This window comes from Silene latifolia, chromosome Y, assembly GCF_048544455.1.
Source record: "Silene latifolia isolate original U9 population chromosome Y, ASM4854445v1, whole genome shotgun sequence".
Lineage (NCBI taxonomy): Eukaryota > Viridiplantae > Streptophyta > Magnoliopsida > Caryophyllales > Caryophyllaceae > Silene > Silene latifolia.
The window spans coordinates 97285807-97357895 of record NC_133538.1 but is presented as its reverse complement, the minus strand read 5'-3'; the positions used below and the strand labels follow the sequence as shown (position 1 = coordinate 97357895).

Sequence of the window (72089 nt, the reverse complement as noted above, 5' to 3'; positions counted from 1 at the left end):
ACTTGACGGAGCACTAACAATTGACCAACTCCCATGCAAACGAGTTGATACTTTTCGGGAGCCGACAAATCCCGGCGCCATTGTCGCAAAGCATTCTCAAAGGCATCCATGAAATATTTTTGTGGAAGAAGAAGAGGTTTTGTAGAGATGTTTTTCGGGTTTCGGATGATTAAAAAATGAAGCACAAACATCACTATTTATACAAAACAATCAGCGCGTTTTTCAGAAAAAAGGGAGAGCTGCTTCCTATCGCCAAGTGGCTCGCGCCTTTTGGGATTGTTCTCAGGATTCCCACCTTGTATTGTCCCTTTCAAGTTGTGTTTTCTCCTGACACCTCAAACCTCCCGCCGGAATGCTCGCGCCTCTTTGGGATGGTCCAGGACATTTTGTGTTTTCTCACACTCACATTTCCTTGTTTTCGCGTTTTACGAAATCCGACACGGTTTCCATGACGCAGCTTTAAACATACGGATTTTTCTTTCTTTTTTTATAGGGGGAAGGGCTAGTCGTCCCGATCCGCGACGGATCATTTCAATATCAATCAAAATTCCGAAATTTTTTCGCTTTTTCGCACTTTTTCCAGCAAAAATAAAATCGAAAATCGATAACACGACATCAGTTTTCCTAAAAATCCAAGCAATCAAGAATCCGAGTCTTGATCTCACAAAAATCAAAAAGCAAATACACTAAAAAAATATCTATTCTAAAATTCACCCCTGGCGGTTTGAGTTTGAATTTTCTCGAGTCACAAATCAATTTCAACAATTTCGATGCAATTTAATTCAAGACACGAGTTAATTGCTCACTTTTCAAATCAATTCTTTTGAGAAATCCAAACGTGCCTGATGCGTGTCTTTTATATGATGTTTTACATCCCATTTTACACGTATTTCAGAGCTCATTCATTTAGTTTATGCTACATTTCTCCCTATTTCCGTCTACTTTCGTATTTTTGTACATTATTGCAGAAATGTGAGGAATCCAGCGGAAATCGAGCTAAATCCGTCCCCGAGTATCCTGCATTGCATTTGACGTGAACTATAAACTTAAGGAACGAGCTTGGTGCGTAATTCAAGGCCCAAAAGACAAATCCACGAGATTATAGAAGTCAAGTAGCAGCTAAAGCAGTCGATCGACCACTACCATCAGTCGATCGACCAACCTGCGGTTCGAAGCTATCAGACATCAAGAGCGATCGATCGATCGCCATGCTTAGTCGATCGACCAAGCTGCTATCCCAGACGAAAACTAAAAGATCGAGGAACTTGAAGCCCATTATGTTTAGGTTTTGATAATAAGTGTTACGTATGTTTGCTATATAACGTAACCTAGAACATCAGATACAAGCATCCAGTTTTGATCCGATTTTTATCTAAGTTTCACATTCAGTTTTAGAATATCATAGTTAGGGTTTGGAATATTGGTTGCATCGGATTTTCATTCATACTTCTAATCATTCCGTTACTATTCTTCTGCAATTTTCGGTATTCCTTATGTTCTACTTTCAATTCATCTTTATTGCGTTGTTAGATATAGAATTGTTAGTTAGAATCCAAGCCAATTATCGTTTATGTTAATTGTCTGTTCTATTATTTCAAGCATGAATTCTTCTGTCTATTTTATTAGTTTTATTGTTGTTATCATCCTTAGTATGAGTAGCTAAATAGTTTGTGCTAGGATGTAGGGGAATTATAGCGTAGGCGGCGTAGTATTAATTTGGACTGAAATCGCGTGTCAGTCGATCGACTGCCATACCTGGTCGATCGACTGACCACGTGAGGTTACCTTTCGTTTTAATTGATTTTAATGTTGTATTTAACGAATCGAATGCATGCGACCAGTTAGATGCTTAATTTATGACTGACCCATTAGATCGAAAGATAGGGAAAGTTGTTAGATCACCAATTGAAATGACTAAACTGTGCTGAGATCGAAAGATAGGTAAAGTTTAGATTATTAGTCACTTTTCAGGACGAGAGTTAGTATTAGTGATATTAGGGACTTATAGCGAGATCGAAAGATGCTATTTGTTAAGAGTGGACTGAGAGGACCTCTTTTTTTCCCGCCTCACATGTGTTCGATTTGGACCTGTTTAGTATGCTGCCGCCGAAACTATAACGAACCGACCATCCTAGTACCTCTTTTTTTATACTTGATTTCATCCGTTTGCTTAGTTCACTTTATTTTATTACTCATTAGTTGTAGACCAAATCCAATCAAACCCCCACCTTATTGTTACCTTAGACCGAATTTAAACAACTAGAAATTACGTCTGCCTCTCTGTGGTTCGACCCGACTGCCGCTAGCTATAGTTGTAGTTGGAGATTATAAATTTATTTTTGACACCTCACGACGGGTATCAAATTTTTGCGCCGTTGCTGGGGAGGCAATTGTTCTAATTTTTAGTTGTTTTTATTCAGTCTTTCTTTAGTTTAAGGGACTTCCGTTCCTTAAACTTTTCTTATATTCTTTTTGTAGTTTCTTCTTATGCGCAGGTCACAGGGTGGTGAACTAGTACCATTAAATCCTGAGATCAAGAAATCCTTGCGCGAGTTGAGACGATCACAAAGGGTATTACCGACAGAGGAAGAGCTGAGTACTCTGTCAAGCTACTACGAGAATGTCCTGTTCGAAGGAGATCCACCTACATCTCCTGCCTCCACTTCTTCAGCTGAGACAGTTACTTCTCCAGAAATCCCAGTCATGGCTGAAGAAGCAACCATTGCTAGTCACTCAGAGCCTACAGCTGCGAATCTCTACAAAGGATTGGAACTACCTTGGGAGGCAAGAAAATTCGAGCCAAAGCCTTCCTATATTAACCTGATTGAGAGAAACCTGTTTGGGGGAGCTGCAAATGAAGATGCAGCCAAGCACATGGAGATTTTTATTGATTATTGCTGCTCTATACCCCCGCCGGCCGGTGTGACCCAAGATCAGATCAAGGAGACCATGTTCATTTTCTCTCTTCGTGACGCTGCAAGAGAGTGGTATAGAGATCTGGACCGAGCCGCCCATGGGATCACCGACTGGAATTCCTTAGCCCTGGCATTCTACAAAAAGTACTTCTCTGCCTCGAAGACGAATGCCATTAGAGCTCAGATCACGAGCTTTAAACAAGGGCCTGATGAGAACTTTCATGAAGCATGGGTCCGTTTCAAGAAACTGGTGCGAACCATACCGCACCAAGGGTTCGAAAAATGGAGTCTTTGCAACCAGTTCTATAATGGGCTGTATGACGATCAGAGTGCTATTTTGGATGCTGCAGCCAATGGCCGATTTGCTGAGAACATGGGAGAGACTAGGGGGTGGAAGATCATCGATGATTTGGACACTTATAAGGCTGAATATGGGAATTCGAGAGGAAACTAGAGGAGAGCTGCTGAATATTCCTCTGTTGCTGCACTAAAAGCTCTCACTGCAAGGTTTGACATATATGAGTTGGAAGGAGCTTCCAAAGGAGAGATGTACCATGTTAACGCTGTTTCAGACGGTCCTTTCGTCTGTAGAAGATGTGGAGCTGAGGGGCATGTCTCAGAAAATTGTTTTGTCCCCTTTGAGTTTTGTGCTGCCTTTCAACACTATAGGTAGACAAACACGTACTATGAGCCGAATGTCCACCCCAACTTGAGGTGGAGTAGCCAGAATGTCCTGAATCCGACTCAACCTCCACAACAGCAGCAACAGCAAGCTTATGTGCCCCCTCATCATAAACAACAACAATACCAAAAGCCTCCCTATGTGCCGCAACAGCAATAATCCCAGAATTCCGATTTCGCCGAGTTTAAGAACTTGCTGCTGAAGGAGTCCCAAGCTAGAGAGGCCGGGATGAAGCTACTAGAGAGCCAAATCGCTCAATTGGCTAGTAAGAGTACCACTCGAGCTCCCGGACACTTACCGACTCAAACTGACCAGAAAGAGACCCTGAATGCCATTACTTTGAGGAGTGGGTCTACCCTAGAGGGGCCTACTATGGTCGAGGATGCCCCTGAAAAGAATGAGGTGGAACCGAGTCAAAAGAAAGCTTTAACGAAAAATAACAAGAACAAGGCGTCTACCAGGTACATCAGTCGATCGACTGATATACCCGGTCGATCGACTGATATGCGGGTTACAGGAGCTTCTGGAACTGTACACCTCAGTCGATCGAGTGAGCAAGGTGGTCGATCGACTGAGGCCCCTGCTGATATTGAGAAATTTCGTCCTTCAATGCCCGATAATTTAAGAGACCATTTGTTCCGGGGTTCGACAACTCCGAAAGTATTGGGGCAAGACCCGAGTGCTGATGGGTCCATCCCGATTCCGAAGTTCGACCCAATGTCGGTCAATGGCTCACATTTGAGACGGTCTAAGGAGGGTTCAAGCTTCAATAGGGAGAAGGTGGTGGACTTTCAGCCTAAGTCCACGGATGCCGGCATGCGAGACTTAGAGGAGAGGGCTAAGATACTTCTCTCAGCCCCATATCCAGAGAGACTAGTGCCGACGACGGAACAGGTATCTTTCAATAAATTTGAAAAGATTATTCGTAGTTTGAATGTACAAGTTCCTTTCCTTGAGTTGGTCAATCAAGTGCCTGCCTACACTAAATTCATGAAACAACTCCTGTCTAAGAAAAAATCACTTGAAAAAAGGTGCATACGATCGACTGACCGAGGAAACTTGTTCTTATCTGTCTCACACTGCGCCCCATAAACTAGCTGACCCAGGTAGCTTTTCTGTTCCTTGTAATATAGGTACCTTCTCTATTGTGAAGGCATTATGTGACCTAGGAGCTAGTATAAGCGTCATGCCCCTGAGCCTTGCTAGGAAGCTCAAATTGACTAGGTTCACAGTGACAGATATGACAGTACAGATGGCTGACCGATCTGCAGTCCAGCCAATAGGAGTCCCAGAAGACATCCCCGTACAAATAGGGAAGTTTTTCTTCCCTGTTGACTTTGTCGTCCTAGATATGCCTGAGGATGCCCACATACCTATCATTCTAGGTAGGCCGTTTCTGCACACTGCTGGTGCAGTTATTGATGTTGGTTCTGGGACCCTGACCTTCAAAGTGGGGAAGCATTCTATTGTCTTTGCCCAGCCGGCTAAGAAAAAGGACCCCATGTGGCCTGTAACTTGTAATACGGTTTCTGACAAGAAATCGTACTTTGTGCTTCCTGATTTACCTATCTCTATTCCTGTTGTAACCCCTCCGCCCAAGATTGGGAACAAATTGGAGGAAGATTTGTCTATTTCTGATATTGCAGGAGCTGGTTTGGGGAAGGAAGAGCTGCAAGTCACTCTAGCTGCGAAGAAGCCAATCATTTCACGAGGAGGTCTTGGTTGCCTTAGCTATGCCACAGATGAGGAAGTTGATGACGAACCGCTCAAGGCAAGGGAGTCCGACTTGGACTTTGATGAGTCGGAAGAAGTCATTGACTGGGGAGATGATGAAAGTGTTGATCCGTTGAGCCATACGGACGTGAAAGCTAAGAAGGGTGCAGCTGATAAGATAAGCACCGCTGAGGCTACCTCTAGTAGCCAGAAGCCGACGAAGTGGGCCATTCCGTGGCCGTTCTTGATCAACTACTAGTTGATCACATGTTTTCCAAAACATTTTATTTGCTTTTGTTAGACACTTTTTATTGCTTTTGTGTGCGCGAAACTTCGCATTTTATTTTGCTCGCTTAGGATTTTATACGCTTTAGACTTTGCTTTGGGTTTTGCACAATTTTGGGCACGTATTATTGTGCATTTGCAGGTTTTTAGACCTCTTTAGCTCAAGAAATTGAGCAAATACGAAGAAATAAGAAGTTACAGCAGTATCTTCAGTCGATCGACTGGCCTGAGTAGTCGATCGACCAGTCTGCAGGTTCCAGGAGCTACTGTTCCTTTCACCTCGGTCGATCGACTGAGTTTTGTGGTCGATCGACCGACCGCACCTTCTTTGTACACTTTTACGACCTCTCTCCTGCTATGTTTGGTCGATTTGCGGACTTAAAGGAGTTTTCTACTCCACTTTATCTTCCGTCATTTTATTTATTTCTTCTATTTTTCACAATTATGCACATAATACCGCTTCATTATTGTCTTTCTCGATTTTATGCGTGGTATTCTGTTTGTATTTTCAGGTACCTATTAGTAGCACTACTGGCTACTAAAACCTCCTAGCTCACGCTGGTTTGGAGAGGTTTCCTTTTGCTGCGCTCAAATTCTTGTGAGTTCCCGAGTTCCACTTCACGTCATTTTTATTTGTTTACTTTCACGCAAATTCCCATTTCTCTTTTCTTCATTACATGATTTTGCACAATGGGGACATTGTGCGATTTGGTTTGGGGAAGGGTTTTGCGCCGCATATCATTTGCTTGCATTCACGTTTACATTTTGTTTTGCATTGTTTATTTCATTCTTATATTCAAAAAATTCAAAAAAAATTGAAAAATTTCAAAAATTTCAATAAAATGCACGTTTATTTTAGCATATAGGTTGAGTCGGAACGGTAGTATTTCAAGGATGATATTGCATTTGCATCTGTTTTTTGCCTAAGCCTTGTTAAATTGACATGATTATTAGTAGAATCGTATATGCATATCTACGAGTTTTCGTTAATTATTTGCTGAAACTTGAGACTTGACTTAGAAAATTGGCAAACTACATCATATTTCTGAGATTTAGAGCCTATAACTGGTGACATCTATGACCAGTTTATCTAGGATGTGAGTAGTACTCCTTATCAGGCATGTTACATAAATGTGCATAAATATGAACTTAATCTGCTTAATACCTGTATGCATTCGGTTTGTGGTTAGTTGACACATGTGGTAGAGGTTTCCCTTTATTCGTTTTGCCCATGAACACCACACTGCCAAAAATAGCCTTTTTGTCCCATTACTACATCCTACATATAGCCTGTCCTTTGTCAAGCTAGTAGTCCGTGTTCTTGGGATTGTTACATAGTTTTTGGTTGTAAATTCTCTTATTGAGATTTAGTTGGGAGAATGAAAAGAAAGGAAGGAAAGAAACAAAGTTGAAAAGAAAAAAAAAGAAGTGAAAAAATGATTCAAAAAGAAAATGAAAAAAGAGGTTCTGTACTGTTTAAGCGGTCGATCGACTGGCATTATAGGTCGATCGACTGAGGTTCGAGAGAGAAAAATAAATCAAATTCGCATAATTCAAATCCTTATCTTTTTGCGATTTTTGCTCCCATGTATTATTCATATCTTATGGGGAGTTAGTTGATTACCTTTATACCTGGAGATTGTGAGATTTATGCTTGCTATAGCACCGTTTCATTTGTTTTTGAGCAAGAAGTTGGATGTTGCCATATGGTTCCATTTTGGTACTAGCTTGATCACCTGTACCTCCACTTTTCCATAAATGTTTTGCCTCTTCTTACCCATACCTCACATATCCACATATATACCTCGGCATGTGTTATGGTCTCTTGTTGGTTGGAATGCGTATGTACGGTTGTAGAGATTGTTTTCATATTATATTGCAGGCATGTTCTTATGGGTCGTTGTTAGGTGAGTGTCACTACAAATGAATTCTTTCTATCTTTACATTTTTCACCTGTGCTTATTTGAGTGATATGAGCGACCCGTGAGAGTCCGATTTGGTAAGTCTCTACAGTTGACGGTTCAGCATGTTTTTAACGATTCCATAACTCGTGTGCATGATTCGCATTGCTAAGCGATTGTTGGTTATTGCATTAAAATGGTTTAGGCTTTACATGTTGTAATTCGCTCTGAGATTGAACTCGTTCCATTAGGTCATTAGATCGAGTCTAGTTCTTGCTTGGGGACAAGCAAGGGTTTGGTTTGGGGAAGTTTGATGCGTGTCTTTTATATGATGTTTTACATCCCATTTTACACGCATTTCAGAGCTCATTCATGTAGTTTATGCTACATTTCTCCCTATTTCCGTCTACTTTCGTATTTTTGTACATTATTGCATAAATGTGAAGAATCCAAATGGAAATCGAGCTAAATCCGTCCCCGAGTATCCTGCATTGCATTTGACGTGAACTATTCGCTTAAGGAACGAGCTTGGTGCGCAATTCAAGGCCCAAAAGACAAATCCACGAGATTATAGAAGTCAAGTAGCAGCTAAAGCAGTCGATCGACCACTACCATCAGTCGATCTTCCAACCTGCGGGTTCCAGAAGCTACTGTACACTGAGATTATGCTGCTATCCCAGATGAAAATTAAAAGATCGAGGAACTTGAAGCCCATTATGTTTAGGTTTTGATAATAAGTGTTACGTATGTTTGCTATATAACGTAACCTAGAACATCAGATACAGACATCCAGTTTTGATCCGATTTTTATCTAAGTTTCACATTCAGGTTTAGAATATCATAGTTAGGGTTTGGAATATTGGTTGCATCGGATTTTCATTCATACTTCTAATCATTCCGTTACTATTCTTCTGCAATTTTCGGTATTCCTTCTGTTCTACTTTCAATTCATCTTTATTGCATTGTTAGATATAGAATTGTTAGATAGAATCCAAGCCAATTATCGTTTATGTTAATTGTCTTTTCTATTATTTCAAGCATGAATTCTTCTGTCTATTTTATTAGTTTTATTGTTGTTATCATCCTTAGTATGAGTAGCTAAATAGTTTGTGCTAGGATGTAGGGGAATTATAGCGTAGGCGGCGTAGTATTAATTTGGACTGAAATCGCGTGTCAGTCGATCGACTGCCATATCTGGTCGATCGACTGACCACGTGAGGTTACCTTTCGTTTTAATTGATTTTAATGTTGTATTTAACGAATCGAATGCATGCGACCAGTTAGATGCTTAATTTATGACTGACCCATTAGATCGAAAGATAGGGAAAGTTGTTAGATCACCAATTGAAATGACTAAAACGTGTCTTTGAGATCGAAAGATAGGTAAAGTTTAGATTATTAGTCACTTTTCAGGACGAGAGTCAGTATTAGTGATATTAGGGACTTATAGCGAGATCGAAAGATGCTATTTGTTAAGAGTGGACTGAGAGGACCTCTTTTTTTCCCGCCTCACATGTGTTCGATTTGGACCTGTTTAGTATGCTGCCGCCGAAACTATAACGAACCGACCATCCTAGTACCTCTTTCTTTATACTTGATTTCATCCGTTTGCTTAGTTCACTTTATTTTATTGCTCATTAGTTGTAGACCAAATCCAATCAAACCCCCACCTTATTGTTACCTTAGACCGAATTTAAACAACTAGAAATTACGTCTGCCTCTCTGTGGTTCGACCCGACTGCCGCTAGCTATAGTTGTAGTTGGAGATTATAAATTTATTTTTGACACCTCACGACGGGTATCAGTGCCGACTTGTCAAGGAATTTTCAAAATATCATTCCAAATTTCGAAATTCAATTTTATCTTTGAGTCACCGTGATTAATTTCGCTTTGAAATTCTTGCTACGTATTTACGTTTATGCATATGTGCTACCGGTTGCCTGCTTTCTACAATAACGATGCAGGAACTAGTGTGAAGCAAAAGGGGAATTGACAGCCGAGAGCGCTCCTCCGAACACAACACAAAAATGCCAAAATCCAAAATGAACCACAATCCAAAAACACATATATACAAACCGCCTCACGCAAAATACATCGACACACTTTTGATACAAACGACTGACCATACAAACAAGAACTAGTACAGACATCTATCATACAGACACTGGCATAAAAAAACGAACTGGGGGCTATCTGCCACCTACCGAACTAAGCACTCCTTATCCTTCCAAACGGAAAAGAAAAGGAGCAACACGGGAAACAGAGGAGCAACAACAGAAGCAGAGGTGGTTACCATGACGGTAATACCTCGTTCTGCTCCACGACAAAAAAGAAGACATTGACTGGGAGGCTTTGGATGATAAGGAGGCTAAGAACCATGATGCGGCGCACCACCCCGGTGTTGACCCCCAATCATCAGCCATCCTGTCTATGAGCCACAATGAAAAGGACAAGTCGGCCACGTCAGCCACCTCCCCTTCTCTACGGAAGCTTCCTCTACCACCACCTCGGCTCCAGCAGCCTCCCTGGTAGCTTCCGCTCCTCCCGTATCATCCTCCTCCTCCAATGCCTCAACGACATACCCCGTAGGTCCGGAATGCCCCCCTACAACCAAAGGCAATCAAAGAACGTCAGCCGAAATTTCGGCATTACAACGGCGTAAAATGGACAAATCCAAAAAAAAAAAACCTGCAAAGCAACAATTTACAAAAAACGCACAAAAAATGACTCGCCCTTCTTTTCAAGCAAAAGACGAGTCAAAACAACAACCACAACAAAAATGGCACCTCAGGACCCATATAGGGTCCGCCAACAACAACCCAAAATACGTTTCTAACGCAATGGGGTATTTTCTACTACTCAAAAAGGCAATTTCTATGCCAATTTGAGCGCAAACCGGTCAAAATTTCAAAATACGACCACAATGAGGCAACGTGATTTTACCACATCTCAAAGCGACCTAAACTACCAATAAGGTCCATTTCAAGGCAAACTAACTCCATTCAAGCCCGAACAGATGCTCATTATGTCAGACATAAGACCGTCACAAAAGGCAAAAGTTCCAATTTTGCCCACAATACCCAACAAAGGTCCAAAATGGCAAACACGGCCTTCCCCGACTACAATGCAACCTAGTGGGGAACACTATTCAAGCAAATAAACTTGGCATTGTGAATTGAGACGGTTCCTCCACCTCACTCACATTTTTCGAGCATAGGGGACGTAAACGGGGACCAAAATGCAAACTAAAAGCACTCCTATACTCCTAAACAGGTTTCTAACCTAGTGCAATCATCAATTTCACTCGAAATAGGCTCAATCAAAAACGCCCAAATCGATTTTAAGGGTATCAAATTTCGCCCTAATTCAATCAATCAAAAAGACCAACAAATTCAAATGGATTCAAGAGGAAATACTTACCTTGAGATGACATGTTGATGATGGCACGAACTCAAGCAAGCAAGAAGACCAACAATGGCGATTTGTTTGGGTTTTGTCGAGAGGATGAAGAAGACGAAGTGAGAATGACGAGCAAGTCATTCACGCGTCTTTTACAGAAAATAGGGAAGCCCCCTTACCTCGCCAAGTAGCTCGCGCCTCAATGGGGTGCTCCCTGCTTCATTCAGCGAAACTTTGGGCTTTGGCCCAATTTCCCATAACAAACCTTAATTCAAACGACGGCAATTAAAACCGTCATTTCAAAAATAATAGTGAAAATTCAAAATTCACTATTTCTTCAAAATTCAGACAACGGCAATTAAAACCGTCATTTTAAAAATAATAGTGAAAATTCAAAATTCACTATTTCTTCAAAATTCAGACAACGGCAATTAAAACTGTCATTTCAAAAATAATAGTTGTTTGGGCTAAAAATAGCAAAATAAAGAGAAGGCCCATTTGATAAAATAATGGATTGTGGAAGTAGCGATAAGGAGGAAGAGAGCCCGTGATTAAATAAAGCGTGGATAAAGGGAATGGGCTGGCACGCACGTAGGAGAAGACTGAAGCCCATCGGAGGAGGCGTCTGGGATTAGGAAAGGGGGAGTCATGGAGATGTCAGGGAGCTCAGGGAGAATTTGAGGGAGACGGCCAAACATGGAAAGAGTTATTATGGAAGTTATATTCCCTTTCCATAATCAAGGTAGGACATGCCTATGGTTCTTACCCTATAAATATCCAAGGAAGCAATCGAAGAAGGGGAGACATTCATTCATACACACATCCACACGCATACATCTGAGATCTCATCAACACGATACCTCGCGTCAGCAAGACTAACATTACTATACAATTGTAATAATCCTCCCATTCGAGAATAGTGCAATATTTGGCAGGGTATCGTCCCTCCCGCGGTTGTTCCCACATTGGGTTTTCCGCGTCACCAAATCTTACGTGTCAATTTATATTTTCGTACTTTATTTCCCTATTTATACGTCGACATACGAACAATCATTCAATCAAACAACGAGTAAGACCACATTGACCCGAATCAACTAATTCGGTAAATAATACCTAAACAGTTTGGCGCCCACCGTGGGGCATTGTGGTCGTCAATCGTTGATACTCTAAATACACAATGGATAAGCAAGCATCGGACGCCCAGTTAGGGAGCAGAAAACCGTCGCCACCACACACTTCTACATAAAATCTAGCATCAATAGTAGCAACACAGGCTCCCGAACATACCTCGAGAACAACACCAACAGCAAAAACCTCTCTACCTCCTAAGACTCCTGCTGTCACAACCTAAGCGAGATCAGATAACGGGGCAGCAAGCTCAGACCTCACCCCGCCACCTAGTCCCACACAAATCTTGCTCACTGGCATGGAGAACCTCCAGAAAGCCATGGAAAACATGAGATAAGACCAGAAGAAAGCAGAAGCTGAAGCAAGGAAGAGGGACAGAGAGCTCTGGGCACAGATAGACTTCCTGAAACAGCAGTCTGCCAATCCGACGAGTAGGGCAGGGGAAGGAAGGTCTCCACTAATAGATCTGACATAGGGGCATCAGGCAGTAGGAATCCACTTCGAAAGATACCAGCCTAACTGGTAACAAGGTTGGATCTAACTACTGTACCAACGGATGGAAAATAACCCCACAAGGGTTGGGATACATCACACCAGACACCTGGCCATCAGCCAGCCGTACGGAGACACGAACGGGTGGCATCCCCTGCTCATGATTTAGCAGCAGGTGATCAAACACGGGCGCAGGTCCGAGTGGAACCAAGAAGTGAATCGGGCGCAGGGGGGATCGTTACTTCAACCCCTAGTCGCTGGAACACATCGAACCTTCAAGAGCTCGAGTCGGAGGCAAGTATATTGAACCAAAGAAGCTGACAAAGGACCCGGATTCAGGAAGCATAACAAATCAGCAGTACTTGGAGCTAAAAGAAATACTGAGCAGGGTCTCAGGGCTGCCACCCCCACTCGAGAAAGCAGCACAAGACAGCTATGCCGACTCACCATTCGTGGACACCATATCCATCACGGCCATCCCAAATGGATTCACAAATCCAAATATGCCTCTCTTTAACGGCACAACAGATCTTTTTGACCATATAAGCCAGTACAAACAGAAAATGATGACAGTAACACCCGTAGGGCACGTCAAGGAGGCTTGCATATGCAAGGGATTTGGGTCCACCTTAACAGGACCGGCACTTTGATGGTTTGTGAGCCTGCCCAACAGGTCGATATCCACATTTGCTGAATTAGTGAACGCATTCACTCAACAATTTGCAAGCAGCAGGAAGCCGTAGAAGCATGCAGGGGACCTGTATAGAATCGTCCAGGGGCAGGAGAGACCATTGGAGATTACAATACTAGGTTCAACAATGAGAAGGTAGCAGTACGAGAGTGCGACATCTCGACAGCAGTAGAAGCCTTCAGAAGAGGCCACCACCATGACTCCGACCTATACAAGCAACTGACAATGCTTCCCAGCCATAACTTTGAGGCAGTACAAGAAAAGGCAGCTGCTGCAATCAGACTAAAAGAAGATATCCTAGCCAGAGCCAGCCTACCTACTACACCAAGTGTTTCTAGTACCTCAACCGTGGAGAAATAAGGAGGAACGCAAACCACCAGCAAGAAGGACGAGAGATACAGACCATATGGAAGGGGAGTCAACAGAATCGAGGAAAATCAGCAACTCCCTACTCGGCAGAATATGGATTCACCACGGGCATCGGAGGAATCCTGAAAGCACTCAGGGAGATGGGAGATAGGGTAAGGTGGCCCAAGCCACCAGTAGAAGAGCAGGCATGGCGAAAGGATAGCAAGAAGAAGTGTGAATTCCACCCTGATGTGGGGCATAACATTGAAGATTGTTACACACTACGAAGAGAGATCAAGCGCCTGTACGAACAAGGAGAATTGATCCACCTATTACCACGTGGGGGCAAGTAGCAGGATAAGGTAGGCTCTGCGAAGCCTGCAAATCCACCTACGTGCACCAAAATCATAAACGTGATAACAGGCGGCTCGGACCTAAGTGGGCTCACATACTCAGCAGCTAAGAGACACGCTACCGAGACCAAAGGAGATAGGCCAGCAAATTCTTGCAGAATTTCTCACAACGACTTACCAGCTGTCAGCTTTGATGAAGGAGATACGTACGACGAACGAGAGCATCATGACGCACTTATTATCACTCTATCAATGGCCAATTGCACAGTTAGAAAGGTCCTGCAAGATACAGGCAGCTCGGTCAACCTGATCATGCTAAAGACCATAGAAAACATGGGATTCAGCGATAAGGATCTGCAGAAGATGACTATTCCGCTACTAGGCTTCAGTGGGGAGACAACCAACTCACTAGGCGAGATAGTTATACCAACCTATGTGGGAGGAGTCAACAAGCAAGTCATATATCTGGTTATAGACGGACCATCCACCTACAATGTCATTTTGGGAAGGCCATGGCTACACCAGATGAAAGTAGTCCCTTCAACATATCACCAATGCATAAAGTTCCCCACACCATGGGGAGTAGAGACAATAAGAGGAGATCAGGAGGAAGCTAGAGGCTGCTATAAGAAGGCACTAAAGTGCACTATCAGCCCTCCTGCATAGCAATTACAGAAGCAGTATGTCCAGGACGAATACATCGAGCCCCTGACAGAAGAACTAGACCAAATCAACCTGGACAAGCTGCACCCAGAAAGAACTGTGCTAATCGGAGCAGCATACACAGGAAGCTTGAGGCAGCAACTAATCAAATTCCTGCAGGATAACATGGATTGTTTCGCATGGTCACACGATGACATGATAGGAATATATCCGTCCATCATAACGCATAAGCTTAGTGTGGACCCAAAGTGTAAACCCATCCAGGATAGAAGAAGAAAGTTCGCATCAGAAAGAAACAAGGTGATCAACCAAGAGGTAGATAGTCTGCTGGCCGCAAAGAAAATAAGAGAAGTAAAATATCCAGAATGGTTGTCTAACGTGGTGGTGGTGCCCAAGAAGAATGGAAAATGGAGAGTATGTGTGGACTTCACCGACCTCAACAAGGCATGCCCTAAAGATCCCTTCCCACTGCCTAATATTGACGCAATGGTAGATGCGACAGCTGGACATGAGATGTTGACATTCCTGGACGCATGGAGTGGATACAATCAGATCAAGATGGATCCTGCAGATCAAGAGAAGCCGGCATTTATGTCTGAAAGAGGAATATATTGCTACAACGTCATGCCATTCGGCCTAAAGAACGCAGGCTCCACATATCAAAGGCTGGTTAACCGAATGTTCAAAGAGCAGATAGGAAGAACTATGGAGGTATATATTGATGACATGGTGGTAAAATAAAAAAAAGCCAAGGACCACATGCGCCACCTGGCAGAAACATTCAGCACCCTAAGGGAATACAAAATGAAGCTAAATCCATCTAAATGCACCTTCTGAGATGTTCAAAGACTAGCTGGAAAGGTAGCAGCCTTAAGCAGGTTCATCTCAAGATCGCCGGATACGTGTAGGCTCTTTTACGACATACTGAGAAAGAGCCAGAAGTTTGAGTGGACCGCGGATCACGAGCAAGCTTTCAGAGAGCTGAAACACTACCTCAGTATCCCACCACTGCTGTCAAAGCCGGGCCCAAGAGAACCACTATTCATATACCTGGCCGTCATAGAGGTGGCAGTGAGCGGTGTTCTGGTCAGAGAGCAAGAAAAGGAGCAGAAACTAGTATACCACGTAAGCAAGTCTCTGCTGCCGGCAGAGACCAAGTACACATCTCTTGAAAAGTTAGTATTAGCACTAGTAGTAGCATCTCGCAAACTGGGCCCATATTTTGAGTCCCACGCTATACATGTTTTGACCAACTACCCACTGAAATCTATCACGAGGAAGCCTGAATTGTCAGGCAGAATGTCAAAGTGGTCTGTACACCTCAGTGGATACGATATCCAGTATGACTCGAGAACAGCAATCAAATCGCAAGCATTGGCCGACTTTGTGTCAGACTTCAGCCCAGTCATCCAAAATCTGGCAGATGAGGAAATCCTTACCTTAGAGGAGAGCAAGGAGGCAGAGGTCTGGCAGATGTATATTGACAGAGCCTCCAACCAAAGGGGGGCAGGAGTAGGGTTAATACTGCGCTCACCACAGGGAGACCTGATAGCACAAGCAGTGAGATGTGAATTCAAGGCAACAAACAATGAAACAAAGTACGAGGCCTTGATATTAGGAATGAAGCTAGCCCTGGAGTTAGGGGTCAGGCACCTGCACATATCCAGTGACTCTCTACTAATAGTCAATCACGTGAATGATGATTTTATAGCCATAGATTCGAAAATGATTGCATACCTAAAAGTAGCAAAGGAGTTAAAACAAAAATTCGAAACTTGCAAGCTTAAGCAGATCCCCAGAGATCAGAACGTGGAAGCAGATGCCTTAGCAACTCTGGGGACAACATTCAAACCAACAGAACTATCCAGCATTCCAATAGCACACATGCTAGAACCTTCTGTCCAGAAGGCTGATGAGATAGATAAAGGGGAACTTGAGGATTCACAGCACGGGGAAGGAGTCCAGGCAGTTACAGAGGAAGGGGAGAACTCTCAGCCAACCGGTCAGCCGCCTGACCAAATAGCCGAACAGGTAGATGATAGGGATTGGCGCACACCTTACCTAGACTGGCTGCGTCATAGCAAGCTACCAGATGACAAGAAGGAAGTAAGGGCTTTTAGAGTGAAGGCCTCCAGGTTCATACTTATTGACGATATACTATTCAGAAAATCACTTGCAGGCCCCTACTTACGGTGCCTGGACAAAGAAGAAGCACATACTGTGTTACATGCTCTCCACAGTGGCGAATATGGAAACCATGCAGGGGCAGGAGTCTGGCAAATAAAGCCCTCAGGTAGGGTTACTACTGGCCTAAAATAAAGGCAGATGCAGCAGAATATGTACGCAAATGTGACGCCTGCCAGCGCTCAGCACCAATGATCCATCAGCCAGCAGAACCCTTGCACCCCATCATTTCTCCCTGGCCATTCATGGCATGGGGCATGGACATAGTAGGACCGCTGCCAAGAGCCACAAGAAACAGGACGTGGATGCTAGCAATGACAGATTACTTCTCCAAATGGATAGAGGTAGAAGCATTCACAGAAGTAAAGGACAAACAAGTTATTTCGTTTATAAAACGAAACATCATTTGCAGGTTTGGTATCCCATCAAAAATCATATGTGACAATGGCTCACAATTCATCTCCAACGATACCGAGGGATACTGTGCCAGGTGGAACATCACCCTAAAAAAGTCAGTACCCAGGACTCCAAAATCCAATGGGCAAGTTGAGTCCAGCAACAAAATCATCATGGACAATCTGAGAAGGAGGTTACAGAAGTTAGGAGGAAAGTGGGCAGATGAATTGCCACTGGTATTATGGTCAGACAGAACGACACCAAAAGTAGCAACAGGTCAAACACCCTTCAGCCTGGTCTTTGGCGCAGAAGCAGTCATTCCATCAGAGGTTCTAGTTCCCACTCACAGGTATGAACGTATGACAGGGGAACTCAACAATGCATAGATGGTCAGAAGCCTGGACACAATTGACGAGCTGCGAGGAAGCGCACAAATCCGTCTGGCTGCCTACAAACAGTCAGTGGCCAGGAGTTACAACAAGAATGTGAAAGTCAGGCTTCTGGAGGTAGGAGACCTGGTCCTCCGAGAAGTGTTTCAGAACACTAAGAATCGAAAAGCAGGCAAATTCGCCTACAAATGGGAAGGACCATACAAGGTAGAAGGAGTTGTTGGCCATGGTGCATACAGACTGATGACTATGGACGGTCAAATCATACAACGCCCATGGAACATACTTCACCTGAAGAGATATTACTTTTAATAATAAGTAGGTTTTAGCCTTCAGAATGATGTACTATGAAAATCCAAATTATTTTGAAAATAAAATAAAAAACCGGTAGTAGGCATACTTCCAATTTCACTCCTATTTCTGGTGTCTCTAACTATTTTAAATTTTAAACTGCTATTAGATGGTGTGGTCTGGCAGCGTCCTGGGACCACAATTGCTCTGGTACCCCATGAAATGGCGACAGGTACATCACATCATTCTAATAGACTTTTCTATTTCCAGGCTCCTCTAGGTACATCACTATGAATCCTACTGTCTATGGTACGTTGAAAGGGTATCTAGTAGGACTGTCAACTGCCAACACGGGGTGACAAGGCATGATACCGTCGTAGAGTACCAAAGATAATATTTATATTCCAAACTACTACTATAGATAGTGGCAGTCAGGGTCGAACCACAGAGAGGCGATGCAATTATTAGTTGCCTAATTTTAGTCTTAATGTAACAAAAGTGTGGGGGTTTGTTTTGGATTGTTCTATAACTAAAGTAGATAAATGAATGATAAAAGAACTGGATGAAATCAAATATTAAAAGGGTACTAAGATGGTCGGTTCACTCTAGTTTCGGCGGCAGTATACTAGGTAAGTCTGAGATAATCACGTGAGACAGGAAAATAAGATGTCCTCTCGGTCCATTCTTGATAGGTAGCATCTTTCGATCTAGCTACAGGACCCTAATATCACTAATACTAACTTTCGTCCTGAAAAGTGATTTAAAGGTCTAAATTAACTTATCTCTCGATCTTATTAATTTAGTCCTCTTAATTAAGTAGTCTATTTTCCTCCCTATCTTTCGATCTTATCGGGTCGGTCAATTCCTAAACATTCAACTAGTCGCGTGCACTCGATTCGTCAAAAATAGCAATTAAATTAATTAAAACGAAACTAATTCTCAAGTGGCCGGTCGATCGACCAGGGTAGGCGGTCGATCGACCATGGCGCGACTCAGGTCTACCAATTCTAATGCTGCCTGCACTACAGATTCCCTACATCCTAGCACAAAGGGTTTAGCTACTCATACTGGAAATAATAACAACAATAAAATTAACTAATAAAGTAAACGAATTCATGATTAAAATAACTAAATAAACAATTAACATGAAACGATAATTTGGCTTTGGGAAAACTACTCTAGCAATTTCTAGTCTATGAACGAACAAAGTAAACTGAAATAGGGAACCAAAATTACCAGTAGAAAGCAGGAAAAAGAATCCGAAAGTACGAACGGAAAATAAATTGTATTGAATGAATGTGAATACTAATGCCAAACTCAATATCGAACCCTAATTATTCGATCCCTAAAAACTGATGATAAAAGACTTGATGATATTCTGTAAACATCAGGTTACGTTATATAGGAATATAACGTAACACTTATTTCTAAAACCTAATTACAATGGGCTTTGGAATTCTCGAAATTTGCGTCAGATTCACGGTTCGGTCGATCGACCATACAGCTCAGTCGATCGACCAAGGCTCGCTGTACAATAGCTTCTGATCTTCGTGCTTTGGTCGATCGACCATGGACACCGGTCTATCGACTGCTTCATCCGGTAGTTGCTCCAAAAGCTTCGTAAATTAGTCTTTTGGGCCTCGATACGCGCACCAAGCTCGCTTCCCAAGTAAATACTTCTTGTCAAATACAACATTAGGTACTTGGGGACGGATTCAGCACGATTTCCGCTGAATTCTTCACATTTCTGCAATATTATACAAAAACGCAAAAGTAGACGGAAATAGGGAAAATAGTAGCTTAAACTACACAAATGAGCTCTGAAATGCGTGTAAAATAGGATGTAAAACAACATATTTAGGACACGGATCAAACTTCCCCAAACTAAACCCTTGCTTGTCCCCAAGAAAGAACTAGACTCGATCCTAAAACCTAATGGAACGATTTCAATCTCAGAGCGAAATGCAACTTGTAAAGCCTAAACCAATTTAATGCAACAACTAACAATCAATTAGTAATATGAATCATGCAAACGAGTTATGTAGTCGTCAAAAACTGTTGAACCGTAAACTATAGAGACTTATCATTATGGACTCGCACGGGTCGCTCATATCACACATAAGCGCAGGTGAATATATGTAAAGATATAAAGAAGTAATTTCGTACAGACTCTCACCTAACTACGACCTATAAGAACATGCCTGCAATCTAATATGAAAATAATCTCTACAACCGTACATATGCATTCCAACCAAACAAATGACCACGACACATGCCGAGGTAAATATGGATTTGTGAGGCTATGGGCAGGAAGGGGCTGAGATAAATTTGGATAAAAACAGAGTTAAAAGCCAACCTAGTAACTAAGGGAACCAAATTAATAAACCATTCCAACTTCTTGCTCAAGAATTCAATCGAAACGGTGCTAATAGTAAGCACAAATCTCACAATCTCCATAATTAGTCAACTCCCTATAAGATACAAATACAGCAGGGGAGCAAAAATCGCCATTTAATAAAGACTTTGAATTATGCGATTTTGATTCTTTTCTTTTCTCGGGCTTCAGTCGATCGACCAATGAGTCCAGTCGACCGACCATAGATCGAACTTGTTATTCCCTTTTTCTTTTTGTTTTTCTTTTTTTTTCAATTCTAGTTTTTTTCTTTCTTTCCTTCCTTTTTCATCTTCCCAACATCATCTCAAAATGAGCATTAGCAACCAAAAACAAAGTAACAATCCCAAGAACATAAACTACTAGCTTGACAAGGGCAGGGTAAGTGTAGGATGTAGTTAACGGGACAAAATAAAGCTATTTTTGGCAGTGTGGAGCTTATGGGAAAAATGAATAAAGAGGTGACCTCTTACACATGTGTCAACTAGCCACGAACCCGAATCCGTACAGGTATTAAGCAGATAAAGTTCATATTTATGCATATTAATGTAACATGCCTCATAAGGAGTAACTACTCACATTCCTAGATAAACCGGTCATGGACGACACCAGTTATAGGCTCTAAATCTCAGAAAATGATGTAGTTTGCCAAAAATCTAAGTCAAGTTTAAAGTTCAACAAGAAATTTAACAAAAACTCGTAGACTATGCATATATGATTCTACTAATAACATGTCAATTAAGCACGGCTCAGGCATAAACAGATGAAAATGCAATGTCATCATTGAAATACTACCATTCTGACTCGACCTATATGCTAAAATAAACGTGCAATTTTTTGAATTTTTGAAATTTTTCAATTTTTTTGAATTTCGTATATATAAGGGAAATAAAATAAACAATGCAAACTGAAATGCAATAAACGTGAAACAGAAATGCAATAAAAACATGTGAATGCAATGCAAAACCCTTCCCCAAACCAAATCACACAATGTCCTCATTGTGCAAAATCATGTAATGAAAAAAAAGAGAAACAGGATTCTGCGACAAATAATAAGTAAAATTGACATAAAAGAAACTCGGAAACTCACAAGACTTTAAGCGCAGCAAATGGAAACCTCCCCAAACCATCGTGAGCTAGGAGGTTTCAAAGAGAGCAACAGATGCTACCATAAGTACCTGAAAAGAAACAAAATACCGCGCGTAATTCCGATAAAACAATTTATTAAACACAAAATTATGTGCAAATCAAGAAAACGGAAGAAAACAGAAATAAATCGGAGAATAAAGTGGAGAAAAGACTCCCTCAACTCCGCAAATCGACCAAACACAGCAGGGGAATGGTCGAGAACAGGTATAGCAGCGGGAGTGGTCGATCGACCATAGCAGGCAGTTGACCGACCAGAGTGAACAGGAACAGAACCTCCTGGTGTCGCGGCTCAGTCGATCGACCATAAGAGGCAGTCGATCGACCAGAAAACCTGTTGTAAGTTCTGATTTTCTTCGAATTAGCTCAATAAATTGAGCTAATATGGTTTATGAACCTGCAAATACACATAATAACGCGCCCAAAATTGCGCAAAACCCAAATGTAAAGACTAAAGTATTTAAATCCCAAGCAAACTTATTAAAGTGAAGTCTCGCGCACACAAAATCAATAAAAAGTGTAACAAAAGCAAAAAATGAATGTTTGTGCAAAAAAAGTCTTGACCAACTAATAATTGATCAAGAATGGCCACGGAATGGCCCACTTGCTCGGCTTCTGGCTACAAGAGGTAGCCTCCACTGTGCTCATCTCCTCAGCGTCACTCCTAGTAACTCCAACATCCGCCGAATTCAACGGATCGACATCTTGAACATCCTCCCAATCAATGACCTCGTCTGGCTCGTCAAAATCCAAATCGGACTCCTTCACCTTGACTGGCTCCTCATCAGGCTCCTCATCAGTGCCATAGCTAAGACATCCTAGACCGCCTCTTTCAACAATTGGCTCCTTCACAGCTGGAGCAACATGCGGCTCTTCCTTCTCCAAACCATTTCCTGCAATATCTAAAACAGAAGAATCTTCCTCCAATTTGCTCCCAATCTGGGGCGGAGGTGTTACAACAGGAGTAGGCATAGGGGCAGGCATATCAGAAAGCACAAAATAAGATTTCTTCTCGTAAATCGTATTCGTATTTGGCCACATAGGATATTTCTTCTTAGTGGGCTGGGCAAAAACAATGGACTGTTTCCTTAATTAAAAGGTCAATGTCCCTGAGCCAACATCTATAACTGCACCAGCAGTGTGCAGAAATGGTCTACCCAAATTAAAAAGACTGTGAGCATCCTCGGGTATATCTAGTACAACGAAGTCAACTGGGAAAAAGAACTTTCCTATTTGCACGGGAATGTCCTCTAAGACTCCTATAGATCGGACGAGAACGATCACCATCTCTTTGTCATGTTAGTAACTGCAAACCTAGTCAATTTCAATTTCTTAGCTAGACTCAAAGGCATAACGCTAATGCTAGCTCCTAGATCACATAATGCCTTCTCAATTGAGAAGGTACCAATATTACAAGGAAAAGAAAAGCTACCGGGGTCTGCTAGCTTATGAGGTGCAGTGTGAGTCAAATAAGAACATGACTCCTCAGTTAGTGCGACAGATTTCACAGTATCAAGTGACTTCTTTTTAGACAAAAGCTGCTTCATAAATTTTGTGTAAGCAGGCACTTGATTAACTAATTCAAGGAAAGGAACTTGCACATTTAAACTACGAATAATATTTTTAAATTTATTAAACGATACATGTTCCTTTGTCGGCACCAATCTCTCTGGATAAGGGGCTGTAAGAAGCAACTTAGCCCTCTCCTCTAGGTCTCTCATACCGGCATCAGTGAACTTAGGCTGAAAATCCACTACCTTCTCCTTGTTGAAGCTCGAACCTTCTTCAGACCGTCTCAAGAATGAGCCATTAATCGTCACTGGGTCATACTTTGGAACCGGAACAGACCCATCAGCATTTGGGTCTTGCCTCAATAATTTCGGAGTCGTTGTACTCCGAAATAAGTGGTCCCTTAAGTTATCTGGCATTGGAGGACGAAAAGGTTCAACATCAGCAGCGTTTTCAGTCGATCGACCATGTATGTCAGTCGATCGACCGGCTTCTACAGGACTAGAAGCTGTGCTATTTCGCGGACTGGTCGATCGACCGGGTATGTCAGTCGATCGACTGATATACCTGCTGATCGTCTTTTTCTTGCTACTGTTCGTTACTGCCTTCTTCTTACTTGGTTCCGCCTCATCTTTTCTAGTAGCATCCTCGACCATAGCGGGCCCATCAAGGGTAGACCCACTTCTCAAAGTGATAGCATTTAGGGTCTCTTTTTTATCCGGCTGCGACGGTAATTGCCCCGGAGCTCGAGTTGCACTTTTGCTTGCCAGTTGAGCAATTTAACTCTCCAACATTTTTTTAGAAGTCTCTCTAGCATGAGACTCCTTTTGCAGCAAACCCGACAGATTTTGAACCATGTTTTTCAACTCGAAAATGTCAGAACTTTGAAATTGCTGCTGCTGAGGCACATAGGGAGGCTTTTGAAACCGATGTTGCTTATGAGAGGGCACATAACTTTGCTGCTGCTACTGCTGCTGTGGACCCGGATTAAGGACATTCTGGTTAGACCACCTCAAATTGGGGTGGACATTAGAAGAATCGGGATATGTACCAGTCTGTCTATAATGTTGAAAGGCAGCACATACTTCATTCGAACTAGGACAAAAATCCGAAACATGCCCCTCAGCTCCACATCTTTTGCATGTAAAGGGACCGTCTGAAACAGCATTAACTTGGTAAATACCTCCCTATTGAGATCCTCTTCCAAGCTCATACTTATCAAATCTCGCCGTAAGAGCCTCTAATGCAGCTACAGAAGGGGATTCAGCAGCTCTCCTTTGATTTCCCCTGGAATTTCCATGCTCAGCTTTATGGGTGGCCATATCATCAATGATTTTCCACCCCTTAGTTTCTCCAACATTCTCCTAGAATCTGCGATTAGCTGCAGCATCCAGGATAGCCCTCTGATCGTCATAAAGCCCATTATAAACCTGATTGCATAGGCTCCATTGCTCGAACCCATGGTGCGGAATAGTTCGCACCAGCTTCTTGAAACAAACCCATGCCTCATGAAAATTCTCATCAGGACCCTGTTTAAAGCTCGTGATCTGAGCTCTAATGGCATTGGTCTTCGAGGCAGAGAAATATTTCTTGTAGAATGCTAGGGCCAGCGATTTCCAATCAGTGATCCCGTTAGTAGTTCGATCCAGGTCTCGATACCATTCCCTTGCGGCATCACGAAGCGAGAATATGAACATCGTCTCCTTCACCTGGTCCTGGGTCAAACCTGCTGATGGGGGTATAGAGCAGCAGTAGTCAATGAATGTCTCCATATGTTTAGCTGCATCTTCATTTCAGCTCCCCTAAGTTAGTTTCTCTCAACCAAGTTAATATAAGACGGTTTTGGTTCGAACTTTCTGTCCGTCCCTGGTAATGCGAATCCCTTATAGAGATTATCAGCTGTTGGCTCGGAGTGACTGGCTATACTTGCTTCTTCACCCATGTCTGGAGATGTGACGGTCTCAGCTGAGGAAGTAGAAACAGGTGACGAAGGTGGATCCTCCTCAAACAGCTCGTTCTCGTAGTAACTAGACAAAGTACTCAGCTCTTCCTCTGTCAGCAATAATCTAGATGATCGTCTCAACTCACGCAAAGTCCTTTCGATCTCAGGATCCAATGGTCTCGGTACACCACCCTGTGACCTGCGCATAAGAGGAAACTATAAGTAGAATATGAGAATAGTTTAAGGAACAGATGTCCCTTAAACTAAGAAAAAGACTAAAATAAAAACAACTAAAAATTAAACAATTGCCTCCCCGGCAACGGCGCCAAAATTTGATACCGTCGTAGAGTACCTGATGCATGTCTAATATATGATGTTTTGCACCTCATTTCAGACGCATTTTAGAGCTCAATTGAGTAGTTTATGCTACTATTTCCCTTGTTTCGTGAATTTCTTCCTTTTCGTGTGATTTTGTAGGAATATGAAGAATATGGCGGAAAATGGACCAAATATGTCCCGGAGTGTTTAGAATAGGATTTGACATGAATTATTGACTCAAGGAATGAGTTTGGTGCGTGTTTCAAGGCCTAAAGATAGCAAAAGCATGGGTACATACGAGTTTAACAAGCAAAGAAGCACTTCACGATATTGCAGCCTGCTTCAGATAGCAATATATCGAGTTCTAAAGCCGATAATTGAGTTATTCTAATTGGAGGTGAAAGCTTATCCTCTTATCTTTCCAACGCCGTGTAGAACGCCTGATTTGACCAAGTAACGAAGAAATGGTAGCTGTTTTAAGATCAGTGCGCGCTGCAGGAATCGTCAGAATACAATTCTGTACAGCACTCTTGGTCGATCGACTGGTACAAGTGGTCGATCGACCACCCCACGAGCTGATGCGCAAGTTAAAAGATCGAGAATTCCAAAGCCCATTGTTATTAGGTTTAGGAATAAAGGTTACGCAGGATTATTCCTATATAACATAACCTTAGTTTTCAGAATAACCATCCAGTTTTTATCATCAAGTTCTTAATATACAATTCAATAGTCATTAGTTTAGATTATTTTCCGTCAATAAAGCTTTCTTTACACTCGGTTTCGATCTTTCCTTTTCAATTCTCCCTACGGTATTTTCTGTTCCTTCGTTTAATACTCGCTGTTTTAAGTCATTCGTAGTATAGAATTATTAGGTTAGAATTCCCAAAGCCAATTATCGTTTTATGTTAATTATTTATTTAATTAATCTAAGCATGAATTCGTTAGCTTTATTTGATAATATTATTGTTGTTTTTATCACAAGTATGAGTAGCTAAATCACCATTGCTAGGATGTAGGGGAGCTATAGCGTAGATGGCATAAATTATAGGCGATTTCGATTCACGGTATGGTCGATCGACCGGTACCCATGGTCGATCGACTGGTTACGCATCTGGTTTTGCTTTGTTTGTTTCGTTAAGTGCTTCATCTTTCAATGAGACCAAGAGGAGACTTGATAGATGCTCAAACTTGACCATCCCATAGATCGAGAGACAGGAATGGACAATAATTAACGAATTAAAACGACTAAATTGCTAAGATCGAGAGATAACGTGATTTAGTTTGCATTAGGAATCATTAATCAAGAACGAGAGTTAGTATTAATGAGACTTAGGGAATAGTAGCATAGGCCGAGAGGTAGCTACTATTTAACATGGACCGAGAGGACTTGTTTTCCCCATCCTTCGCGACCGTATTTCGAAGTTACCTAGGATTATGTGCCATCGCAGCTATAGTGAACCGACCGTCTTGGCTCTTCTTTTATCATTTGCTTACTCTAAATTTTATTCTTTGCTTATTTATTTTTGCATTTTAGACTTAGATAAACTTTAATCCAAAACCCTGAGAAATTCATAGACTAAAATTAAAACAATTAGAATTCCCTACCTCCCTGCGGATCGACCCTTACTACCACTTGCTAGTTGTAGTTTGGAAAATTATAAATAATATTTTTGATACTTACATCGACAGGTATCAGTACCAAAGATATGCAATTATTAGTTGTCTAATTTTAGTCTTAAAGTAACAAAAGTGTGGGGGTTTGTTTTGGATTGTTCTATAACTAAAGTAGATAAATGAATGATAAAAGAACTGGATGAAATCAAATATTAAAAGGGTACTAAGATGGTCGGTTCACTCTAGTTTGGCAAAGTATACTAGGTAAGTCCGAGATAATCACGTGAGACGGGAAAATAAGACGTCCTCTCGGTCCATTCTTAACAGGTAGCATCTTTCGATCTAGCTACAGGTCCCTGATATCACTAATACTAACTTTCGTCCTGAAAAGTGATTTAAAGGTCTAAATTAACTTATCTCTCGATCTTATTAATTTAGTCATCTTAATTAGGTAGTCTATTTTCCTCCCCTATCTTTCGATCTTATCGGGTCGGTCAATTACTAAACATTCAACTAGTCGCGTGCACTCGATTCGTCAAAAATAGCAATTAAATTAATTAAAACGAAACTAATTCTCACGTGGCCGGTCGATCGACCAGGGTAGGCGGTCGATCGACCATGGCGCGACTCAGGTCTACAAATTCTAATGCCGCCTACACTACAGATTCCCTACATTCTAGCACAAGGGGTTTAGTTACTCATACTGGAAATAATAACAACAATAAAATTAACTAATAAAGTAAACGAATTCATGATTAAAATAACTAAATAAACAATTAACATGAAACGAGAATTTGGCTTTGGGAAAACTACTCTAGCAATTTCTAGTCTACGAACGAACAAAGTAAACTGAAATAGGGAACCAAAATTACCAGTAGAAAGCAGGAAAAAGAATCTGAAAGTACGAACTGAAAATAAATTGTATTGAATGAATGTGAATACTAATGCCAAACTCAATATCGAACCCTAATTATTCGATCCCTAAAAACTGATGATAAAAGAGTTGATGATATTCTGAAAATATCAGGTTACGTTATATAGGAATATAACGTAATACTTATTCCTAAAACCTAATTACAATGGGCTTTGGAATTCTCGAAATTTGCATCAGATTCATGGTTCGGTCGATCGACCATACAGCTCAGTCGATTGACCAAGGCTCGCTATACAATAGCTTCTGATCTTCGTGCTCTGGTCGATCGACCATGGACACCGGTCTATCGATTGCTTCATCAGGTAGTTGCTCCAAAAGCTTCGTAAATTCGTCTTTCGGGCCTCGATACGCGCACCAAGCTCGCTTCCCAAGTAAATACTTCTTGTCAAATGCAACATTAGGTACTTGGGGACGGATTCGGCTCGATTTCCGCTGAATTCTTCACATTTCTGCAATATTATACAAAAACACAAAAGTAGATGAAAATAGGGAAAATAGTAGCTTAAACTACACAAATGAGCTCTGAAATGCGTGTAAAATAGGATGTAAAACAACATATTTAGGACACACATCAAGGCACATGGCACTCCAACATGCCTAACCTATTTTCTCCACAAGGAGCACCCTCACCTGGCAGACTGTGGAACATACGAAAGGGAGCCTGGTTGACAGCTAAACACGCTTACTCAGCTACCCCTGATACCACCCCCTGGACATAGCTCGCTTTAATCGCAATTAATCAGGGCCCCAACATGCATGCACATACATGGAACGTAGGGATTTCTACGCTACTAGAATTCTGCTGCGTCCCATTGGTCCTAGAATGACGATAAACTTGCCTAAATTACGCCCTTGTTGGCTTTAAACGTGATGAACACACCTTGCATCATGAACAAGGTTAAGTAGTCCAAAACTGCGGCATACGCCTAAATCAGCCATCGTGCTGACACGGCAGCTAGCTTAGTCTGAATCAGCCTCTTCGGGCTGACCATACTAGTCTAAATCAGACTCTCAGGTTGACACGGCCACTCCTCTTTACATTGCGGCATATGCCTAAATCAGCCATCAGGCTGAAAACGGCAGCTAGCTGAGTCAGAAAGTCAGCCTTTTCAGGATGACAAGACTCGCCTAAATCAGCCAGGAGGCTGACACGGCAACCTCCTAAACTAAGGAAACCTAAAAATGAGTACACAAAATATAAGCTAAAACTTGCCAGAAATTAAGGCAAGGGGCATTCCAAAACGTGGCCAAAATACGGCCCCTGAGTTCAACAGCCACCCTGGCAAAACAACCAAAAAAAAAGTTTAAAAACATACAAGTCTGCCACCTCTGGGCCAGACTGCCAAAAAACCATTAAAAAAAATACTTAATTATCGGTCACATTAATGACCTCCACCTCTGGCAACTCCTCTGCCTGTTGACCCCCTGTTTTAGGTACCGTACCAGCTTGCACATCCACAGCTGCCATAGCTTCCTGAGCTCCGTCAGCAGCACCTTGGGGCATTCCAGCATCTCCACCAGCAGCTTCCTTAGCCAGCGCATGAGAATTCACCTCCCCAACTTCAGGCATCAGCGCACTCAGATCAGGTTGGGTGGGGTAGAGTATCTCTAGCTGTCTCTCCTCCTCCTCTATAGCTTGCTGGGTGGGAGCCTCCTCAAGAGCGGCACGTATCCCGCTGATTTTTCCCCGCCAGGTAGCATAGGCGAAAACATTGGTGGCCAGGGAGATCAGCTCACTGATCTTCTCATCAGAGCGCTTGAGGGAGTCCGAGAAGGTGCTTCACACCTCCTGAGTACGGGCCAGCTGATCAGCTCCTTCCTTCAGCTTCTTCTTGGTAACAACAAGCTCAGCCTTCAATTCCACCACGCGTTCCTTCAGATCAGACCGCTGTTGCGCCAAGTTGGCAATTGTCCCCTTCAGCGCTTGGTTTTTGGCGTTGGTGGCGCGACTGGTGGTCTGCACTATGTTGATCATCTTCCTATTGTAGAGTGCAGAATGGAGGGTCTGGGGTAGCAACAATCATAAGTCAGCAAGAGAAATCAAAGGGTAAAATAAAAAAAACAGGTAGAATACGAAGATCATTCACCATGAAGGCGTTGTGCACGTCATTCTCAGCCATCTCCTCTGGAGAAAACTCTGAGAACATCTCCTTTAGAGGAGAGAAGAGCAACTGGTCGATCTCTAGCCAGTATGGTACCTTGTCCACATTCCCAAAACCTTCTGGGAAGTGAGCAATAGTGCCTCCGCTAGCTGAAGCATGAGGACTGACAGGAGGAGTAGGCGGATGGCGGGACAACGGATCAACATCTAAGGGCTCAGGTACAGCAGAACTGGAATGCATAGGAGGAGTCTGGAAGGAGGTAGCAGGAGCACTCCTCTTGGAGGCGGATGCCACGTCAGGACTGGCAGAAGGTATCTTTATTTTTGCGCTTTGGAGGATGATTTCTAAAGGATCAACTTTTGAGCCTGCAAGAAGATGTAGTTTCAGGCGTCAAGACAATTAAAACGTTAACAAAAGCTGCAAATTGAAACGATTATGGGAAGCTTACCCGAAGACATGCTGTGAGCTGATTGAAGAGGGTTGGAAGAGGAAGCAGGTGAAAAACCAGGAAGCAGGTCAGGGAACTTTCTCTCGGATTCAGGGATACTGAACAATTTGCTGTAGGCAGGGATCTTGGCACCGATGCAAGTCAGGTCAAAGGGGCCTGCAAGAGGACGATGAAGTAAGCTAGTAAGCAGCGAGATAAATAAATCAGGTGACAGGGAGGCTACTTACTCGAAGTAATGACTGTTTTCTCGAAGATGTAATCAGCAGGCGGCTGAATGGAGTCCTTCCTCACGAAGAAGAAGTCCTCAAACCATTTCTCATCTCGGGATTTGGACATATGCCTGAAGGGAGCCTCTCCACGTCCCCGGAATGAGAATTGGCCCCTGCCCAGGGACCTGATGTTGAACATATGGGCCAGATCGCCTAGGGAGATGGAATTACGAGTGTTCTGACCAGCGGCCAGGGAGTAGAGGAGAACCCTCCAAACAGCGGCACAAATTTGTGCCATGGCAAAAATGTTTGTAAAGATAAAATCTTGGATGAGTTTGGGAAAAGGAAAACGGAGGCCATATTTAAACGGGTACAGGTAAAAACAAACCTATCCGGGACGAAGGGCATTAGCTTTCTGACCCGGTTCAGGGATGGCAATATCCACCCCGTCACCAAGACCAAGCATGCCCTTGATCGTGGGAATGTCAGCAGAAGTTAAGGCGGAGTCGCAGTTGTGGGGATAAGTGAAGAGTCCCCGGGAAGGAAAAGTTAGGTCAGGATTGCGGTCAGCGGGTGCAGGGGTTGATGAAGATTGACGGGTTTTACCCATGATGAAGAAAGAGAAAATGGAAATTAAAGGAGAAAAGGGGAAGAATACGTGGTGAAAGAGACGGTGGAAGATGGAATAGCAGAGCCGGCGAGGTGAGAGGAGAGGGAAGTTGAGGGTTTAGGGAGAGTGAGAGTTTTTAGAAATGATTTGGAGTTAATGGAAGTGAAAGGTGGGGGTTGGGGTTATAAAGAACAGAGAGGAAGTAGGGTGCGAGAAAAGAGGAGGTGGGCGGCTGACGTGATGGAGCTGCATGAAAAGGAGTGTAAATGGCGGCTTAGAGTTTTAGCATTCAATTACGTAAATTCCTTGCTCGACACCACGAAGCGTTCTTCACAAGAAATTTGGGGCAAACTGTTTGGGCTAAAAATAGCACAATAAAGAGAAGGCCCATTTGATAAAATAATGGATTGTGGAAGGAGTGATAATGAGGAAGAGAGCCCGTGATTAAATAAAGCGTGGAGAAAGGGAATGGGCCGGCACGCACGCAGGAGAAGACTGAAGCCCATCAGAGGAGGCGCCTGGGATTAGGAGAGGGGGATTTAGGGAGATGTCAGGGAGATGTCAGGGAGATCAAGGAGAATTGAGGGAGACGACCAAACATGGAAAGAGTTATTATGGAAGTTATATTCCCTTTCCATAATCAATGTAGGACACGCCTAGGGTTCTTACCCTATAAATAGCCAAGAAAGCAATCGAAGAAGGGGAGACATTCATTCATACACACATCCACACGCATACATCTGAGATCTCATCAACACGATACCTCGCGTCAGCAAGACTAGCATTGCTATACAATTGTAATCATCCTCCCATTCGAGAATAGTGCAATATTTGGCAGGGTACCGTCCCTCCCGCGGTTGTTCCCACATTGGGTTTTCCGCATCACCAAATCTTACGTGTCAATTTATATTTTCGTACTTTATTTCCCTATTTATACGTCGACATACGAACAATCATTCAATCAACCAACGAGTAAGACCACATTGACCCGAATCAACTAATTCGGTAAAAAATACCTAAACAATAGTGAAAATTCAAAATTCACTATTCCTTTAAATGTCAACGCCGGCAACATAAACCGTCACTTCAAAAACAAATAGTGAAATTCAAAATTCACTATTCCTTCAAATGTCAACGGCGGCAACATAAACCGTCACTTCAAAAACAATAATAGTGAAATTCAAAATTCATTATTTCCACGGCGGCATCAAGAGTCCGCTATTTCAAAACAAGCCCATCCAACACGGCTATTCTCACGGTCGATCAACCGACCCCGCCATGGCTGGCGAGCCTTACTACGTATTGTGGCTGGCGAGCCCTCCTCATGTACGCACCATGGCTAGCGAGCCTTACAACGCACCGCGGCAGGCGAGCCCTCCTCATGTAGCTACCATGGCTGGCGAGCCTTACAATGCACTACGGCTGGCGAGCCCTCCTCATATAAGCACCATGGCAGGCGAGCCTTACTACGCACCATGGCTGGCGAGCCCTCCTCATATATGCAGCATGGCTTGCAAGCCTTACGACACGCCGCGGTTGGCAACCCCTTCTCATGTACGCACCGCGGCTGGCAAGCCCTCCTCATGTACGCACCATGGCTGGTGAGCCTTACAACGCACCGCAGCTGGTGAGCCTTTGTCCGCAAACACGTGAGGACATATCTGAAGATGCCTCAGGTATGACTCCTTCTTATGGCTGGCGAGTAGACCTGTCAAAACTCGACCCGACCCGAAAACCCGACCCGACCCGTTTTCTTAGGGTTACAAACCCGGTTTTTTCGACCCGCGACCCGTTTGACCCGAACCCGAAATGACCCGTTATTTTAGGGTCGAGACCCGACCCGAACGGGTCGACCCGTTGGGTCAAGGGAAAATCATGAATTTTATTAAAAATATTATTATTTATATATTATATTTGAAAATATAGTTAAAAAATTATTTTTTTATTACTTAAAATTAAAAATTCAACTAAAAAGTCAATTTTATATAACTTTTATAATATTTAATAATAAAATAATTACTAAAAAAACTTTATTTTAATAATTATATCAATATAATTATTGTATATGATGAATATGACTAAAATAATAATTTTAAACATATTTTAATTTTTAAAAAAATATTTTTTAAATTAAAAAAATCGTTTAAAAAAGGCGTTAAAAATTATTTCTTGACCCGTATTCTGACCCTAACCCGACCCGTGACCCGTATGACCCGACCCGTATCTGACCCGACCCGTATTTGACCCGACCCGTATTCTGACCCGACCAGTATGACCCGACCCGGGACCCGACCCGCCCGACCCGTTTGACAGGTCTACTGGCGAGCCTTTGTACGTAGTCTAACGGACTTTAAACGACCCGCACGGACAATCGACAGACTCTAAACTGTTCCCGACGATAGGTCCTTGTCTCGTACCGTCGAGTCGCCTTGGCGTCGACTTTCCCGACGGCAGGTCCTTGGCCCGAATCCTTTCGGGCCGCCTTGACGTCGCTTGGTTCTCCACGTTGTAATCTTCGATTGACCTGGGGACTCTACTTTGACTTTCACCCTGTCCAAGCCTCAGTCAAAGTGGGGGCTCTATAGATACCCAGTATCTGCTACGACTCCAACAAACACCCGATGATTATCAGACTATAACATGCTTTGTAATCGCGGCGTTTGATCGACATTTTGTGTACAACTTTACGTCGGAAAAATTAAAATGATTTCGAAAATAAAAGATTTCAAAACTTTTCAAAAGTAACTGAAGTGTTTAATGCATGACGACGGGGTCGCAATGACACTAGCTAGAGTCAAAACCGAGACCGGACCAAAAACTGACTCAAAAATTCAAATCCCGACTCCAAAAACGAGTCAAACCGAGTCAAACACAAAAAACAAAACCATTCAAATGCTTCCATGTTAAGATTCCCGGGATCATGCATTGTCAAGTACCAAACATGTGCATACAAATCCTAGGATAGAACAAATCATGATTGCATTTGTGTGAAAGCGACAAGACACCTCGAAGACGTGCGACGTGGCTTGCGCCTCTTTGAGCAGCCCAGGTGGCCACGTCGCTCAAAACTCACACAACCACTCATTTTTCTATAAATACCCCTCAAATGCAACCATTTAAAGGTTACGCGAGTATCTGCCCCCTCTTTTCTCCCTTAAAATTCTAGAGTCGACTTCCTAAGTCATAATCCGACAAGTGTTTACGACCTACCGATCGTAAACACAAGCCTTACACCTTGTTTGGTACCGTCATCGTGCATTAAGTCACTTGACCGACCATTTCGACCACTACACCATCACTAAACTTAACAAAACACTCTTTTTTACTTACTAAAATGGTTTTAAACCGAGTTTTTTTCCGACCAAACGAGTTGATACACTTATCTCGGTTTCTCGCCATAAACCAAGCATGTAAGTATGAGGGTTTAAAAATCCTTTTTTATCATGTCTTTACTTGTTTCATGACTATAACATGCTAAATCATGCATAACATGGTCCAAAACATCGGAAGAATGAGCCAAAACCAGACTTTTTGGTTGAGACAGAGGCTACTTACGTAGCACATAGGCTCGCGCCTAAAGCACCCTGCCCAGCCTTAAGTCCAATCCATGTTTGGTCTCTTCTTTTCCCATATTTTCATTTCATATCTGTAATCGGTTTTTATCATTTCAAGTATTTTCAAACCATTTTCTACAAGTTCTTAATACCATGACGGTTTAATCCGTGTTTCGGTGATAATAATTGGTTAATTACATTTAAAAGGTATTTTAAAGCCTTTTATTTCATTTCTTTACATTTTGGAAGGTATTTTAAAGCCTTTCATCATTTCTTTACATTTTCAAAATAAATGTATTAGTCACCAACACAATGTCATCCTTGCTTCTACAAACCATATCGGATTTTAATCCGAGTACGATGATGAGTATCGACTAATTATATTCAAATGAACTTAAAACAATTAGTTCATATTCATTTTCAAAACTATTCATGTCAAGTTTACAAAGTCGAACCCGACATCGAATAACGTCAAAACAATGACGATTATTCAAGTATCGTTCTTCAAATCAACATAAATACGGCCAAAAAGGTCCTTTCAAACCAAAATAGGTTCAAATACCCATCTTTCAACACGTTTTATAAACGTTTTTCAATGGTCATAACACGTCATATACCGTTGACTGGCCCGCGCCTAAACAGGCCACTTCTTTTCCTATTTTCAAACCAGGGGAGACCCCCTTATATCGCCAATAGGCCCGCGCCTCTTCTGGCTGCTTGATGTAGGGTCTGTTCCCCATCCAGCATTGGTCTAGGATGATCCCGACTCCGGCTAACCCGGATATAGGACAGATCATCTGACTAATTTGCTCATTCAAAAACCGTATTTGCAAAATGCCTTACTAAGACAAATGGATCACATTATGCGCCATAAACCTAATTTGGTAAATGGGTGTTTAACTTCCGTTTTTCATGCAAATCAACCGTAAATCCAACTCGACATCTTATACTTGATACTTGGATTAAATCAACCAACTTAGAAAGCTCTCACATGTTAGGTTTAAACTATAGGATGCACATTCATGAATTTAAACCGTTTTATCAACTTTTGCATTCAACCAACCAAGACCGATCAGTAGAGACCGCAACCACGGGCAGGATTGGGTGTCTGATTAAAGGGCTTCCCAATACGTACCTTAACCTCTTACTCAGAAACTTTGGATAGTGGACGACCTTATCCAGGGCGTACGAGAGTCATTCTAGAGATATGATGCTAAAGAGGGACGATTCCTTATCTTTAGTACCTATGTCAAACACTGCTTTGTGCTTTGTTTGGCCGAGGTATAAAGTGGATTCGAACGGGTTCCAAGCATCCCACAAATGCTTGGTGGCGACTCCGAACATCTCTAATCGTTTCGAGACCCTTGCCGAGACGAAACTGACCGATCTAAAACGATCCGGTCGAAAGCATATTTTTACGCCGCCGAACGTGGCTTTCAAAAGACCGCTGTATGTCCACAGATCGGCTGGGCGTGCAGGTGGACCCGCGTCCACAGGAAAGTTCTTGTGGGGGTAGTTTTTGTGGGGTTGATTATTTCGGGCGCATGCCAGAATGGTCGAGGGAGCAATCCTTTCTAGAACTGGGAGTTTTGGGCATTTGGAGGACCCTCCCTCGGGCGTGGTGTTGGTGTTGGCGGGTTGAATACCAACCGATGGTAGGCATCCTCAAGTTGGGTGATCCTTTCTGAGAGACTGGCTTTGGCTTCTTCAACCTGCTGGAACATGGTGAGCATGGTTGCGGCACTGAATACGAACATCCTGTCCGGGGTGTCCTTTTCCAAGGCATTCACCTCGTCCTCAATAGGTAGGATGAGGTGTGAGCAATCAAGGTTTAGCTCGTCATTGGAGATGGCATGGATTCCAAAGGGGTTTGTCTTGTTATTTGGTTATGTTGGTGGAGGTAAAGGTAATTCCCCTTTCTCAATCATATCTTGAATGTCGTGCTTCAGCTTGAAGCAGACTTCCGTGTCATGACCTTTGCCCTGATGGTATTGGCAGTAGGCGTTGGGATTTCAGAAGCGGGTTTTCTTGGCCTCTGACGGGCCCGGAGTGGGCCCAATCGGCTGTAGTTTCCTTTGGTCTAGGTGTCTTTTTAGGGCGTTGGCATAAGTTGTTCCCAAGTTTGTGGATGCCCTTTGAGGACGCTCAGTTTTCTTCGTAGTTGGCTCGAGGAGGTTGACCTCATCGATTTTCTTCGTCTGACCGTAGGGGCGAGATCCGGCTACCTGTGGTTTTGGCTAGAACACCCTTGCGTAGGTCGTCTTCGATGCGTGTTCCAAGGATTTGTAGATCCTAGAAGGTTTTGATGTTTTGATATCTCAACAGGTTGGTATAAACTAGGTGGAGATTGTTTACATACTTTTCCACCAGAGTTGATTCACTCGGCTTACTGACCAATTGGGTACTTACCCTCCTCCAACGGGTTAAGAATCCTGTGAACCCTTCATTGTCATTCTAAGTCAGGACCTCAAGAGTGCAGGTGTTGGCTTGGATTTTGACGTTGTCGCCTTATTTTTCAGCAAATTCAACGGCGACTTCGTCCCAAGTGGTAATGCTCTTTGGGTCGAGGGAATAGTCCCATTGGCAGGGAATTGGTTCTAGGGATGATGGAAAGATCCGGGTGAAGAGTTCCTGTTTGACCCCTTTGATGGACATGTAATCCTTGAAGGCTTGGTTGTGATTGAGCAGGTCCTCCACTCCCTTGAACTTCGGCACATCAGTTAAGGTAAAGTTGGCAGGCAGTTGATCCCCGATGGGTTCGAATCTTTAATTGTTCTCAAGGTGGATGTTGTTTCCGTGAGCTAGGAGCTGCTCTTCCAAGAGGTTGAGTCTTTTCTCAGTTTCGGTTAAACGCGGAGCGTTATGTTCTCCGGGTGTCGATACGGGTTTCGACATGGTCCAGGGTGACCTTAAGAGCCGTGAGCAGGCTGGCTAGTTGAGCAGTTATGAGATCTTTGTTATCATCGTTGTTGTTGGACGAAGCTTAACATGGGTCAATGGCTCTGAGGCAGAAAATGGCTCACGTTATATCCCAATCCGACACGGTTTAAGGCCTAAACGCAGAAAACACAAAAGACGGAAAGACACTTTGGACCTAACGAGACGAGGGCAGCCATGTATGGCGCCTCGGTGCTAACTCGATTTATGATGTGATGGTGTTGACCGGACTTTGACTTGTGTTCAACGTAAGGGCGTGACGCCGTTGAACGAGTCTCGAGGTGAGACGACTCATAAGTATGACCCATAAGTACGTTTGCTTTGACTGGATAGACACGAGGCAGAATTGGAATGCCGGACTGAAATTTTCAAAAATAGAAATTTTAAAAAGGATCCATTCGTTGCTTTATGGACGGCTTTCGAAGAGTAGGGATCTTCAAAAGTCGGTCAGTTGAAAAGTTGTCTTAGGTTTGTTTTCAAAAGACGGTTTGAGTTCAAGTTCCAGTGGCTCTGAAAACAATGTGTTATTTCCAAAGACGGCTTTTGAAATTCAAAATAGTGTGTTTTAAAAATCGAGTTTTGAAAAGGTTGTGGTCTTGAGGACGGTGTATAGTCCTCGGGATTTGAAAAGCCTCAAAAAAGGGTGTGTATCACTTTCGGGTTTTGAAAGAGCCATTGTGTTGGCGCGAGACGGGTTAAAATCCGTGTCTTGACGCGGCGATTATAACGGCGTAAAAAAGGTGTTTTTGAAACGGTTGTAAAAAACCGGTTTTGAAAAAAAATTTGTCATTACGACGGCCTGAAAAGGCGTGCTTTTGGAAATGGTTTTAGAAAACAGGTTTTGAAAATTGTCATTATGACGGCCTGAAATGGCGTGCTTTAGGAAATGGTTGTAGAAAACTGGTTTTCAAAATCGTCATTACGACGGCCTGAAATGGCGTGGTTTTGGAAATGGTTGTAGAAAACCGGGTTTGAAATCTTCATTACGACGGCCTGAAAAGGCGTGATTTTGGAAATGGTTGTAGAAAACCGGGTTTAAAAATCGTCATTACGACGGCCTAAAAAGGCGTGCTTTTGGAAATGGTTGTAGATTTGAAAATTGTCATTATAATGGCCTCAAAAGGCGTGCTTTTGGAAATGGCTGTAGAAAACCGGGTTAGAAAATCGTCATTATGACGGCCTAAAAAGTCGTTCTTTTGTAAATGGTTGTAGAAAACCGGGTTTGAAAATCGTCATTATGACGGCCTAAAAAGGCGCGCAAGGATCGGCGAAAGACCGATGTTATAAATGGCCACTATAACGACGCAAAAGTGTGTTTTGAAAGGTTGGAAATTACTCGGAAGGACTTATGATCACGTAGCACATTAGCACTCGCAGTTCATTATATTATGCATAATGCGGACACGGTTTTTGGCTTAAAAAGGGTGGGTTTCACACCAAGCGATCAATCCCCAATTTTTGAGAGGGATACCAATCAAAACAAAATGTGTAAGGAAGGTACCCTAGACTCGTGCACGAAGGGAATGAAAGCTCTTTGACGAAACAGAAATGTGTAACGTCAATGGTATGCTTGACTCAATCGGGATTCAAAACGCGGGGAGGAGAGAACTCACGCCGACGGGACGAGCCAATTGGTTGATAAAGGTTAGGTTGTGCTCTCGAACAAGGAACCCGACTTATGACCATAATATCAATTAATTCATTTCAACCAAGACTTCATTCAAGTCTCACCATCTAGGGATCACGAAGACATAAGTGTCCTAGTTTTCCCCAGCGGTATTGCCAATCTGTAGACATGGGTCCACCTACACGCCAAGCCGATCCGTGGATGTGCAGCAGTCTGAAAGCGCACGCTCGGTGGCTTATTAAATGCTTTCGACAAGATCACTTTATATCGGTCGGTTTCGTCTCGGCAAGGGTCTCGAAACGATGTTAGAGATGTTCGGAGTCGCCACCAAGCAATTTTGTGATGCTTGGAAACCGTTCGAATCCATTTTATACCTAGGTTAACCAAGGCAAATAGCGGTGTTTGACATAGGTACTAAAGATAAGGAGTCGTCCCTCTTTCGCATCCTATCTCGAGAATGACTCTAGTTCGCCCTGGATAAGGTCATCCACTATCAAAAGTTTTTGAGTAAGAGGTGAAGGTACGTATTGGGAAGCCCTTTAATCGGACACATAATCCCGTCCGTGGTAGCGGCCTCTACTGATCGATCTTGGTTGGTTGAATACAAAAGTTTATAAAACGGGTAAATGCATGAATGCGCATCCACAAGTTTAAACCTAACATGTGAGCTTACTATGTCGGTTGTTTATCCAAATATCAAGTAATTGATGTCAAGTTGGATTGAGTGGTAATTTGCATGCAATCCAAAATTAAACATCCATTTACCGAATTAGGTTTATAGTGCATAACGTGATCCATTTGTCTTATAAAGGCATTTTGAAAAAACAAAGCAAAAAGCGGATTTGTCAATCTGATCCGTCCTTTATTCAGGTTAACCGAAGTCGGGATCGTCCTAGACAAGTGCTGGAAAGGAAGCAAGACCTGCATCAGAGAGCCTATAGAGGCGCGAGCCTTAGGGCGATGCAAAGGGACCTGTTCAGGTTTGAAAACTCGAAATCAGTGAGCCTATTTAGGCGCGAGGCAGCTGACGACCCAAAGGGGTGTCTCTTGGTTGTTGAAAACGTTTTTAAAATGGTTTGTAAAAGGGTATTAGAACCCGTCTTTGTTGAAAAGGTCGTTTAGACCGCGTTTGTGCCAATATGAAGAACAAGACTTGAATAATCATCATTGTATTGACGATATTCGATGTCGGGTTCGGTTTCGCAAGCTTGACATTAATAGTTTTGAAAAATGTTTATTATGAACTAATTGTGTTAAGTTCATTATTTTGTAATTAGTCAATGTTCATCATCTTACTCGGATTTAAACCGACATGGTATGTGGAACCAAGGATGATTATGCATGTATGACTAATATGGTTGTTTTTGAAATGTAAACAAATCATTAAAAGGTTTTTAAATACCTTTTAAAATATAATTAACCAAATATTATCACCGAAACACGGATTAAACCGTCATGGTATAGCGAACCAAGGGTGAACACATTTTATGGTTAAAAATATTTATCATATAAATGGTTTAAAATGGTAAAAACAGGTTGTAAAATGAAATGAAAATGGAAAGAATGAACTCAAACACGTTTGAGTTCTGACCTGGACAACCCATTGAGGCACGAGCCACCTTGTTGTGACTAGGGGCTTCTGTTTCAGATCAAAACTCGGTTTTGGCTCATTCGATCAGTATTTTTGACCATGTTATGCATGTTTTAGCATGTTAAGGTCAGAAAAACAGATAAAAAGACATGAAAGAAGAGGATTGATTATACCCTCATACTTACATGCTAGGTCGAAGGCGAGAAATCGACGGAACTGTAAAAACTTGTTAGGTCGGAAAACTCAGTTGAAAACCGTTTTAGAAATGTAAAGAGTGTTTGTTTTGTTTAGTGATTATGTAGTCGTCGAAGTAGTCGGTCAATTGATTTAATGCACAATGACGGTCTTGATACCGTCGTTTTAGTATTAAAAATAATTACCTAGAACAACTAACAGAAGTCAGCTGAAGTAGGGTCGATCTCCACAGGGAGGCTAATGTATCTATCTGCTTATTACGTCTGTCTAGTAACAAATGGGGGTTTTAAATGATGTCTAAACTAATAAGGGTTTAAGGTAAGAGAGCCAAAAGAAAGAGCAGTAAAGCAAGAAAAAGCAAGATATGTGATCAGATAGAGAGAGATATGCTAGGATTTCGGTTCACCATGGCAGTTCACTAGCTCAGTCGTAAACAGTTCAGACGATATACTGTGAAAAGGGCAGTGGAAAGGTCCTTCCGGTCCACTATCCACCCTATATTACAACTAACTTAACTTCCATCCTCATTAGGGTAGTCTACTGTTCATAACAGGTCTATTCATTTCAATCTTCCGATCTAGGATTGAGTTTAACCAAATTAAAGGGTTTAGAAGCGTGCACTCAACTAAACTTCTTACAGTTATATTGCTATAAGATAGTTCTCACAATGAATCATCTAGCCTATTCATAACATCGTCACTTTACTACCATGGCTCCCCTAATCCTAACATAAGGGAGTTTTGTGGGAAATAATCTGTATACTTCCCTCTAACATGAAGGATTATAACGATATAATAAAGATGATCTATGGTCATAAAATAAAATACATAAGCATAAGTAAAAAGATTTAGAATTAACCTCGGGTCCTTGCAAAATTGGCCTAAGAACAATATCAAAATTGATATTCGCCTATTAGTTGCACCCAAGACGATCTAAGATATACCCCTTGATTATGCTAGAAATCAATCTAAAATTTTCTGAAAAATTTTATTGTCTTTGTGTTTTTTTGTGATGAGAAAGAGGAGGCTAGGTCAGAAAAAGAATTAGGTTAGAAATAATTCTCCACCTTTCTTTTTATATAGACCGAAATCCGAAATCAATTAGGAAAAGGGAAACCTCCCTAATTTCGGCCAACTGAACCGAAAATAAGGAGTATATTTTCCTTATTTTGGTCTTTCCAAAAATATATAAAGTGTGTTAAATTGTCATCTAGTGAGGATCGAACCCATGACCTCTTGGCTTGTGCACCCTTACTATTACCACTATGACACATTCAACTTGTTGATATTAAATACAACTGATTATATTTAACTACGAATTAACAGATTAATTCTTTCAAACTAACCTTATATATATTTAATTAAATATAACTTATTATATTTAATTTACGAATTGATAGTTAATTCGTCTCAACTTAATATTATTTAATTTTCATTAAATAATTATCTCATCAACACATTGACTAACTTTTTAGTCATTTTGGGCATCAATGTAATTATATTTCTATAACCACATTTCTCAAATACGTCCTATAGGTGTGACCTTTAGGGACTAGTTGATCATCGCCATCTGTATGATAATAACGTCAAACTTTCTAGCAAGCCAACCGTTATTAGGTAAACGTTAATCAACTGATTAAATATACGAAGTATACCCTTGTGAACCTGTAAGAGATTTACAAATGTTATCACACTAATTTGTGGAGGACACCAGCTCCAACAAGTTTAGCTACTCAAGCTATTGATATTACTAACGATAACAAAATTGAATATGCTAATAAGAGACATGATAAATGAATAAAAAGGAAGAAGCATAAACTAATCAACAAAGACAATAGAACAATAATTAAGAGCAAACAAAGTATTAAATTGAGATTAAAGAGAAAGGAGAGATTACAAAGCTTAGATCCGGAAAAATAAAGAAGCAGAGAACAAGTTCCAGCAGTAATTAGAAGAGTAATTAAGTGTAGAGTAAGTATGATAACATGTGATAATTAACCTAATGACGTCTTCCCTTATATAGGGAAGGCATTATTAATTAAAATAAACCTAAACACGAAATAAAAATACCATGTAAATAAGCTAGTCACTCGATCGAGGCATTTAATTCCTCTCGATCGAGTGATTCTTCAACCATTCCCTTCGATCGAACAAACTTTGGCCATCGATCGAAAGCTTCCAAAACAACCCTCTTCGATCGAGTACAGCAGGGACTCGAACGAACTCCTAGCTCTGCCAAAACCACTCGATTGATCACAGAAGACCTCGATCGAGACACTTGCCACTGAAAACAGCTCGAACAACATTGTTAATGTTCTTAGGCTCCTTACGGCCAAAGATCGTCCCTCCAAGGAGACGGAGAAAGTAACGGGCCGTGGGAAGATGAACGTGAGCCAGCTTACGCTGGTCATAGGGAGTCTGTGCTAAAGTAGGCCAAAGTAAGCGCAGGAGCTTCCGAGGAGGGTCCTGATGGCCGTGAGAAGACAAACCTAACCTCCTCCCAAACTCAACTAAGGTCCAAGTGGTAGTCTGGTTAAACAGTTTAAAGGAGACACAAGAGCTCTCTGGGTCAGTAGCATATGCCCCAGCTGAGAAAGAAAAAGAGCTGAAAAACTCAAGGGTCAGCTGCTCGTAAGTCAGTGCACTCATTGTGGTCAACCCAATCATCCCCGTCCCGTTTAACAATTCAACAACAGGCTCGTAAATCCCCAATTCTCAAGCGAAGTCCGACACAAAAACTTAGTGGAAGTAATGTCAACTCGCACTAAATTTTTAAAACCTTAACGATGAAGCGAGTTCACGAAACGTATCTGAGGGAACTCGGGAAGTGAGTCCAAGGAGTCGTCTGTCACGAACCTAGTAGCAGTGCGTCCTGCAGCAGTAGTAGGAACACCTCGTCCAGCAGCACCCAAAGCAGACGCGGCCAGTCCAGGAGCGAGGCCTATTACTGGTCTAGGAACAAGTGCAGGCGAAGTAGTGGCTGTGACAGGAGGTATCGACGCAGCAGGGGTCGACATCGTAGAAGGGACAGAAGCTGTAGTAACAGCAGCAACAGTAACAGTATACATAGTAACAGAACTAGTGACGGTGGTAGCAGCAGTGATAACACCTTTTTAACGCCCATATTTTGATGTCCCGGACCCATTTTGTCATGATAAATCAAGCATTATGAACTCATTTAGTTAGTATTAGCCTAGTCCGAGTTCTTTTCCCTCATGCTTAGTGTAAGACCTCTTTTGAGCATTTTTCCCGTACTTATGAACCCTTTTGTAGGTACCATGCTCGAAAATGTAAGAGGGACGGAACTTGGAGCGGAATTTACTCGAAGAATGGAAGCAACTAGGAGGAATTACAACCGAGGGAGTTAACTTCACCCGTAGGGCACAACTTTACCCGACCGGCACAACTTTACCCGACCGGGTACCTCTCAAGTTTTTGGCATTTTTAGCGTTTTTCAGCCCATTTTGACATTTTACCCGGGAGGGTACAATTATACCGCGCCGGCATAATTGTACCCGCCGGCACAATTGTACCCTCCCGGTACAATTTACTCCCCTCGCTAGCGATTTTCGTCTTCTTCTTCTTGTATTCTCACCTAACTTTTTGGAGGGATATAAATACTTGATTTCCCAGAAAATTAGGGATCCAATCCTAGTTTGAGAGAGAATTTGTAAGGTTAAGAAAGAGAGACTCAAATCTTTTGTAACTTGGCAAACATTCTTCATAAATTAAAAGATTATTATTATTGTTCTTATCTTGTTCTTCCTTATTGTTCATCCTTTCAATAGTTGGTATTACTTCTTTCCTTTTTCTCTTTTCTCCCTTGTTCTTCAATTGTTTTCCATTGTTGTTTGTTGTTGTTAGATTTCTTTTTGTTGGAATTTGTTGAGACTTGTTGTTTGTTGATAGCTTAGTTAAATTTGCATCTTTGTTGTTTGATTGTTGTTGTTTTCACCTTTGTTCATCTTTTCCTTGTTCATCTTTTCATTATTTCTCTCTCCTTTGTTCTTCTTGGGATAGTTGTCCTCAAAGACTTAATCTTTGAGTTGATTGTGTTAAAGATTGTGTCTTTTTGTTTGTTCATCCTTGCTATTAGATTAAAACCATCTTTCTTCCTAATTATTGTTGGGTTGTTGCATATTTAAAGGTAGAATTCATCTTATCACCATGTTTATGCTTAAAGACTCTATCTTTGTTGTTTTCTTTGCCTTTAGAAACATGATTAGTGAGTAGTCTCCTTCTAGGACTCGGTTTGACCCAATATGGGTAATTTCACTAATTAATCATTATTAGGCTAATTTGTGGGGGAAATTGGTTAGGGTAGTCTTGGGGAATTTTCATGCTTAAGGTTTGGTTTCCGGGTAGTGTCGGCTTTTAACCCTTGTCCACCAACGGAAGTTGGTTAGGTTGTTAGTCGAGTATTTGGGGACCGACCCTTGTCACCAACTAAGGTTGAGACCGGAAGGGAGAACCGAGGGAGGGTGCCTCTAGGCTAGTGTTTGAAATCGACCTCCGGAAGGGGGAGTGGGATGACCCGGAATATGATGAGGGCTTAATGACCTTGACCTTTTACTTGACCTCCTTGGGAAAATGCATGTTCTTGGGGTTGTCGGGTTTTGAGTTAGGGAGACCGGCTTTCGAACCCGGGAGGGGGGTTAGTCGGAGTAGCTAGTGTCCTAGTGCGAGACCGGAAAGGAGGTTCTAGGCGAATTAGAGCCATCTCCCCCTTACCTCTCTACCCCTTTTGATTAGCCGAGACGATTAGTGTGTGGAATTACTCATATTCATGGTCGGACCGAGTTCTAGTCTTTCTCTATATTTGATCTATCTCCTATCCTTAGCTTGTTTTTACCTTATCTTGTTGTTTGTCTTTAAATTTGTTAGTTTAGCGTTAGTTTGCTACTACCCTCTTTGTTATCTATCGACTTAGCTAAGCTCAAGAATATAGACAATTAGTAATCACCCCTACTCCTTGTGGATCGACCCTCTAGAGTGTACAACGATAAAATCGTGCACTTGCGAGGTTTAACTTGAGACCATCAAGTTTTGGCGCGCCGAATTCGGGGAGTACGGCTTGATATTAATCGTTTTTGTTCTAGTTTAGACTAAGTCCTTTATTACTAATCCTTTCTTTCAAGTGCTTAGGTCTTTTGCATGAGTAGGCGACAAAGAAGAGGTCAACCAACATATCCTATTGATCTTGAAATTGAAGCTACGGCAAGAAGACTTAATTCATTAAGAAGAAGGGGTTTTCTAGATATACCACCAATTGAAGAAGCTAATCACCAAGAAGCTACCGAAGTGTTTGAAAATCCTTTTGGGGTTTTAGAAGAAGAGCCTAACACCATGGGTGATCCGGTTCCGATAAGAGACACTATGGCTCCTAAGCACATAGTCAATCCAAGCATTCAAAGGCCACGAATTCAAGCTAATAACTTTGAGATCAAAAATGCCTTGCTCAACCTTGTTCAAGACAACCAATTTGGAGGAGGTCCCTTGGAGAACCCAAATGATCATTTAAATGATTTCCTTGAAAATTGTGATATGTACAAGTCAAATGGGGTTTCCGATGACGCGGTTCCCCTTAGGTTGTTCCCCCGTTCTCTTAGGGGTTCGGCCAAGGATTGGTTGAAGAATTGTGACCCGGATTCCTTCAAGACATGGGATGAGTTGGCTTCGGCATTTTTGAACAAATATTTCCCACCCTCAAGAACGGCCAAAGTCAAGAGTGAATTACAAAGCTTTACTCAAGAAGAGGATGAGACCTTATATGAGGCATGGGAACGGTATAAGAAGCTCCAACGGTTATGCCCTCACCATGGCATCTCCGAGGCCGAGCTAGTGAACAATTTTTACAAAGGGTTGACTCAAGACCTTAGGCTTTCATTGGATGCGGGATCGGGAAAAGGTGCCTTAGACATTTTGGGGCATAAAGCGGCAAAAGAGCTAATTGAGGAGATGGCTTCAAGGACTATGGAATGGGGAAGTGATAGACAATCAAGAAAAGGCAAGAACAAGGATTCTAATTCGGTTTTGAATGTGGAGGTCAAGGGAATGCTAGATGAGCTCACCCAACAAGTTGCTTTGCTAAATTTAAAACCTAAGGGCCCCGATATGAGGCAAGTCTTGTCTTGTGAGTTGTGTGGTGAACAAGGGCACACTCCCATTGGGTGTCCCTTGATTGCACCCCTCCAAGAGGTGTGCTATGAGCAAGCTAATGGAGTTTGGGAATCCACAAGTGCAAGGCAAGGGTTCAATAATAACAACAACCAATTTGGTAATGGAAAAATAACTCATCCTTTCTTGTCTTATGCTTCACAAAACATTCAAAACCCAACCACTTCCTCACCACAACAACAAAGGTTCAATCAAAACTCTCAATTCCAAAGACAAATACCACCCGATTTCCAACGAAAACAATTTGTCACTCAAAACCAACAACCATTTGGGGGTTTCAAGGGACAAAATTTCAACCAACCTCAAAACCAAAACTTTCAAACCCCTCAAAAACCTTCTTGGGAGCAAGCCTTTGAGCAATTGGTGATTGCCAACCAAAAAGTCGACTCAAAGCTTGACAACCACATTGCCTCACAAAGCCGGGTTAATGATGAAATAAGAGCATCCCAAAAAGCAACGGAAACTCATGTAGCCCAAATTTCACAACAATTGAGTCAATTGGCTCAAAATCCGGGGAAGTTTCCGGGTAATACGGTTAACCCAAGGGAGATGAATGCGGTATTTTTGAGAAGTGGAAGGCAATTGGAGGAGGTTGAGAAATCTCCTAAGTGGAAGAGGAAAAGGGTGTCTAGTGAAGTAATGAAAGAGCACCCGGTTGAAGTTGTGGAAGAAGGTGAAAATGAGGTGGAGAAGTCAACGGAGGTGAAGATGGTTGACCCTCCAAAGCAAGATGAACCGATTCCAACTAAAGCCAAAGATTCTACTCCACCTCTAAGGGAGTATGTTGAACCAATTCCCTTTCCACAAAGGCTTGCAAGGCCAAGACTTGAGAAGAAATACGAGAAGTTCATTGAAATTTTGAAAGGTATGAATGTCACCATACCATTTCTTGACATGATCACCGAAATCCCTAACTATGGAAAGTTTCTAAAGGAGCTTGTCACTATGAAGAGAAAGAGTGAAGGGGTACGATCCGTTAACCTCTCTAGGGAATGTAGTGCAATCCTCACTAGCAAACTTCCTTGCAAACTTGAAGACCTAGGGAAGTTTTTCTATTCCTTGTTCTATCCAAGGGGTGAAGATAAAGAGAGCATTGTGTGATTTGGGAGCAAGTGTTAGCTTAATGCCTCTTTCATTGTTCAAGAAGCTACAATTTGAAGATTTGAAGCCTTCAAGGATTTCTCTACAATTAGCCGATCGTTCGGTCAAGTATCCCTTGGGGGTGATTGAGGATGTTCCTTTGATGGTAGGGAAACTTGTGATTCCATGCGACTTCTATGTCATGGACATGCCCGAAGATAACAGTGTGCCTATTATTTTGGGGCGACCTTGTCTAGCCACCGGTGGAGCAATGATTGATGTGAAGAGTGGGAAGTTATCTTTGCAAGTGGGTGAAGACAAAGTTGAATTTGAACTTGCCAAGTCTATGGAAGCTCCATCTCTAAGCAACTCTTGTTGTAGGGTGTATATGGTGGAAGATAACTTGGATGAACCTAATTTAGGGCCTTCATTTTTGGATCCATTAGAAGCTTTCCCAAAAAATGAAAAAGGAAAAGAAGAGTTGAAGCTTGAGTGTGGAGGGGATCACCCCAATGTGATCCCTCCCAAATTTGATTCTAGCACTAATACCCCTTCAAAAATGAAGCCAAGGGTTGAGAAGAAGAAACCAAAAAAATGGAGAAAGAAAGTGAAAAGAAAAGGGAAATGTGAACCAAGCCTCGAAAATGAAGAAGTTCTTGTCCATGACAAGAAGAAGCTTGAAGAAGAAATTGCCCGGAAATGGTTGGAAGTGCACCACGCCATAAGCGGTGTACATGAAATGTTGTCAAAACTTGGAAGCTCTTACTCCATGGGAAAATTTGAATTTGTTAAAGGGATAGCGGGATTCCAAGAGGGGGATCCCGGTTGATTGAAGACTCTTTGATGAAGAAGTTTGGTGGAGTTACTTAACAACCACCACAATGTATATATTCTCCTTCTCTTTAATTAAGTTTTTACCGCATTTTGCATTTAGTGACATGACCCGAATAGGAGTTAATCTAAATTAGCTCTCTATGCATTCATGTAGTATAGTTTGCATTGTCCTTTCAATTTAGCATATAGAATAGTTCATGCATTACATTCATTAACCAAAAACCACTAAAAATTTGAAATATCAAAAAAATCTTCAAAAACATGTTTTTCATTTTCAAATTTCCTCCACACATTTATTTCCATTGAAAATATATAAATAAATAAGTGTGGGGAGGAAATTTTATCATTTAAAAATACCAAAAACATGTTATTTATTTTCAAATATTCAAAAAAACACAAAAACAAGTTCTTTACTTTTCAAAAATTCAAAAACAACGAAAATATTTAATTACTTTTCGAATATCCTCCACACATTCATTTCCATCAAAAATTATGTAAATAAATAAGTGTGGGGAGGACATTCTCAAAATTTAAAAATACAAAAACATGTTATTTAGTTTCAAATATTTAAAAATCCAAAATATGTTCCTTTAGTTTTACTATTCACTCCCTATGCTTTTGTCCATTGAGGACAATGTACATTTCAAGTGTGGTGAGGGAAATATCCACTCTTGTGAATATTTGTATATATTTGTAAATGCTTGTAAATTTAAGAAAATTCAAAAAATCCCTAAAAATTGAAAAATTTCGAAAAATTACAAAAATATTTGCATTGTATATACATGTATTTGGCTAACAAAGTGACATAGGTACATTGACATTCCGAGGCAAAAAGGAGACTAGAAGACCGCTTGGTATACACGTTCTTATCTCTTTCTCCTTTTTCATTATCTCTCTTTTTATATTGTTGTATAATATGGAGGAGGATGGGATTTTTGTGCCTTGGATGTTCCTTTGGGGAACTTTGGATTGTTGGTGTTGATGTGTTGCTAGGATTAGCCAACTTGTTGCACGTTTCGTTTCATGTTTGTTTAAATTTCCGCATGCATTTGTTCACATGTGCATATGTGTTGTTGTTAGACTTAGTTGCACTTAGTTTGTAAATGATTTGCATAAGCATGGTCGAGGAAGGGAACCATGTACCCCCATGATGAGCTATATTTCCAATTGTGCCTTTCCCCTTCCCGTGACTCGCACCCGTGACCTCTTAGTTAGCCTAGGGAAGCGGGCTTGACCAATGAGTTTAGACCGATCTTGTGAGACCTAGGACCGTAGACTAGACCTATGGCTCGACTTAGCCACTCAAAGGTAAGGGTAGAGCCTCCTAGGGTGGGTACATTCATACCCCGCCCTCATCTAGGTTTGAGAGTAGGCCTCCTCGCGAGGCGTGTCACATCAAGACGCATAAGTGTGTCATTCCGTCCTTAGACCATGATTTGCATTTTATTTTTTTTGCACAAGTTATGAAATAAAATATGTTTTCACATGCATATTAACCTCACATAGCCAAATTGCCTTGTTTTGTCCCTTCCATTATCTCCATTTTTGATTTACCCCTTTGAGCTTTAGCCTTTCCATTTGGCAAACCCACTAAAATAGCTACATTCCATAACCACCCTTCCTTAATCAAGAATTGGTCGGTTTTGTAGTTGTGTTGTAGGAGGTGATTTGGGTCATAGTGGTGGATAGTATACATATCCACTTGGGTTGGAATTTGGTATGCATTTGGCATTGTATATAAATAAGAGGTTTTGAAAAAGAAATGAAAAACAAAATAGAAAAGTGAAAAAGTTATGAAAAATCAAAAAAGAAAATGAGTTACTTGTGTTGTATATATGTTGTCAAGAAAAAGGCAAGCAACACCCTTACTCATAATTTAAAGGGGTAGAAAAAGCCGTTGCTAAATAAAGGGGCAATTTGATGTTTTTCCAAAATGAGTCGGGTTTACACAATTTTTGCATGACTTGGGAAACCGAGTTTTTGTTAGGGTGTAGACGTTACCATTTGTTGAAATAAGAGGAGTACTTTCAAGTTTTTCCAATTTGAGTTGGGTTTATGCAATTTTTGCATGGTTTTGATAAACAATCCTATGTTAGGGCATAAACGTGTCTCATGTGTTGCAATAAGAAGTGGGTTACGATGTGTCGGCAATTCTTGATTTGAACTCTACATATCCAAACGGTGCTTGCACCAATCCCGTTTCGTCCTACTCCCTAGCCCCGTTACAACCCTTGTTTCATATTGTGTGCATTTTACCATTGTTTGCATTTCATTGGACATAGGACGGTCTTACACATTAGATTGCGGGCACGTTTTCGCTAGTCGAGTTAGGAGAGTGATTTTGGTTACTTTTTGTCACAAAAATCACCTTGTTCTTTCATTGAGTGACAAGTGAAAACCGTGAGGATGTCGTTGTCTAGGTCCCCTTAGTCATGGGTCTTTTGGTTGAATCTCGTGTCGGTTTTGTAATTCTCGGCGGGCTTGCCTACTTCCCCTTACCCCGCTCTTGAATGTGTTTCTTGAGTATTGGTCACTCTAGGGTTGCTTGAGTCATGCTTAGGGGGTTGGCACCTCCGTTGGAACTTCTGAGATGGTACTCCCGACCAAGACCATGTTTTGTTGCTTAAAAATCCGGCCACTTAGATGAGGAAAGTGGACCATTTTTGTTAGATGCATTTCATAGCCTGATTATGTGTTTTCATGTTGGATGCATCGCAATTTTGTAGCAAGACCCAACTTGCCTTGCAATAGGGCACTTTTCCCTCATGAGTGTCAAATTGTGAGTTGAAGGGGCGTTGAGTGCGCTAATACTCGATCGGCTATTAATTTAGAATAATTGAGTTATGCTTATATTGTGCACACACTCTTGATGGATATTATGGTAGTCTCTTTTGCATTGGTTTTGGACTTACTCGGGGACGAGTAAGGGTCAAGTGTGGGGAGATTTGATAACACCTTTTTAACGCCCATATTTTGATGTCCCGGACCCATTTTGTCATGATAAATCAAGCATTATGAACTCATTTAGTTAGTATTAGCCTAGTCCGAGTTCTTTTCCCTCATGCTTAGTGTAAGACCTCTTTTGAGCATTTTTCCCGTACTTATGAACCCTTTTGTAGGTACCATGCTCGAAAATGTAAGAGGGACGGAACTTGGAGCGGAATTTACTCGAAGAATGGAAGCAACTAGGAGGAATTACAACCGAGGGAGTTAACTTCACCCGGCCGGGCACAACTTTACCCGACCGGGCACAACTTTACCCGACCGGGTACCTCTCAAGTTTTTGGCATTTTTAGCGTTTTTCAGCCCATTTTGACATTTTACCCGGGAGGGTACAATTATACCCGCCCGGGCATAATTGTACCCGCCCGGGTACAATTGTACCCTCCCGGGTACAATTGTACCCTCCCGGGTACAATTTACTCCTCGGCTCTTAGAGTTTTCGTCTTCTTCTTCTTGTATTCTCACCTAACTTTTTGGAGGGATATAAATACTTGATTTCCCAGAAAATTAGGGATCCAATCCTAGTTTGAGAGAGAATTTGTAAGGTTAAGAAAGAGAGACTCAAATCTTTTGTAACTTGGCAAACATTCTTCATAAATTAAAAGATTATTATTATTGTTCTTATCTTGTTCTTCCTTATTGTTCATCCTTTCAATAGTTGGTATTACTTCTTTCCTTTTTCTCTTTTCTCCCTTGTTCTTCAATTGTTTTCCATTGTTGTTTGTTGTTGTTAGATTTCTTTTTGTTGGAATTTGTTGAGACTTGTTGTTTGTTGATAGCTTAGTTAAATTTGCATCTTTGTTGTTTGATTGTTGTTGTTTTCACCTTTGTTCATCTTTTCCTTGTTCATCTTTTCATTATTTCTCTCTCCTTTGTTCTTCTTGGGATAGTTGTCCTCAAAGACTTAATCTTTGAGTTGATTGTGTTAAAGATTGTGTCTTTTTGTTTGTTCATCCTTGCTATTAGATTAAAACTATCTTTCTTCCTAATTATTGTTGGGTTGTTGCATATTTAAAGGTAGAATTCATCTTATCACCATGTTTATGCTTAAAGACTCTATCTTTGTTGTTTTCTTTGCCTTTAGAAACATGATTAGTGAGTAGTCTCCTTCTAGGACTCGGTTTGACCCAATATGGGTAATTTCACTAATTAATCATTATTAGGCTAATTTGTGGGGGAAATTGGTTAGGGTAGTCTTGGGGAATTTTCATGCTTAAGGTTTGGTTTCCGGGTAGTGTCGGCTTTTAACCCTTGTCCACCAACGGAAGTTGGTTAGGTTGTTAGTCGAGTATTTGGGGACCGACCCTTGTCACCAACTAAGGTTGAGACCGGAAGGGAGAACCGAGGGAGGGTGCCTCTAGGCTAGTGTTTGAAATCGACCTCCGGAAGGGGGAGTGGGATGACCCGGAATATGATGAGGGCTTAATGACCTTGACCTTTTACTTGACCTCCTTGGGAAAATGCATGTTCTTGGGGTTGTCGGGTTTTGAGTTAGGGAGACCGGCTTTCGAACCCGGGAGGGGGGTTAGTCGGAGTAGCTAGTGTCCTAGTGCGAGACCGGAAGGGAGGTTCTAGGCGAATTAGAGCCATCTCCCCCTTACCTCTCTACCCCTTTTGATTAGCCGAGACGATTAGTGTGTGGAATTACTCATATTCATGGTCGGACCGAGTTCTAGTCTTTCTCTATATTTGATCTATCTCCTATCCTTAGCTTGTTTTTACCTTATCTTGTTGTTTGTCTTTAAATTTGTTAGTTTAGCGTTAGTTTGCTACTACCCTCTTTGTTATCTATCGACTTAGCTAAGCTCAAGAATATAGACAATTAGTAATCACCCCTACTCCTTGTGGATCGACCCTCTAGAGTGTACAACGATAAAATCGTGCACTTGCGAGGTTTAACTTGAGACCATCAAGCAGGGACCACCGTCTCAGAAACGGACGGATTAGCAGTAGAAACAGTAGAGGGTACGGTACTACTATCCATTCTACCAATCAAATAAGTCCTTAAATCAGTGAATTAATCAATAACAATTCGTTTTCCCCAAATTAATCAAATTTTCAAAACTCTAAACCCTAATTAAGGTCGAATACAATCAAACTAAACAATAAAAGGCAAGGGGGAAGACTTACTTGACGATTACCCACGAATAGATGCAAAAGAATCAACAAAAATCAGCAAAATAATCGGATTGAGACCTGATTTTCTCAAACCCTAAAACCCTAATTAACCGTAATGAGCACGAATTTGAAGGGGAAAGTAGAGGGCTTTTGTCGAAAATTGAGCAAGGAACGCAATGTGGGTGTTTAATTTGGTAAAGGGGAAGAAAAATGGAGGTTTGGGGTATTTAATGGTGTTTATCGCAATAAAAGGAAGAAGAAATGAGTAATAATGAAATAGAATGAAGGAGAAAAGCACTCCCTTGCGTGTTATAAGCATCTGGCACTCAATCGAGTGATTTAAAACCACTCAATCGAGAGCTTTGTCCCCTAATTTGCTCGATCGAGTAAAACTCCTCTCGATCGAGAACTCCCCATTTTGGACCCTTCGATCGAGGACCACATACCTTTCGATCGAGAACTTTTCCTGGGCATTTCTCTCGATCGAGTACAAAAAGTGCTCGATCGAGTTGTTTTCCTTTGGCACATATCCCAGTGTAGTATATCTTCTACAAACCTGCATAAAAACAAGCAAAAATGTTTCTCGCAAATACCAAATTCACAAAAATACGCAGTCTATATTCGGTCTTATGCTAAAACTAACTACGCTATTGTCTAAAAGTCTAAACACAAATAAAAGTGTCTAACGGAAATTCAAATTACAAAGTTTTACAACGGGACATTTCCCTCTTATCTTACACTGTAACAGCCCAAAAGAGGGCTTCTGACTGGAGGAGGTCCCTTCAGCATCGTGGACCGTCCTCTTGGATCGCCATGAGCTTGAACTTGAACTGATTGAAGAAGAATAGTTTGCGTCCACATACGCCTTCACTTTCTTCTTCCCTTTGGCATTCTTACTGCCATCGTCATTTGCAGCATTCCCATCACATAGCTTGCCTTTCACTGTACCTTGACCGACATAATCTCCCATATCCACCCTGTTTGTACCTGCATTAAAGGAAACAACAGAATGGTCCTCCATATTGCACTCAGTCTGGGGCGGAGGTGTCAATATAGCAGTGATGCGAAATACTATGTATGGGATGACCCATATTTATGGAAACATTTCTCTGATCAAATTATTAGACGGTGTGTTTCTGAGAGTGAGATGACTTCTATTCTCGCTTTTTGTCACTCTCATGCACGTGGTGGCCACTTTGGGTCAAAGAGAACAGCAAAGAAGGTGCTCGACTGTGGTTTCTATTGGCTACATCTGTTTTGAGATGCTCATGGGTTTTATAAGTCTTGTGACAACGGTCAAAGAGTGGGGAATATATCCCAACGCAATGAAATGCCCAAACCCACAGACTAATGGGGAATATATCCCAACGCAATATATATTGTGAAATTTTCGATGTATGGGGAATTGATTTCATGGGACCGTTCCCTACCTCTTCTGAATTTATTTATATATTACTTGCTGTTGATTATGTATCGAAGTGGGTAGAAGCAATACCCGCTAAGACTAATGATTCTAAAGTGGTTGCAGATTTTATCAAGTCTTTCATATTTGTTAGGTTTGGATTTACGAGAGCTATAATTAGTGATCGTGGGATGCATTTTTGCAATAGAACAGTTGGTGCTTTACTGAAAGAGTATCATGTTACCCACAAGGTTTCGACGGCCTATCACCCGCAGACTAATGGCCAAGCAGAGGTGTCTAATAGAGAGGTTAAATCTATAGAAGACTGTAAATCCCAATCGTAAGGATTGGAGTGAACGCTTGGAAGATGCGTTGTGGGCATACCATACCACATATATAAAACGCCCATAGTTAAGTCTCCGTACCGGTTAGTGTTTGGTAAACCGTGTCATTTTCCAGTAGAATTCGAGCATCGAGCTTATTGGGCAGTGAAGAGTTTCAGTACAAGCTTGGTAGGAGCAAGTGAGAGTAGAAAATTGGAGTTACAAGAGCTTGAGGAAATACGAAATGACTCATATGAGAACGCGGCTATTTACAAGGAAAAGACGAGATTATTGCATGACAAGATGACATCTAGAAAGGAGTTCACTGTTGGTCAAACAGTACTCCTTTTTCAATCTCGTTTTAAGTTATTTCCCGGTAAATTAAGGTCGCGTTGGATTAGACCGTATGTAGTTACGGATGTGGTATTTCATGGAGCTATTGAGATACGTAGTTTGGCTACTAACAAAGTTGTGAAAGTGAATGGTCAACGATTAAAGCCTTACTACGAGGGGTTCCAAGTTGAGACAGTGGAGAGTTTGACTCTCTACGAGCCTATTTATGATGATTAAATCTCGTCCCTAAGTCGAGCAAACGACTATAACCAAAAGCGCTTACGGGAGGCAACCCGGGTTTTATTTACGTTTATTAGTTTTTATTTCAATTTCAAGTTTATTTATTTCATTAATTTTAATTGCTTTTCTTTTCTAATTTTGTGTTTTTGTCAGATTGAAAAATGCTACACCATCTTTTGAGTGTTGAAAGTCGAGAAATCCCGTCTCATGGTCAAGTAATTGAGTGACATTAGTAAGGGTGAGCAGGAAAAAAATTTGAAAAAAAAAGAAGAAAAAAAAGACGACATAAAAAGAAAAAAAATCAGCCCGGGCAGCGACCCGTAGGCCCATGGGTGACCCGTAGAAAAGTAGCAGGTATGTCGCATTTTTTTTAAAAAAAAAAAATTTCGTCTTCTTTCACAAATCAGTCTCTAGAAATCAAAACCCTACCTCCCCCACCATTATTCTACCTTCAACTCTCTTCTCTTGCTCTCCCTAATCCAAATACATCATCTTTTCAGTCTAATCTCACACAAAATCTATTATAACCATTCCTACTCGCTGCTCTTCCGCAAAACGCCATTCAATTTTTGGATTCATCAATTCGAAAACCCTGGAAATTGGGGTTCGGTATTTCGAACAGAAAAAAAACGCAGAAAAGGGACGCTTTGTCGGGTTATTTGGTCCGTTCTTATAATCTTCGGGTTTGGTTTAGAGACTATCTCAACAATTTTCAGTCCCTTATTCAAGGTTCGTTCGCCCTGGATAAGGTCGTCCACTATCCAAAGTTTCTGAGTAAGAGGTGAAGGTACGTATTGGGAAGCCCTTTAATCGGACACCCAATCCCGCCCGCGGTAGCGGCCTCTACTGATCGATCTTGGTTGGTTGAAAGCAAAAGTTGATAAAACGGGTAAATTCATGAATGCGCATCCACAAGTTTAAACGTAACAGGTGAGCTAACTATATCGGTTGTTTATCAAAATATCAAGTAATTGATATCAAGTTGGATTTAGTGTTGATTTACATGCAAGATGGAAATTACACATCCATGTACTGAGTTAGGTTTATGGTGCATAACGTGATCCATTTGTCTTAGAACGGTGTTTTGCAAATACAAAGCAAAATGTGGATTTGTCAATCTGATCCGTCCTGTATTCGGGTTAACCGAAGTCGGGATCATCCTAGACAAGTGCTGGAAAGGAAGCAGGACCAACATCAGACAGCCTATAGAGGCGCGAGCCTTAGGGCGATGCAAGGGGACCTGTCCAGGTTTGAAAACTGGAAGTCAGTGAGCCTATTTAGGCGCGAGGCAGCAGACGACCCAAAGGGGTGTCTCCTGGTTGTTGAGAACGTTTGTGAAATGGTTTGTAAAAGGGTATTAGAACCCATCTTTGTTGAAAAGGTCGTTTAAACCGCTTTTGTGCCAATATGAAGAACGAGACTTGAATAATCATCATTGTATTGACGATATTCGATATCAGGTTCGGTTTTGCAAGCTTGAAATGAATAGTTTTGAAAAATGTTTATTATGAACTAATTGTGTTAAGTTCATTGTTTTGTAATTAGTCAATGTTCATCATTGTACTCGGATTTAAACCGACATAGTATATGGAACCAAGGGTGATTATGCATGTATGACTAAAATGGTTGTTTTTGAAATGTAAACAAATGAATAAAAGGTTTTAAAATACCTTTTAAAATGTAATTAACCAAATATTATCACTGAAACACGGATTAAACCGTCATGGTATAGGGAACCAAGGGTGAACACATTTTATGGTTAAAAATATTTATCATAGGAATGATTTGAAATGGTTAAAACAGGTTGTAAAATAAAATGAAAATGGAAAGAATGAACTCAAACACGTTTGAGTTCTGAGCTGGACAGCCCATTGAGGCCCGAGCCACCTAGTTGTGACTAGGGGCTTCTGTTTCAGGTCAAAACTCGGTTTTGGCTCATTCGCTCCGTATTTTACATCATGTTATGCATGTTTTAGCATGTTAAGGTTATAAAAACAGATAAAAAGATATGAAAGAAGAAGATTGATTATACCCTCATACTTATATGCTAGGTCGAAGGCGAGAAATCGACGGAAATGTAAAAACTTGTTAGGTCGGAAAACTCGGTTGAAAACCGTTTTAGCAAAGTAAAGAGTGTTTGATTTGTTTAATGAGTAGTTGGTCTAAGTGGTCGGTCAAGTGATTTAATGCACGATGACGGTACCAAACAATGTGTAGGGCTTGTATTTTCGATCGGTAGGTCGAAAATTCGTGTCGGCTTGTGACTTAACAAGTCGAGTCTAGAATTTTAAGAGAGAAATGAGGGGGTAGACACTAGCGTGAATATTATGGTGTGTGAAGGTTGGTATTTATAGAGGATTGAGTGGTTTTGTGCGTTTTGAGCGACGTGGCCACATGGGCTATTCGAAGAGGCGCAAGCCATTTTGCAGGTCTTCGAGCTGTCTTGTGACTATCACGCACTTGAAATCATGATTTGTTCTATCCTAGGTTTTGGATGGCATGATTGTTGTACTTGACCATTCAATTATATCGGGTATACTTAACATGGAAGCTTTGTGATGTTTGTTTTTTGTGCTTGACTTGGTTTGACTCGTTGTTGGTGTCGGGATTTGAATTTTGAGTCGGTTTTTTGGTCCGGTGTCAGTTTTGACTCTAGTTAGTGTCATTGTGACCCCGTCGTCGTGCATAAAACACTCCAGATCCTTTTGAAAAGTTTTGAAAATGTTTTGTTTTCGAAATCGTTTTAAGTTTTCCGACGTATAGTTATACAAACTGTCGATTAAACGTAGCGATTCCTAAGCATGTTGTAGTCCGATAATCATCGGGTGTTTGTTGGGGATTCAACAGATACTGGATATCTACACTATTATTCATCTTCCTTTTATCTTGAGTATTGTTAACTCTTTGTTCTAATTTTAAGGTTGTTGAATGTTTAGATTAAAGTAGCTAATTAATCTTCACAATTATCAATCTATAGTTATTCTAGTGATGAATTCGTAGTTTTTCAACCTCGCTAAATAAAGTGACGATCTTTGGCCTTTGTATTGGGTGCGTTTCATCATATCTAGGTTAAAGAGAGAATTTAATTGTGATTCGAACTAATTATCGCGTGTTTTATTGGTCGTCACTTCTATCGTTCCTTATTCGTTCATGTTGTTATTGAATTAAACTTAATCGTGTGTATTAGGTTTTTTGATAATTAGGTTATTTTATTATCGCGTTTCGAGTCAAATAATATTACAAAGGAATTGGGAAATTGTTTCCACAATAGTTTGCTCAAGAGTCAATTGGAAGTTGTTAGTCTATGATCAATTTGATAATCAGTTTGTGGAAATTCTTGCCCCTAGACCGTTTAAGCCATCTGAATTCATATTTATTATTCTTAATTCAATTGCTTATTTAATCTCTAGTTTAGTTACTCAATCATTTAAATTCCCCTCATATTGGTTACTTATTTTCTATACTAAAATTCACATAAATTACATCGCCTTCTCTGTGGATCGATCATTATTACCATATACTATCATTTAATTAGAGGTTTTAAGTATTATAAATATTATCTTTGGGAGCATACGACTTCGTCTCACCACTTGGTCTGGGTTCCCGTTTAATTTTTGGCCCACAGTCAAGCGGGTTAGCTAGTTTGGGACGGGTTAGTGCGTTGGGCTTTTGTATTTTTCTTACATTGCCTTGTCCGTACCCACTTATTTAGTGGGCGGGATGGGCCGGGTTCAATGGACGGGATGACCCATGAATAGCTCTAATTAATATCATGAAGCAAACAAAACATGCAATTAATTGACAAAATTCGAAGGAATTAGCGTAGATTTAAACAAAATCAAATTGGGAAAAATAAGAGCAAGGAGAAAACCACTCACATTGTTTAGTTAGCAAGAATTAAGAGGATGAAATGGAGTAGAAAGCTTAAGTCTAAGTAACAAACATCAACAATGGAGTTTTGGGAAAATTTTAAAAATATTTTGCTAACTTTTGTTATGAGAAATGATGAAGAAATGCAAGAGATAAGATAATAGTACAAATCTCGCAAAATTCACAACTCATTAAATAGCACTCGGTCGAGTGCTGAGTCCACTCGGTCGAGTGCATGTCAACTCGGACGACTGCCTTCTCCACTTGGTTGAGTGACCCACTTCCAGAAATGTTCAAGTTTCTAGAAAATGGTCCATTCGGTCGAGTGCTAGGGTTCACTTGATCGATTGACTGGTACTCGGCCCCGTACTAGCTCGCACTCGGTTGGGTGCCTCTCTATGGTTTGAAATTTCCAACTAAGAAATTCTACTCTTATATTAGCGACTACTCTATTAACAACCATTACTAATCACACCCTACTATAAAGCTAGTGAATTCCAACATATTTGCGGTATTAAAACGTTAGAGAACGGGGCTAATGCCCCTCACACACCAAAACGTAATAACCATTTCCAAAACATGTTGCACACATTAATTATTCCATTCCACTTTCACATGTCAGCATACATCACATGAGCAATTATATCGTGGAAGAAGCCTATCAACTAGCTACGACACACATGCAAATTATGGCTTTAAAACTCATTATATTAAATGTGCAACGTTCATACAAATAAATGCATTTCACATGAAACAATTTTCTACTCATATCACATATATCTCACTCAAGTAAACATTTCAATTCCATCATTTCAACTATCACATATTATCATACGCCAATGAAGGGTTATGTCAAGCAAGAAATCTATCAACTCGTATCAATACATATGAAACTATGTCATGCGAGGACTTGCCAACTTAACATTGCATACTTGAAGTCACACAACGTATCACATAGCGCTACCCCATACTCACAACTACTCACGTAGTGACCAACCGAGACAATAGGATCTAGGTTTGAGATGATGGTTCTTACTCACCCAAAACCGACCTCCTATTTTACTCATGTCAGGTTCATTTTATTAGACACACCTACATTCATTTTGGTTCATTGGTTTAGGTTCCAAAATCGTCGCTCTGATATCACTTTGTAACACGCCTTCTTACCCGGCCAAGGTAATTGGGAGATGTTGCAATCTTGGTTTCCCGAGTTGGTGAATCGGAGATACAATCAAGAAACATATATTATAAATAATAAGTTTAGTGAATTACATAAACGTAAACAAATGAATAAATGAATACAAGTACATCACATGACAACTATACTCTTCTAGCAAGCTATACTCGACTCATATGTCATCAAGGCTCGTCCCGTCTCCCACGTGCTATCAAAGATAACATGTACTTAACCTGCTCTCCATATGATCTGAAATATCCATATGGATCGACACAGGCCACCCTGGAAATAGGTGACAATTACACAGACACACAACACGTCAGTTTTAATAAATAAAGTGAGGCACAACCCAAAGTGTATGATTATGCAACATGACTATAATGTGAATAGACGCTATCAAACAATCACCACGCTGGTACCGGGACACGTCCAGACTTACGCACAACCACCGTTGTAACGGACACGCCTACAACACCACACCACACCACACAACAGGTACCGGGACACGCCCAGACATACTGGATCCGGATGCCAACCGGATCCCTTGTCAGACGTTGTGTCTCAACTACACAAGTCCCTCCGTAACTCAAGTCATTAATGTGCACATTACTATTGGAGTGGGAAGCTTTAAGAGGCGACTCAAGCGTAAGACGGTCTCCCAACCGCCTTACGTCCCCATGATAGACAAGTAACACAACCCCACCATACTCCTCCATAACCACAACTTATACGATAATTACAAAGAAACGCAATATGCAACGAACATGCCAATTACCGACTTATTCAATGCAAATAAAGACAAATGATTCCTTTAGCAAATAGACACAATATCGAAACTGAGTATGAAAAACCTACGTTTTAGCAAATCTCCATAAGCTACTCGACGCAAGCAACATCCATCTCATAAAACCGTCTAACAAAACTGTCACCTAAATAAATACAATAAATACAAATAATTACTAACTCATCTAATTACTAACTAATGTAATTAAATTAAATACGTAATTAATTCAACAGAACCCGTCTTAAAACTACCCAAAACCCGCTAACACCCACACAAACACCCCCGTAACCACCACTAGACCGTACCACCGCTGCCCCCACCTGGCCACGACCGTCGCGCAGCACCTACACGCCACCACACGACCACCACCAACCACGAAAACCACAACAAACAACAGCCACAATAACTCGACACAAAAAACACCGACACAATCGTACACCCTCTTTCTACCCCTAGTTTCCGCCACCTACAGCTGTAACACCCCCTTACACCAAGGTGCCTTACCAATACCGCCTATTGTAACACCCCGTAATTTCGGACCGTTATTATATTGCGGAAGTAATTTATTAGTCAAGTTGAATTTAATATTAATGTATTTGAAGTAAAAATAATTCAAAGAAATATAATTCTATTATATTTTGAAGTAAAGTATTTATTTTGATAGTTTCGAAATGTTTAAAAATAGTTTAAACCGTGTAAAAACCTTTTATTTCGAAATAAGGGCATATCGGGAAAAATGGCAACTCTGTGAAAATTGGGTAAACGGTTTTGGAAATGGGTCATATGAGTACTCAATCTTCTTGTAATCTCGTGTTTAAGAATGTTGGCCTTGTCGGAATTTGTATTTGACAAACGGTTCTAATTATCGTCGAAACGAGCCAAAATCGACTAATGAAATTCCGCCAAATCCCGCTCCTCTTTCTCCTTTCTCGGCACACCTCCTCTTCCTCCTTCCCATTCCTTCCTAGAACTTCCTTTGTTCTTCTTTTGTGCCTCTTGACCGAAATCCACACAAAAAAAAAATAAGATAATCTTACAATCGTAATTTCATCATAATTTCTTCGTTTCTAGTCCGATTTTCGCAAAATTTATATTTTCGGAATCCTCTCTTCAAGATCTACATCCTAGTATGTTTTAATTTCAGTTTTCATTATGTTGATTTAAGATGATTTTGGGGCATAATTTCGGTTTTAGTGATTATTGTTGTGTTTTTGTTGTTTTTAATAGGTGAAAATTATGAGGATGATATAGGGGACTCCTATATAGTAGAGGATGATGGGTAGCTACTGTTTTTAGGGTTTTCTCAAGGGTTAATTGCCTTTTTCTAGCTTAAGGTAACATATTCCGAGTTACTCGACGATTAAATGTCACATTCTTTGCTTTTTGTATGATTTTGTGTTTGTTAATTGAGTGGTTTATTTCACATGATAATATGGGTTAAATTCATGTCTAATTCATGTCTTTTGTATGTTTAAGTTCACATATTAGTATGGGAATGAATTGGGAATGACTAATTGATGCTTCAGACGATGTTAAACTGAACAAAAATGGAGAAATGGAGGGTTTGGGGTGGCGGCCCACTAGGCCCGGCAGGCCCAGGCAGGCCCACGGCTGCCTTGGGGTTGGCTCGGGTCGGCCCGTTGCTTGATTCGCGGTTTTTCATGCGTTGTTCGTCGTTTCGGGTTAGTTAATGTTATATTTAGTATAAGTAGTAAATGGGTAATCATATGAAATGAATAATGTTAATAGTGGATATAATGATGTTGGTAAAATTATGCTTATATTAGTAGTTTGCACATGTTAGGATAGGTTATAATATGAAATTGTAATGAATAGGCTTAAAATGAATTTTATAGCGATAATTGTAATGTTTGGATGATTATGCCTAAAATCGAGCCTTAGTCCCTTTGATCGAATCGATGTCGATCAATTGTGTGATTGGTGAGTCGCGATTGAACCCGCGTGCACGCAGGCAGGTGGGGTTGCGGGTAAAAATTCGGTTGGATGAAATTATTGTGTAAATTGGATAATTGGCCTTACTCTTGTTTTAGGCCATTTATTATGTTTTTATTTCACATATGTTGTTGGTTGATTTGAATGGTTTCTTATGTTGTAGAAACGGCCCTAGATTCCCTGAAACCTTTAATATTGTCAAGTTTGGACTCTTTGCCTCTCTTTTGGTTAATTGGGTGTCCTACTTGTCTTGTGTGGTGTGGGCTAAAGTATTCAAGCTGGGACCTAGATTGGTTTTATTTAGGTCCTAGGTGAGTATTTCGGCCTTCATCATAGATAGGCCATTATAGTCTTTGACGAGTGTATGTTCACTGCTTGATAGCCTCTGTGTTCCTAACTTGGTGGGTTTATATCTAAGTTGGGGCATGACCTCGTTACTTATTTTGATAGTAAGTGGTCAGCTTAAATACTAGCCAACCCTTTGGTGGACTCCTTAGGGTACTCACTTTGTTTTAGAAAAATTGTGGGTCTTGGGTGCGGTGGTGTGTATCCGCATGTCTAGGTCTGCGCAGATTTTAGGCTAGGGTTGTGTTATGTCTTAGCCATGTTTTGATAGAACCTCTGAGCTATGATACCGGTTCGATTACCTTCCCTACCTCGTGGTATAGACTCGAGTTACAGAGTGCCTATTGACCGTACTAAGAACTTATGCCTGTCTTTGATATATTGTCCTTTCTTGTATGGTGATTTTATGAATTGTAATAGGTGAGATGCAAGCCGGTTACAATTGATAAAGTTTGGATTACTGCTTGTTATATGTTTCACATGATAGTTTAGTTTGGTCAGTTTAGAGTTCACTTGTTAGAATATTTGGTATCTAGATTATTTGTGATGTGGTTTACATGTTACGTTACATGTTACATTAAATATGACATTTCGTGGCTGGGAGGACTCAAAGTTACTCCCCACTGAATTGTGGCTTTCGTGTTTGTATAAAATGTGATTGACAGGTTGATGATGATTAGATGGGGTCACAGACGAGCTAGTGAGCAAAAGAACCTTGGTCTTAGTTTGGCTATTTTATAGTAAACCTTTAAACATTTGGTTGTGTTTATATTTTGAAGGGACATATGTCTCCCTCTCTTATTTTGGTTTGTATCACTTTATTCTCGCGACTTTAGCATGTTATGTAAATTAGGGTGTTTGTATTTGCAGGTTTTGGCACTCTTCATTTGGAAGTGTTTGTGGTTGGTTTAGAAAAGTTTTTAAGATTACAGGTTTTATCTGGTGGAACCAATTACAAACATATCCTGTCAGTTTTTCCGTAAAATTTTACGTGTTTATTTTACGCTAAAAATGAGGGTGTCACAATTGGTATCAGAGCTTGTTGCTCCCGACGCACGTTTGTGCACCCCAATATAAATAATTTGACCTTAAAATAATAAACTTGAGAGATGGGTAGGATGGGTAGATTTAGGATTTTATGTTGTAGTCTCTTTGTGATTGCTCTTTGGTAGGTTCTAACATGTTTGTTGATTCTCATTTAATGAGTGTTGTGTCCTTGGATCAATGACTGTGAGCTTAACAATGTGGTGATCAAGATTTGGTGCCTATTGCTGAGGATTGAAGATTTGTTCAATTTTGAAGAATGTTTCTACTTCCTCGAAGATGTTTCTCATTCTTTGTGTACCTTGCCCCGTTCTTTACTTCTTAATGCCTACTCCTTCTTCTAAATCCTCTTTTCTTATTCCTTGTAAGTCACTCTTATATTCTCTAACTTGTCCTTTGTTCCTTGCTTATCCTCCCTTAACGCCTTTTGATGGTACTCTTTCTTTTGAGGAATGTTGACCTTGGTTGGAAATTTGATCTTTGAGGAGTTTGTTGGTGTTTGACCCTTTCCTGGATTTGAGAGGATTTGATGTTGGAAAGACTTAGGTAGTGTGATGAGACATACTTGATGGTTCTTAAACCCATAGATCCTTGATAAAGTGAGTGCGTTGGATTGGTGGATTTTGTGTGCCAAGTGTGAGTTGCATTGGTTACTAAGGTTATGGAACATGACATTGTTGTTTATGTTTGGGATACTAGTGCTTAGTACTTGACTTTAAATGAATGAAACTGAATGGTGAATTTGAGGATATAGGATTGACTGAGTAGTCGAGGTTGTGGTTGGCTTCCATAATCACTTTGGATATGAGGGTTTGATAATGTATAAGTTACCATGGCAGAAATGTTAAATGTGAGATTATTAGTTGGTTTTAGCGAGTGGTATTGATTACTACTTGAGGTATGGTTGTCACCAATTATTAGGTTAAAGAACATAGTTTCAATTTATGGTTTTAGGAATTTTGAGGTGATAAAGTGTTGTTATATTTAAGCCCTTGTTTCTTGAGGAATTTGATGGTAAGTAAGTTTTAAGATGTCAAATGTGAAAGAATACTCTTTGGGATGTTGATGACCATAATGGATTGGTGATGTGATCTGGTATTAGTTGGCTCTTGAGAGTTCTTGAGTTGAGAGAGACTTAGTATGGAGAAGAATTTGTTAACCCTATAGTTTTATAGACCTTGAGGTCGCGTTGGGTACTTGAGATGATGTGATGATGTTGTAGCTGAGTGTAGTTCCGCTTTTGGGAATCCTTAATAAGTAAACGGATAGAGAAACTTGAGATCCTATTGATTTTTCAGATTTTGGGTTGGTATGTTACTACCTTGTTTTGAAAGGAGAACCTTGGGGAATATTTGAGGAACCCATAATTGACCCTAGTTGGATACGAATATAGCTTTGTTGGAAGCCTTGACCTTAGGCTTGTGAAATTGTTTCTGTATGTTTGAGGATTTGGAGAGATAAGATCACACTTATAGTGGAGTACCTTGTTTCAGGGAATAGATTAGGATGAGGTAACATGAGCGATTGAGGAAACCCTTGGGAGTGATGTGGTTATGAGTTTTGTTGTTAGGAAGTTTTTGGAACCGTTTTGAGTGTTGTCTAAATTCCCTTCATCCTTGATCATAAGCTACGAGGAGCGCTTGGTTAAGCGGTAATCCTTTCATTATGCCGCTCGTTCTCCTCTCCTTCTCTTTAGCGTTCGTTGAACCCTGTATTTATGCCAAAGTTTACGTATCTTCTTCTTGCCCGAGATATCTTCTTAACTCGAGTACCTCTTATTTCTGTCAACCATTATCTTTACGGTCCGACTCCCTAGTTTCCTAACTTGTCATGCTCATGTACCCTTCGAAAATATTTTACCGTTTCTCTATTCCGTTATCACTCCTTATCTACTTAGTATAGTTGGTACCTTGTTGACCATGTTTACAGAGTTAGTGGGATGTGATTTGAGGATTTTTGTATTTTGGTTATTTTGGATTTGTTTTGGGCATTGTTCGTTCGGGGATTGTTCGTTTGTCATCTGAGCCTTACTTTACGGTATTGGGGATTGATAGCTAAGTTAGTGGAATGTTATTGTAAGTTTGGACCTTATATTTAATTCTTTGAGGAATCTTTCTATTGGAATTGGAATATTGTTGGGAAGTAGGATAGTGAATCTTGAGTAAACTGATCAGATGATTTGTGTGATGAACCCATTTATCTTATAGTTAGTGCTAATTATGGATCGGATAGTGCAACTTGTTGCTTGCGGGTTGGTTTCAAGTAGTAGTACGTTTGGGAATGTTAAATCTTGGTAAGGGTATAATATTGTTACTAGTTTCGACTTTGGATTTTGATTTTATTCGGTGGAGGATATTGGTGGAAACATTTTGATTGGGAAATTGTTAAGTTATATTGTAGAGGATATGATTGTCTCAAAGATTAGCTTATAAGTAGACTTGTCGTTGAGTGGTTCTGATGGCTCTTTGGATTAGTGTGGCCTCTGGTTGTTGCCCTGTTAATGTTCGGAGGACCTAGTAGGATGACTCTGTGGTTGGAAATTGAGTGAACCTTTCTCGAGGTACCGATCTTCCTAATTCCGATCTCCGACAATTGTCATTCTTGCTATTCGGCTTGTTAGTTGGGTTCGCCTTTTTGGAACTCATTTGACTTTTCGAGTAAAGCGTCTTGTTCATTGACATCTTTGTTGACTTCATCCAAAAATTCCACCTTCAAGAGTTCAGTTCCTTCGATCGTTGGTTGTGAGTTCCCTATCGCGAGTTGCACTCCGCGTTCCCGAGTGGTTTTCCATCTTGCATAGATTCTATCTAGTTTGAGTAAACTTTTGGTTCAATATTTTGAATTGGGAGTTAAATCTACAAATTGACCTCTTTCTATAACATTTGAAAATGATTCCTCACTCTCTTTCAACTTTAGTGTTCGATTTGATACCTAAGCTATTTCTCGTTTTGTGTAAGTTCGGACCAATGTGAGTTAACTTTTCAATTCATTGTTAAACTTTGTATTAGATTTGGAAAACTTGACTTTTGGAAAGTTTTAAAAATGATTTACCATTTTTCTATAACAATTGCATTTAACCTTTCGCTTTCATTTTGTTTTGGCGTTGATTCGTTGTCAGGATTCGTTATTAGAGATGTCTAGTAACTAGTTCGCACTTATCGCGAATGATTTCGTATTTTGATTTGTCCCTGATAATAAAACTTTGAACTAGAATTTTGAAAATACTTTTATGATTTTCAATGATTTTAACATTAATGAGTGTTAAATCTCGTTATTGGAGACGTCCTAATAATGGGTTTTCTCATTTATTGGTGTAGAAATGTTTTTATATCTTGATATGAAGTGTGGATGTTCTTGTCTGATCAACAAGAGTATCACCGTTTTATTGGAAAGATACCTATACTTTTCTTATGACTATATTATTAAGATGTTGTTTACTATAATTTCTCCTCTAAGTTTCGAGGACGAAACTTTTTAAAAGGAGGGGTGATTGTAACACCCCGTAATTTCGGACCGTTATTATATTGCGGAAGTAATTTATTAGTCAAGTTGAATTTAATATTAATGTATTTGAAGTAAAAAATAATTCAAAGAAATATAATTCTATTATATTTTGAAGTAAAGTATTTATTTTGATAGTTTCGAAATGTTTAAAAATAGTTTAAACCGTGTAAAAACCTTTTATTTCGAAATAAGGGCATATCGGGAAAAATGGCAACTCTGTGAAAATTGGGTAAACGGTTTTGGAAATGGGTCATATGAGTACTCAATCTTCTTGTAATCTCGTGTTTAAGAATTTTGGCCTTGTCGGAATTTGTATTTGACAAACGGTTCTAATTATCGTCGAAACGAGCCAAAATCGACTAATGAAATTCCGCCAAATCCCGCTCCTCTTTCTCCTTTCTCGGCACACCTCCTCTTCCTCCTTCCCATTCCTTCCTAGAACTTCCTTTGTTCTTCTTTTGTGCGTCTTGAACGAAATCCACACAAAAAAAAATAAGATAATCTTACAATCGTAATTTCATCATAATTTCTTCGTTTCTAGTCCGATTTTCGCAAAATTTCTATTTTCGGAATCCTCTCTTCAAGATCTACATCCTAGTATGTTTTAATTTCAGTTTTCATTATGTTGATTTAAGATGATTTTGGGGCATAATTTCGGTTTTAGTGATTATTGTTGTGTTTTTGTTGTGTTTAATAGGTGAAGATTATGAGGATGATATAGGGGACTCCTATATAGTAGAGGATGATGGGTAGCTACTGTTTTTAGGATTTTCTCAAGGGTTATTTGCCTTTTTCTAGCTTAAGGTAACATATTTCGAGTTACTCGACGATTAAATGTCACATTCTTTGCTTTTTGTATGATTTTGTGTTTGTTAATTGAGTGGTTTATTTCACATGATAATATGGGTTAAATTCATGTCTAATTCATGTCTTTTGTATGTTTAAGTTCACATATTAGTATGGGAATGAATTGGGAATGACTAATTGATGCTTCAGACGATGTTAAACTGAACAAAAATGGAGAAATGGAGGGTTTGGGGTGGCGGCCCACTAGGCCCAAAGAGCGCGCAGCCCAGCAGCCCACGGCTGCTTGGGGTTGGTTGGCCGGTCGCCCGTTGTTTGATTCACGGTTTTTCATGCGTTGTTCGTCGTTTCGGGTTAATTAATGTTATATTTAGTATAAGTAGTAAATGGGTAATCATATGAAATGAATAATGTTAAAAGTGGATATAATGATGTTGGTAAAATTATGCTTATATTAGTAGTTTGCACATGTTAGGATAGGTTATAATATGAAATTGTAATGAATAGGCTTAAAATGAATTTTATAGCGATAATTGTAATGTTTGGATGATTATTTGAAAATCGAGCCTTAGTCCCTTTTGATGAATCGATGTCGATCAATTGTGTGATTGGTCACCGCGATTGAACCGTACTGTCCGCAGGTGGGGTTGCGGTAAAAATTCGGTTGGATGAAATTATTGTGTAAATTGGATAATTGGCCTTACTCTTGTTTTAGGCCATTTATTATGTTTTTATTTCACATATGTTGTTGGTTGATTTGAATGGTTTCTTATGTTGTAGAAACGGCCCTAGATTCCCTGAAACCTTTAATATTGTCAAGTTTGGACTCTTTGCCTCTCTTTTGGTTAATTGGGTGTCCTACTTGTCTTGTGTGGTGTGGGCTAAAGTATTCAAGCTGGGACCTAGATTGGTTTTATTTAGGTCCTAGGTGAGTATTTCGGCCTTCATCATAGATAGGCCATTATAGTCTTTGACGAGTGTATGTTCACTGCTTGATAGCCTCTGTGTTCCTGATTTGGTGGGTTTATATCCAAGTTGGGGCATGACCTCGTTACTTATTTTGATAGTAAGTGGTCAGCTTAAGTACTAGCCAACCCTTTGGTGGACTCCTTAGGGTACTCACTTTGTTTTAGAAAAATTGTGGATCTTGGGTGCGGTGGTGTGTATCCGCATGTCTAGGTCTCTGTGATTTTAGGCTAGGGTTGTGTTGTGTCTTGGCCATGTTTTGATAGAACCTCCGAGCCAAGATACCGGTTCGATTACCTTCCCTACCTCGTGGTATAGACTCGAGTTACAAAGTGACTATTGACCGTACTAAGAACTTATGCCTGTCTTTGATATATTGTCCTTTCTTGTATGGTGATTTTATGAATGTTAATAGGTGAGATGCAAGCCGGTTACAATTGATAAAGTTTGGATTACTGCTTGTTATATGTTTCACATGATAGTTTAGTTTGGTCAGTTTAGAGTTCACTTGTTAGAATATTTGATATCTAGATTATTTGTGATGTGGTTTACATGTTACGTTACATGTTACATTAAATATGACATTTCGTGGCTGGGAGGACTCGAAGTTACTCCCCACTGAATTGTGGCTTTCGTGTTTGTATAAAATGCGATTGACAGGTTGATGATGATTAGATGGGGTCACAGACGAGCTAGTGAGCAAAAGTACCTTGGACTTAGTTTGGCTATTTTATAGTAAACCTTTAAACATTTGGTTGTGTTTATATTTTGAAGGGACATATGTCTCCCTCTCTTATTTTGGTTTGTATCACTTTATTCTCTCGACTTTAGCATGTTATGTAAATTAGGGTGTTAGTATTTGCAGGTTTTGGCACTCTTCATTTGGAAGTGTTTGTGGTTGGTTTAGAAAAGTTTTTAAGATTACAGGTTTTATCTGGTTGAACCAATTACAAACATATCCTGTCAGTTTTTCCGTAAAATTTTACGTGTTTATTTTACGCTAAAAATGAGGGTGTCCCACCTATTGTATGAGAATACTATCATCTCGGTTGCCCGAGGTAAAGTATATCAAATAGACCATCAAAGAACATACTTTAAGTAAATAATTTAAAGTGATTACATTCAAAACCAAACTGAGAAATACGGTACAAGTGTTCCAAACCAAAAATCCAACT

The 72089-nt window shown here is 40.8% G+C and overlaps 2 protein-coding genes and 2 non-coding genes across 4 annotated transcripts; 3 read left to right on the top strand and 1 right to left on the bottom strand.

Annotated features, from left to right (window-relative positions):
* Nucleotides 1-24332: 24332 nt before the first annotated feature.
* LOC141636742 (small nucleolar RNA R71) lies at nt 24333-24439 on the top strand. The gene has a single exon (XR_012541330.1). It is a non-coding gene; the product is annotated as a small nucleolar RNA R71 (small nucleolar RNA).
* Nucleotides 24440-46303: 21864 nt separating this feature from the next.
* On the top strand, nt 46304-48235 carry LOC141628575 (uncharacterized). The gene is made up of 2 exons (XM_074441699.1): nt 46304-46636; nt 46751-48235. Exons 1-2 carry the CDS (start codon nt 46304-46306, stop codon nt 48233-48235), a joined length of 1818 nt encoding a protein of 605 aa, XP_074297800.1.
* LOC141635141 (small nucleolar RNA R71) lies at nt 46676-46782 on the bottom strand. Its single transcript, XR_012539845.1, has one exon. It is a non-coding gene; the product is annotated as a small nucleolar RNA R71 (small nucleolar RNA).
* A 7284-nt stretch (nt 48236-55519) lies between the features above and the next one.
* Nucleotides 55520-56464, top strand: LOC141628574 (uncharacterized). Its single transcript, XM_074441698.1, has 2 exons — nt 55520-55898; nt 56031-56464. The coding sequence occupies exons 1-2, from the start codon at nt 55520-55522 to the stop codon at nt 56462-56464; spliced, it is 813 nt and encodes a 270-aa protein (XP_074297799.1).
* The last annotated feature ends 15625 nt before the right edge of the window (nt 56465-72089 follow it).

Bases quoted from the DNA above. Each gene is read 5' to 3' on its own strand.
- LOC141628575 (XM_074441699.1), top strand. From the start codon at position 46,304: ATGGGTGATCCGGTTCCGATAAGAGACACTATGGCTCCTAAGCACATA. The intron at 46,637-46,750 runs GCATTTTTGAAC...GAACGGTATAAG, and splicing joins CATGGGATGAGTTGGCTTCG to AAGCTCCAACGGTTATGCCC.
- LOC141628574 (XM_074441698.1), top strand. From the start codon at position 55,520: ATGGGGAATATATCCCAACGCAATATATATTGTGAAATTTTCGATGTA. The intron at 55,899-56,030 runs GTAAATCCCAAT...GTCATTTTCCAG, and splicing joins GGTTAAATCTATAGAAGACT to TAGAATTCGAGCATCGAGCT.